This window comes from Lithobates pipiens, unplaced genomic scaffold (assembly GCF_037356315.1).
Source record: "Lithobates pipiens isolate NorthernLeopardFrog02 unplaced genomic scaffold, aLitPip1_a1.2 Scaffold_16, whole genome shotgun sequence".
Taxonomy (NCBI): Eukaryota; Metazoa; Chordata; class Amphibia; order Anura; family Ranidae; genus Lithobates; species Lithobates pipiens.
The window spans coordinates 444,193,621-444,265,709 of NW_027507748.1; the positions used below are offsets into that span (position 1 = coordinate 444,193,621).

Here is a 72,089-nt window from a genome sequence, read left to right on the forward strand (position 1 = left end):
AACCAGGTAGAAGGAAGCCTTTCCAAGTTTATCACATAAACTTGATCAAGCCCTGGAAAGACAGGGAATCCTTGGGGGCGACAAATACTGTTAATAATTTGTCACAACCAATCCCTCCAGTCAAGGTAGGTGATACTCTATCAGTGTCACAGAAACAGGAGGCTCAGGAATTTTTACAGAAAAACAAAAACAAGTTCTCTGACCTCCCAGGGCGTACACACCTCATCCATCATCACATTGAAACTGAGCCTAGAAGCAGAGTAAACCTTAAGCCCTATAGGATACCCGAGGCACGTAGGGAAGCCGTATCTGCCGAGGTAAAACGTATGCTTGCTCTGGGGGTAATTGAGGTGTCACAGAGTGAATGGTCCAGCCCAATTGTGCTAATCCCAAAGCCCAATGGAACTTGGAGGTTCTGTAACGATTTCAGAAAGTTGAATGAGATCTCCAAGTTCGATGCGTATCCTATGCCCAGGGTAGATGAGTTGATTGAGAAGTTGGGTAACGCCAGGTACATAACCACCCTCGATCTCACAAAGGGCTATTGGCAGATTCCACTTTCTGACGAGGCTAAAGAGAAAACTGCTTTCTCCACCCCTGATGGGCTATTCCAGTATGTAGTGATGCCGTTCGGGTTACATGGAGCGCCTGCAACTTTCCAGAGGTTGATGGACTTGATTCTGCGACCACATCGTGATTACTCAGCCGCCTACCTCGATGATGTGGTCATTTTTAGCCCTGATTGGGAAAGTCACCTCTGTAAGGTACAGGCCGTGTTGGATGCCATAAGTGATGCAGGGTTGACCATAAATGCCGAGAAGTGTGCTCTAGCCCTAGAAGAGGCCAAATATCTGGGCTACATTGTTGGAAGAGGATTGGTTAGGCCACAGCTAAATAAAATTGAGGCAATACAGAATTGGCCTAGACCCCTGACAAGGAAACAGGTTAGAGCTTTCCTGGGTATTACGGGTTATTACCGTAGATTTGTGCCGAACTTTGCCTCAGTTGCTGCTCCGCTAACTGACTTGACAAAGGGCGGAAAGACAGCAATGGTCACGTGGACCCCAGAGGCCGAGGAGGCTTTCCAAAGCCTTAAGTCTGCCTTGTGCCAACCACCTGTGTTAGTCACCCCCGATTTCAGGCGAGAATTTCTGGTCCAGACAGATGCCTCTAGCACAGGCTTAGGTGCAGTACTCTCACAAGTAGTGAATGGTGAGGAGCATCCGGTGACGTACTTGAGTAGAAAACTAACCCCGGCCGAGAAAAATTATGCCATTGTGGAGCGAGAATGTTTGGCAGTGAAGTGGGCCCTAGAATCTTTAAAGTATTACTTGCTAGGCAGGAAATTCAAGTTGGTGACAGACCATGCCCCCCTAACATGGATGAAGTTAAACAAGGAGAGAAATGCAAGAGTGACTAGATGGTTTCTCTCCCTACAAAACTTTAATTTCACTGTGGAACACAGGCCAGGGAAATTACAGGCAAATGCTGACGCATTGTCAAGGGTAAGTTGTCTGTGGGGACAAAAGGCTCAGCCCTCCGGTCTGAAAAAGAGGGGGGGGATATGTAGACATGTCACTGGAGAAGTGATCGAGGGGGTGTACATCTCACCTAGGTTGCTACACAGTGTGAGATGGTAAATCCAGGATGGATCAGTTTCTCAGCAGCGATATGCTGCTGAGTTGTTATTTAATTTTGCCGGGCCTGGGTTTATATGGAATGGCAGGTAGGTTTGGTAGAGGGACCTGTCATTCCACATCCCCCGATCCAGTTCTGGGTTTGGGATCAGGTGAGCTTGGATCCTAATTAGCCTGGGAAGCTAAAGGCTCTGTAGGGTCTGCAGGTGATTGCTTCTCAGCCAGGGAATGAACAATCTGTGTGTTGAAGGAAGCTGCAAGCACAGCCACTGCTGGAGCTAAAACTCACCCTGCGATATCCAGGCGAAAGACGCTGTGTTTGTAAGTGTCAGATAGGTGAGCAGAACCTGTTAGTAAGCGCCCAGCCGGGCTAGGACTTTTATTTTTGTTGTACTTAGAAAGCACGGTGTTGCTGTATATTTTGTTTGCTGGACTGTTTGTACCACGAATAAACGCCAAGATCTGCTTTATAAAATTCCAAGTCTGCTGTGAACTGTGTCCAAACACACCCTACCCCGGGAAGATCCCTTACACTGGTCATAAGTATACAGCAGCACTGCTATTATTTAAAAGGATTTTTATTTTATTTTTTGGGGATAAAAGTACAGGGAGATACAGAGAAAAAGAAACAAACCATGCAATCCCTCAGACACAGCTGGGGTTCATCATGGACAGTGAAAGGAAGAATCTACTCTTGCCATCATTTTACCACGATTTGCGTTTTTACATTTTTTATGTTTGGTTTTTTTTTTGGACAATTTGTTGTTGAGTAAATAAAAAAATGCAAATTGCGACAAAAAAGAAAAAAAGCATAGATGTGAAAGTGTCCCATAATAAACCATGTTAAATTAAGTGTAGTGCATTTCTGCAAAAAGCACCAAAAAACGCATAGGTGTGAACCGAGCCCGATTGTGTGAAGTGTACATGTTAAGCTGGTCATAGATGGGTAGAGTTTTAAACAAAAATTCTTAGGAAAAGTCTTTAGAGAATTTGTATGAAAATTCCCAGAATACTCCTTTGCCGTTTTTAAAGTTTTAGTTTTGCTTTTAACTTTTGATTTTGGAATGAATGAACTTTACTGAATGAAAACCAAATACACTGTTAGAAATTAATTAATTCAATAAAAAATTTCCAACCTGCTCCTTCGAATTTTCTTACCACTGCAGTTGAAAATGAATGTCGGTTTGTACCACTAATGATTGGAAAAACGAACAATCTCTCTTAGAACATTCTTTTCCCAAAAATTTTCTTTTGAAATTCTACCCATCTATGGCCAGTTTAGTCCGATTTCCTGAAAGAAGTATCTTGTATTTAGAAGGCAGATCTTTGCTCTTTGAAGGGCCACATGATCTTCTTATGCCGCGTATACGCGATCGGAATTCTTGTCGGTAAAAGCTATGATGTTTTTTCCGACGGAATTCCGCTCAAACTTGGCTTGCATACACACGGTCACACAAAAGTTTGCTGAACTTTTGACCGTCAAGAACGCGGTGACGTACGACACTACAACGAGCTGAGAAAATTAAGTTCAATGCTTCTGAGCAAGCGTTGAATTGTTTCCGAGCATGCGAAAGAATTTTGCGCGTCGGAATTGCTACAGGCGACCGGGATTTACAATCGCAACTTTTTCTGCCGGAAAAATTGAGAACCTGCTCTCAATCTTTTGCTGGTGGAAATTCGGCCAGCAAAATTCCGATGGATTGATCATACACACGGTCGCATTTTCCGACGAAAAGCTCTCATCGGTCTTTTGCTGGCCGAATTTCCGATCGTGTGTACGCGGCATTATACTTTCTTATATATGATGTTTTTAATTGCCAGTCACACATTTCACCCTGCTGCCAGACATCCATTAGACACACTTCTCAGCCAATGAGATTACTTTTTTTTGTTGTTTTTATTAGGGGCTTGGGCGTGGCTTAAATATGTTGAATATTGAGGTGGCTTACAGGAACATGGTTAAATTAGACTTAAAGAGTCTAAAGGGGTATTAAACCCACAAGCAAGCATTTATTATATTTCAGCTTACCAATTCTTAGATGTAATGGCTGTATGCGACAGGTCCGTCCCTGTACAGTGTGCAGAGACTGACCTGTCATCTTGCTGCTCAGCGGAGATCGCTCCGGCGATCCCCGCTGAGCAAGTGGATATCCACGGGGCGGATCAGCACTGATCCGCCCCATGTGAAAGGACCCTTACTTGGACCTTGAGCCTGTATCTACCCGACCTGATCCCTCCTGATCCTGGACCTGTCCCTCTTGTCGCCTGTTACCTAACGATCCCTGCTCTGCAGCCCATCCATCCATCCTTACCCATCTACTGATTCCCCGGTGTATGACCTCGGCCTGGCTTTTGTTTAGGACTCTGCTATCTCCCATTTATTGTTTGTGGTTGGTAGTGCACTGTTTGTTGTTACTTTCTTGTCACTTATAATAAACACTATTGTTTTCTCACCTACATGCGCTTTGGGTTTCCTCTGTGTAGTCCATACAGTCTGGTCTGCTAATTCCCTGATAATCATGTGCTTTCCAAGAAATGAAACAACTGAAAGCAGATAACAGTAACATGAGAAACAAAACTAGATTAGCAAAACTAGAGCTTGTATATTTGTGAAGTGGATGTTAGAGAGACACAAAATGGAAAAAAAAATTCTTAAAGAATGAAAGCGGTTACGCTAAATATCCCTTCAGTGGGAACCCCTCAAAATAAGCACAGCAGGTGTACAAACCTGGGAACGCAGTACAGGGATAGTGGGAACCCCCATAATGGGCACATCAAGTTACAGACCCAGGAACTTGGCACAGGGATGGTGGGAACCCCTCATAATGGGCACAGTAGGTGAACAGACCCGGAAACTCAGCACAGAAATGATGGGAACTCCTCATAATGGGCACATCAGCTCACAGACCTGAGAACTTGGTACAGGGATGGTCGGAACCCTCATAATGGGCACATTTGTTTTCTTTTTCTTTCTTTTTTAGGCTTTCTTCTTTTCACCTGGTGATCCAGCCAGTATGTTTTTTTGTTTTTCAAAAGAACAAGCTGTCCTGCAGATGTAGCAGTTAAATGGTTGAGACAAACCATTTACCACTGACAGGGGTGCTTCCAATGATCAGCTTTTATTTATTTATGCAAGACCTTTATCCTGAAAGAAAAATTCTGCTGCAACTTCTTATAAAGTGTTAGTGTATTTAAATCTGCTAGTCCATCTAACACTCCCCTCCCTCCAGATTAACAATGCTGCTGCTCAAAATGTGCCCCCCATTGCTCTTTCATCCAGAGTTGTGTCTCACTAATACAGGAGGTATTATACTGACCACATCACTAGATGAAAAAGCCTATAAAACAAAACAAAAAAAACAACTAATGCAGCCACCACATCTAATGATTACTAAGCTGCAATATAATACATTTTTGATTTTGGGTTTAATACGGCTTACCAGTGGAATATACTGTGCCAACCCCCCATCTCTCTGTCAGTTACCCTTCTCTCTCTCTTAGCCCCCTCTCAACCACCCTCTCTCCCCCAACAACCCTCTCTCAGCCTGCCCTCTCTGTCCACCACCCTCTCGCTCTCTCTCAGCCCCCCATCTCTCTGTCAGTCACCCTCGTCTCTCTCAGCCCTACTTCTCTGTGGTGTTTGTATGTGTGGGTGTATGGCGGGGGGGTGGCGCCACCTTCCTGAAATTAGTTTTTGCAGGTTGGGATGTCTGCTCTGGTCCTCCAAGAGCATGTAGACAAGTGGCGGCCATCTTGGCCTCACTTGTCTCCATACCCAACTAACGGCCCCATCAGATCGTTCTCAAGCTTAACTGATGGGTCAGGTAAGCATGAGAATGACTGAGAAGCGGCAGGATAGGGGATAACCTCTCCCACTGCTTCTAAAACTGATTCCGTGGCAAATCCGCCCACGGGACCACTTTTAATAAAAAGAGAATTCTCCATAGTAAAAGAAAAATACCAGGGCTTATGGTAGCTAGCTGCTGCCATAACACTGGCGTTTAACGTCAAATAATGACATATTTTTACTATGGGCCGGTCGTCAAGTGGTTAAATGGCTATAAGGCTGGATTCACACCTGTGCAGTTTTAGTGCTTTTTGCATTTTGCAGATTTGCACTACAGTCAATCCTTAATGTGTAAGAGCGCCGGACACAGTGCACTATGGAAGCGCCACGTCAATGCAAATCACAAGATTGCAGACGTGGCGCTTCATTTGCGGGCTTTTAGTATCTAGTACTATAGCTGGGCGGTTTGATTGACATCTGACTCAGATGTCACTTCCTGTTTTCGCTCACACCGCAGGAGAGGAGGACACAGTCAGCAAGGTAAGTGCTGCGGGGGGGAGTATCTGTAACACATTTTTTTTTTTATTATTATTATTATCATCAGCGCCTATGGAGTGACAGCAGCATTTTTAATCTCCAACTTTACCTCCCTAAAGCCTCATACACACGATAGGACTTTGTACAAACTTTCCCTTGGATTTTTGTACAAAGGGCGTCGGCCCTGAACTTGTATTGCATACACACGGCAGGACTTTTTCAGCCAACTTTCATCAAATCACGTGGTTTTTCTGCTCTTTACCGCCACTTTTGATCAACTTCTGTATTGTTGTCTGATCTTTTGCATTGGTTCTGAGCATGCCTGTTTGTACTTTGTACAAAAGTCCTATGGTTTTCTGTACACACGATCAGACTTTGCTCCATCGGACTTTTGTTGCCAGAAAGTTTGTCCGTTCGCACAGCCAACAAAAGTCAGATGAAAACAAAAAAAGTTTGTCCGATGGAGCGTACACACGGTCGGATGTTGCTCCAAAACAGGTAATTTGCATGTTTGTTGTCAAAAAGTCTGATTGTGTGTATGGGCCTTAAGACTCCGTGTAATCTACATGCTATGTACACCTTCCCTATCACACTGATCCCCCTCCCCCTTCACTATCTTCTGTTTGCATACATCTTCACTGCTCTGACTGACACCCTTTCCTTCCCAGTTTACTTTTTATCTCTTCCAAACTGTTGAGCAGCTCAGTACATTCTCTGCACTCATTTAAAGCGGGAGTCCGCCAGGAGTCCGCATTTTATTTTTTTTAAAAAGCCAGCAGCTACAAATACTGCAGCTGCTGACTTTTAAAATAGTGACACTTACCTGTCCAGCGCGCCCGCGATGTCGGCACCCGAAGCCGATCTCTCGATCGTCTCTCGGGTGCTGCCGTCGCCATCTTGGGTATGGGAATCAGGAAGTGGAGCCTTTCGGCTTCATTTCCCGGTTTCCTACTGCGCATGCGCGAGTCGCGCTGCGCAATAAGGATGGACCCGCTACCTCTGGGATCTGTGTGTTTCCCAGCAGGCAGCGGGGGACTTTCGGAAAGGGGCGTAATCTACGCCCCTTTCCGCAGAGAGCTATCCCGGAAGTGGGTGCAGATACCTGTACTTTACAGGTACCTGCATCCCCCCTCCCCCTGAAAGGTGCCAATTGTGGTGCCGGAGGGGGGGAGGATTCCAATGAGCGGAAGGTCCACTTTAGGGTGGACCTCCGCTTTAAGGTGGCCGTAGGAATGAAATTAAAAAGAAATCATTCTACACCTTAAATGATTGCAGAGAATTTACTGAGCTGCTCAACAGTTTGGAAGAGATAAAAAGTAAACTGGGAAGGAAAGGGTGTCAGTCAGAGCAGTGAAGATGTATGCAAACAGAAGATAGTGAAGGGGAAGGGGGATCATCAAGGGGGATCATCTGGGAAGTAAAAAAGTAATCTGGGAAGCAAAGGGTGTCAGTCAGTGATTGTATCCCTAAAGAGAATGCCCAGATGTTGTAAACTCAGTAAGGGGATGGTGGGAACCCCAGGTTACAGACTCAGGAACTCGGCACAGGGATGGTGGGAACCCCCATAACAGGCACATCAGGTTACAGACCCGGGAACTTGGCACAGGGATTATGGGAACCCCTCATAATAGGCACATCAGGTTACAGGCCTGGGAACTTGGCACAGGGATGGGGGGAACCCTCATAATGGGCACATCAGGTTACAGACCTGGGAACTTGGCACAGGGATGGTGGGAACCCTCATAATGGGCACATCAGGTTACAGAAACAAAGGGAAATAATAGATGTGGCGCTATACCTATATGTGGGGGTTACCAATAGGTTGGTATATAAAATATGTGAACAAAAGTGTGCTAAATGTGTTAGTCAATTTTCACATGTGTGAGAGTAATTCCTAACGTGCTGGTTAGTTTTGGGCAGAGATAATATATATTTACCAGCGTGCTGGTTCAAAAACCAAAATTATGAAAAACCAAAAAACAAAAATACAAAAAATATCCAAAAAATAATAAACACAAAATGCACAACAGTTGCAATAGATCACGGTATGGCAAATCCTGTGACTTTCTTATGCTATACTTATCTCTATAGCAATATGCAATGCTAAAGTGCAGGTGCGAATAAATTCATATGAAACAGAAAGTTGGGACTAGGTGTGGTACCTGGTAAAATGACCGTGAGAAAAATATAATAAAGTGCCAAAAAATAATAAAATATCACAGTGGTAGTATAAACTGGTATTAAGTCTGCTAGTGATGCTATATAAAAATTAATAAAATTAATATGAAACCTAAATACCATACACATAAAGCATAAATGTAATAAAATAATAAAATAATATAATGCAAAGGATTAGAAAAATAAAGATAGAAATATGCAAAAAACGTGCAAAAAATAGTGCAAAAGATGTGCAAAAAATGCAGGCAAATTGTAAACATTAGACGTGATGAAGCAAGTCTCTATTAGGTGGCGGAAAAATCCGCAGGTGCAAAAAGGAGGGGAGTGATGTTTTCCAATCGTGTTCTTCACATTCGGTGGCTTAAAAGGGTATTAAATTATTATGCTCTCACCGGAAGGAGGACCCCATCCGGGGTGGATCAACTTTCACAATATTAGCTATTGTGCGGCTCTCTGGCTTCCTTCAGCTGTAAAGGTTAGGGATCCCTCGTTCCTCCGTGAGTGCAATATGCCACGTTTATATAGAGTAGAGAAGAGGCACATCCATAGTGTGATACCGTTTTAAAAATTTGTTTATTGCAGCAAATAGGTAAAAAATACTCACAAACAAGTAGTTTAAAAGTGCGGTAGTGTGTACAGCTTTAAAATTCCCGCTCTGCAATCTCCGTCTGAGCTCGAGGTGTACGCTGCCTGGCCACGCCCTACGCGTTTCGTCACACGGACGTCAGATGACGGGCTCCAGATGACGTCCGTGTGACGAAACGCGTAGGGCGTGGCCAGGCAGCGTACACCTCGAGCTCAGACGGAGATTGCAGAGCGGGAATTTTAAAGCTGTACACACTACCGCACTTTTAAACTACTTGTTTGTGAGTATTTTTTACCTATTTGCTGCAATAAACAAATTTTTAAAACGGTATCACACTATGGATGTGCCTCTTCTCTACTCTATATAAACGTGGCATATTGCACTCACGGAGGAACGAGGGATCCCTAACCTTTACAGCTGAAGGAAGCCAGAGAGCCGCACAATAGCTAATATTGTGAAAGTTGATCCACCCCGGATGGGGTCCTCCTTCCGGTGAGAGCATAATAATTTAATACCCTTTTAAGCCACCGAATGTGAAGAACACGATTGGAAAACATCACTCCCCTCCTTTTTGCACCTGCGGATTTTTCCGCCACCTAATAGAGACTTGCTTCATCACGTCTAATGTTTACAATTTGCCTGCATTTTTTGCACATCTTTTGCACTATTTTTTGCACGTTTTTTGCATATTTCTATCTTTATTTTTCTAATCCTTTGCATTATATTATTTTATTATTTTATTACATTTATGCTTTATGTGTATGGTATTTAGGTTTCATATTAATTTTATTAATTTTTATATAGCATCACTAGCAGACTTAATACCAGTTTATACTACCACTGTGATATTTTATTATTTTTTGGCACTTTATTATATTTTTCTCACGGTCATTTTACCAGGTACCACACCTAGTCCCAACTTTCTGTTTCATATGAATTTATTCGCACCTGCACTTTAGCATTGCATATTGCTATAGAGATAAGTATAGCATAAGAAAGTCACAGGATTTGCCATACCGTGATCTATTGCAACTGTTGTGCATTTTGTGTTTATTATTTTTTGGATATTTTTTGTATTTTTGTTTTTTGGTTTTTCATAATTTTGGTTTTTGAACCAGCACGCTGGTAAATATATATTATCTCTGCCCAAAACTAACCAGCACGTTAGGAATTACTCTCACACATGTGAAAATTGACTAACACATTTAGCACACTTTTGTTCACATATTTTATATACCAACCTATTGGTAACCCCCACATATAGGTATAGCGCCACATCTATTATTTCCCTTTGTTTCTGCACCTTTCCACCCCCGGGTGGAAATCAATAGAGGCTGCTCTTACCTTTACACTTTTATTCACTCTTAAGATTCCATAGCGCAACCCACCCCCCATTTATTTACATCAGGTTACAGACCTGGGAACTTGGCACAGGGATGGTGGAAACCCTCATAATGGGCACATCAGGTTACAGACCTGGGAACTCAGCACAGAGATGGTGGGAACCCCTCATAATTGGCACGATGTTCAGACCCAGGAATTTGGCACAGGGATGGTGGATGAAGGGAATGTAGATTGTCTAGAGGTGTTTTTTAACCCCTTCATGTCTGTTAAAGTGTGATGTCCAATCACCCACACAAGCCTGGGAGATTAGCCCATTGAGACAATGACACAAAACAACAAAGTTTCTCAGAGCAAATCTAATCTTTATTATTTGGTGTGAATATTTAACCACCTCAATACAGTGCAGTTACACCCCCTTCCTGACCAGACCAATTTTCAGCTTTCAGCGCTCTCACAGTTTGAATGACAATTACTCAGTCATCCAACACTGTACCCATATGAAACTTGCGTCCTTTTTTCCACACAAATAGAGCTTTCTTTTAGTGGTATTTAATCGCTAGTGGGTTTTTTTATTTTTTGTGCTATAAATAAAATAAAACGTAAATTTTGTGAAAAAAATGCCTTTTTCTTTGTTTCTCTCATAAATTTTTGCTAATTGGTAATTTTTCTTCATAAATTTTGGCCAAAATTTATATTGCTACATATCTTTGGTAAAAATAACCCACATTAGTATATATTATTTGGTCTTTGTGAAAGTTATAGAGTCTACAAACTATGGTGCCAATCACTGAAAATTGATCACTTCTGATCAGGCCTTCAGTACATCAGGTGTACCTCATTTCTTGAGACACTAACAAGTCAGGAAAGTACAAATACCCCCCAAATGACCCCTTTTTACAAAGTAGACATTCCAAGGTATTAAGTAAGTAGCATGGTGAGTTTTTTTAAGTTGTCATTTTTTCCCACAATTCTTTGCAAAATGAAGATTTTTTTTATTATTTTTTTTTTTACTAAATTGTCATATTATGTTATTTCTCACACACAGCATATGCATACAACAAATTACACCCCAAAATACATTCTGCTACTCTTCCCGAGTACGGCGATACCACATGTGTGAGACTTTTACACAGCCTGGCTGTGTATTGATGTAGTACCTTCAGACGTTCTACAAGCAAAAATGACGCATCTCATTTCTCAACCACCTATTACATTTTTGAAGGCCCTGGAGTACCAGGACAATGGAATTTCCTATAAAATGACCCCATTTTGGAAAGCAAACACCCCAATGTATAATCTGTGAGGCATAATGAGTCTTTTGAATGGTTAATTTTTTTCCAGAAGTTTTTGGAATATGTGGAAAAATAAATAAAACGCATTTTTTTTTTACACAAAATTGTCAATTTATAAGATATTTCAAACACATAACATGTATATAGCAAAAATTACACCCCAAAATACATTCTGCTACTCCTCCCGAGTATGGCGATACCACATGTGTAGGACTTTTACACAGCCAGGCATTCTAGGAGCATAAATGACACATCTCATTTCATTCCTGGAAAGCAAACACCCCAACGTATATTCTATGAGACATGGGCTGCAAATAGGTACTCGGGTACTCTGATGGCCTGGTGACAGGTACTCAGGTACTCTGATGGCCTGGTGACAGGTACTCGGGTACTCTGATGGCCTGGTGACAGGTACTCTGATGGCTTGGTGACTGGTATTTGGGTACTCTGAAGGGCGGTGACAGGTACTCATATGGACTGTGACAGGTACTCGGGTACTAAGATGAACTGTGACAGGTACTCGGGTACTCAGATGAACTGTGACAGGTACTCGGGTACTCAGATGAACTGTGACAGGTACTCGGGTACTCAGATGAACTGTGACAGGTACTTGGGTACTCAGATGGACTGGGACAGGTACTCGGGTACTCAGATGGACTGGGACAGGTACTCGGGTACTCAGATGGACGGGTTCTCGGATGAACCGTAACAGGTACTCGGGTACTCAGATGAACTGGGACAGGTACTCGGGTACTCAGATGAACTGTGACAGGTACTCGGGTACTCAGATGAACTGTGACAGGTACTTGGGTACTCGGATGAACCGTGACAGGTACTCGGGTACTCGGATGAACCGTGACAGGTACTCGGGTACTCGGATGTGCCGGGACAGGTACTCGGGTACTCTGATGGACTGAGACAGGTACTCGGGTACTCTGATGGACTGAGACAGGTACTCGGGTACTCAGATGGACTGGGACAGGTACTCGGGTAATCAGATGGACTGGGACAGGTACTCGGGTACTCAGATGGACTGGGACAGGTACTCGGGTACTCAGATGGACTGGGACAGGTACTCGGGTACTCAGATGGAATGGGACAGGTACTTGGGTACTCAGATGGACTGGGACAGGTACTCGGGTACTCAGATGGACTGGGACAGGTACTCGGGTACTCAGATGAACTGTGACAGGTACTCGGGTACTCAGATGAACTGTGACAGGTACTCGGGTACTCGGATGAACTGTGACAGGTACTTGGGTACTCGGATGAACTGTGACAGGTACTCGGGTACTCGGATGAACCGTGACAGGTACTCGGGTACTCGGATGAACCGTGACAGGTACTCGGGTACTCGGATGTGCCGGGACAGGTACTCGGGTACTCTGATGGACTGAGACAGGTACTCGGGTACTCATATGGACTGGGACAGGTACTCGGGTACTCAGATGGACTGGGACAGGTACTCGGGTACTCAGATGGACTGGGACAGGTACTCGGGTACTCAGATGGACTGGGACAGGTACTCGGGTACTCAGATGGAATGGGACAGGTACTCGGGTACTCAGATGGACTAGGACAGGTACTCGGGTACTCAGATGAACCGTGACAGGTACTCGGGTACTGATGGGCTGGGACAGGTACTCGGGTACTCTGATGAACTGTGACAGGTACTCAGGTGGGCTGGGACAGGTACTCGGGTACTTAGATGAACTGTGACAGGTACCCGGGTACTGAGATGAACTGTGACAGGTACTCGGGTACTCTGATGGGCTGGGACAGGTACTCGGGTACTCTGATGGGCTGGGACAGGTACTCGGGTACTCTGATGGGCTGGGACAGGTACTCAGGTACTCTGATGGGCTGGGACAGGTACTCGGGTACTCTGATGGGCTGGGACAGGTACTGGGGTACTCTGATGGGCTGGGACAGGTACTGGGGTACTCTGATGGGCTGGGACAGGTACTGGGGTACTCAGATGAACTGTGACAGGTACTCAGGTACTCTGATGGGATGTGACAGGTACTCAAATACTCTGATGGACTGTGACAGGTACTCAAATACTCTGATGGACTGTGATTGACAGGTACTATGAGGGGTGGTGGCAGGTCCTCTTTATTGGGGGGGGGCAATCAGTATGATTGGTGTACACTGTAGGCAGTAACGAGATGTTACCGCAATCTCCTCCTCACACACGATCGGTGTGTGAGGAGGAGAACCCGGTAACATCTCGTTACCGCGGTTTGTTTACATTTTAGTGATCGGCTGTGAAAGGATCACAGCCGATCACGTGGGTAAACAGCTGGCCAATGGCTGTTTACCAGCGTCGGTGACGAGCAGTGTTCCCGTGGAACACGCCGCCGACGTGCACACGCAGCGAGCTCACAATCGCGCGCATGCGCCGTGCACAGTCAGGGTGTGACCATCTGTGATCGGCCGTGACTTCATCACGGCCGATCACGTGGTAAACAGCCATAACCAATGGCTGTTCACCCCCTTCGGTGGCGAGCAGTGTCTCCGTGACACGCCGCCACCGAAGAAACAGGGATAATCGCGCGCATTCCCTGTTTAAACAGGAGGCTGTCATATGACGGCCTCCCGCCACAATTTGACATTTGACAGCCGGCAGTCAGCATCTAGTTAAAGGGGGCTTTCAGAAAGTATCGCCCTTTGAACGTGTCATACAGATTATCCAATCAAGTACAGCCTACAATAAAAGTGAAACTTGTGATTCCTCAAAATCATGTGCTTTCCAAGAAACAAAACAACTGAAAGCAGATAACTGTAACATGAGAAACTAAACTAGATTAGCAAAACTAGAGCATGTATATTTGTGAAGTGAATGTTAGAGAGACACAAAATGGAATCCAAATTTCTTAAAGAATGAAAGCGGTTATGCTAAATATCCCTTCAGTGGGAACCCCTCAAAATGAGCACAGCAGGTGTACAAACCTGGGAACGCAGTACAGGGATAGTGGGAACCCCCATAATGGCCACATCAAGTTACAGACCCAGGAACTTGGCACAGGGATGGTGGGAACCCCTCATAATGGGCACAGTAGGTGTACAGACCCGGCAACTCAGCACAGAGATGATGGGAACTCTTCATAATGGGAACATCAGCTAGACATGTGCGATTCGTTTCGTACGAATCACAAATTCGTACGAAATTCCCAAAATTCGTACGTTCGGGAGGATCCGAAATACAAATTGCCGTGCGTCCGAATTCTGTACGGAATACGAACTTTTGTTTACGAATTCCGGATTTATTATGACTTGCAAAAGACTTCTATTGTAAGTGCCTGAAGACATCAGTGAAGGACTTTCCTCCTCTCTGGGCAGGCTGCCAAGAAAAGATCAAAGTGATGCAATGTTTCTTCTTCAATGGGCTGAACTCTGTGTGTAGAAGTTCTCAGTTTAACCATTTAAAGATTAAATCTTTTCTGACACTTGTTGCTTACAAGTAAAAATCCAGTATTTTCTGCTAGAAAATCACTCAGAAGCCCCAAAAATTATATATATTTTTTTAGCAGAGACCCTAGGGAATAAAATAGCGGTTGTTGCAATATTTTATATGACGCGGTATTTGCGCAGAGGTCTTTCAAACGCAAGTTAGCCCTTTTTTTAGGTCGACCTCTAGAGAGCACTGACATTAGCAGCGTGCAATACAGCAATGACACCTGCACCGTGATAGAGTGATCTGACACCAGCACCATGATAGAGAGCACTGACATCAGCAGCGTGACATAAAGCACTGACACCAGCACCGTTATATACAGCACTGACACCTGCACCGTAAGCAGCCCCAGGAGGAAGTCAGCATAGCACAGGGATGGTGGGAGCCCCTCATAATAAGCAGCCCCAGGAAGAAGTCAGCACATCACAGGGATGGTGAACTTTACAAACCTACAGGTCATATTTGCAGCCACAAAATAATTACTAGCTGTGCACACATAGTCCCACCACATGGCCAATGACATAACACATGTATGAGGTGAATCTGGGATCGACAACTACAAGCATTCTTTTTTTATATGTGAAATTCTGAAAATTCAGGACTCTTGAGACAATGGAGGCGAGGGAAGGTGAGGGTAGGCAAAGAAGAGGGTGCAGGAGATGGGCACCAGCACCGTGATATAGAGCACTGACACCTGCACCGTGATAGAGTGATCTGACACCAGCACCGTGATAGAGAGTAACTGACATCAGCAGCGTGACATAAAGCACTGACACCAGCACCTTGATATACAGCACTGACACCTGCACCGTAAGCAGCCCCAGGAGGAAGTCAGCATAGCACAGGGATAGTGGGAGCCCCTCATAATGAGCATAGCACAGGGATGGTGGGAGCCCCTCATAATATGCACAGCATTACCTACCAGCGTTGGAGGAGGAAACTTGACCGCCTTGTTTCGAAAGGAGGAGATTCTGGGGCGATCTCTGAGGTGAAGCTCCTCCTTAGGAGACATGAATATAACCGACACACCTCTTTGGTTCAGGAGAGGGATTACGGGAAATACCATTCGCCTGACCCTTACCAGAACTGTAAACAGAGCGTAGCAGTTAAGATGGTCAATGGCCTGAAGGACAGTACGGGCTCTCTGACGAAGTCTAGGTCAGGGATCCTGAAGGTTGTCAGGTCATACTATGCCGATCTCCTGGAAGGAACCTTGATCGGACAAGGATGTTGGGTTTTTTGGACTCTACACCAGGACTGGAAAGTAATGTTCCTTTGATGGGTTTGACAGATGAAATCACTGAAGATGAGGTAGTCCACGCTATTGATAAAGTGGCCTTAAAGAAAACGCCAGGGCCAGATGGGTTGACAGCTGAATTTTATAAATGTTTTAGGACGATCCTGGCTCCCTACCTTGCAGAGGTTTTTAATGGCTTTTTAATGGCTGTTTGTATGAGGGTTCTCTCCCTCCCTCCATGAGGCAATCTGCAGTGATCCTTCTGTCAAAGGGTAAAGATCCTTCGATGATTGAGAATTGGCGCCCCATTAGCCTTCTTAATGTCAATAGGAAGATACTGGCAAAGATTTTTTTCTGGCGATTATCGCCAGTGGCAGGCAGTTTATCAGGCAGTTATCCCACCACCAGCACTGTTTGGTCCAAGGTAGAAGCACTTTATCAGCAGTGTTAGCTGTCCGGGAGGCCTTGGAGCGTTGTAGGGCTGCTGGTTGGGGTACATTTTTGCTGACATTGGATCAGGCTAAGGTCTTTGATAGGGTTAATCATGAGTACTTATGGCTCCTTCTTGGCAGATATGGCCTGGAGGGGGGTTTCATTGATTGGCTCAAGATTTTGTACAAAGGGGCTGAAAGCTTTCCTCTGGTTAATGGTTGGGTCGGGCATCCCTTTTTGGTCGGCTCGGGTGTGCATCAGGGGTGCCCATTGAGTCCTCTGTTATACGTGTTTGCAATTGACCCCTTCATTAGAAGGCTGGAGAATGGATCATTATGTGGGGTACCTATGGGCATCACTGGTGAGCCTCCTTTGAAGGTTGTGGCCTATGCTGATGACGTTTCTGTTTATGTCTCTGGGACTGGGGAGGCGCAGGAGGTGGTCTCAGTGATAAGGCAGTATACAGAGGCATCAGGTTCAAAGGCCAACCAGGACAAATGTGAAGCTTTCTGGATGGGCGTGGAAGGTGAGAGCTTTGTTCTCCCAGATGACTTCCCGGAGCCCCAGCAAAAAATTAGAGTTCTAGGCATTGAATTTGGCCAAGGTGACTATGGTCATGCAAATTGGGTTAACAGGCTGGAGAATGCCGATGCCAAGGTGGCAAGCTGGAAAGGTTGGCATCTTTCCTTGAGGGAAAAGGTTGATCTGATCAAGACTTACCTGATTCCGATTTTCCTATATGTCAATTTTGTTTGCGTTTTGCCAGCTTCTCTCTATACCAGGGTCTATACTTGTTTCTTCCAGCTGTTATGGGGGAACAGAATAAACCTTGTCAAAAGGAATGTGACTTACCTTTCTAGGCGGGAGGGTGGTCTAGGGATGATCAACCCTGTAGTCTTTTTCTCTCTGATATTTGTGAAGTACAATCTTGGTAACATGTTGGCAGAGAGACCGCCTGGTGGGTTGGTATTTTCCAGTCCTGGTTTAGGCCCTTTCTGCAAGACTGGGAAAATGGTGGGCCAGTGAAAAGCCTGAGGGTCAAGCATGATAAGCTCCCATCTTATGTTGCCCCGTGTTTGAAAATACTTTGGCAGTGGCAAGTAAGAGCAGGAGAATTCAGATCTCTTCCAAGGAAACTTCTTGAGAAGCGGATCATGAGCTCTGCTTTTTGCGAGCCACTGGCCTTGAGGGATTGCCCAAACCTGGTTTTGGGGGTGGGTTTGCGGTTGATTAATTTGGAGAGAATCCCAATGAAGTTTAGGGATCAGGCTTGGCTTGCCTTTCATGGAAAACTATATGTGAAGGGCAACTTGAAGTTTCTTTCCACGAGTGATCAGGGCTGCCCGAGAGTGGAGTGTGGAGGAGTGGTGGAGTCCATGGATCACTTTCTACTTCAGTGCCCTTTTAATATAGAGGTGTACAAGAGGGTGGGGAGGGCTCTGAGTATACCCTTTCTACCCCATATGAGTTATGCAGAGTGGGTGTATGGGGCTTTCCAGACTCTTCGGGATTATGATTTGGAAACACTTTTTTTAGTTAGTTTAGTAGTCCGTTATTTCACGTGCAGTGCACGGTGTCAGGTATCCTTATGGGGTAAAATCCTCCCTGTGGAAGTGGTGATGCAGAACATTCTGGGTGAGGTTGAGAAGATTCGGGGTCTTGAGAAAGACAGGTGGCAGCAGGAGGCCTGGAAAAAAGTGTGGAGGAATATCAGGACTCTGTAGCTGCTGCCTGTTGATCTCAGGGTGTGGGGCTTTCTTTGTATTCTTCTTTCACTCCCCTAGATTTTCAGATCCAATATAATTTTGATGAAAGGCTACATGCATGGTGACGGTGATGTTCCTTAGTCTGGCTCTCCCGTAGGGATTATGTTGTGCGCAATTTAGTTTGCACCGTTTATTTTGTTCTTGTTCTTTCTGGTTTGTATAATTATATTCAATTATTTTGTAAATATATTTTATTATTTTATTTATTATGGTTTTATTGTATAGAAGTTGTTGTTTGTAAGATTTTCAATAAACAAAATTAACCCCTCATAATGGGCACAGTAGGTGTACAGACCTGGTAACTCAGCACAGGGATGGTGGTAACCACTCATAATGGGCACAACAGGTGTGCAGACCCAGGAACTCAGCACAGGGATGGTGGGAACCCCTCATAAAGGGCACAGTGAGGCTGTGAGCCTAAAACTTACTTCAAGTTTAGTTCTACAATCTGCACAGCAAGACAACTGTGTGATATAATAACTGGTGATTCTAAACAGATATTTTACACCTTGGAATGCTTGTTGCATTGTTTTTGTTTCTTCTAGGTATTTTAAGAATACAAACATGAATTTCATAGTTGGTAAGGTTGACTAAGGACACTAGTACATTCAGTCCAACCTGTGTAATTGGTGTATGTGTGTTACATAGTTACATAGTAGGTGAGGTTGAAAAAAAACACAAGTTCATCAAGTCCAACCTATGTGTGTGATGTTAGTATTACATTGTATATCCCTGCATGTTGTGGTTGTTCGGGTGCTTATCCAATAGTTTCTTTTAAACTATCGATGCCCCCCGCTGAGACCACCGCCTGTGGAAGGGAATTCTACATCCTTGCCACTCTTACGGTAAAGAACTCTAAGTATTTTACGGTGAATACCCATGTGATCCGATTTCAATGTGGACAAAAAAGGGTCCTGCACAAGTTTGGCCACATACGATGCAAATTCAGCCATACTGTTTGTATGGCTGAATTTGCATCACACAGACATCGCATGTGATCTATGCGGTGTGAATCACATGCAATGTCTGGAATCGCACTAGTGTGAACTGGCCCTGAGGCTGCATCACAAAGTACACACATCTACTTAAGCCCCATACACACTATCAGTTTTTCTGCTGATTTTTTTTTTTCATTCAGATTTACCAAAACCATATAATATGAGGTCAAACCTTAGGAGTTTCAATTTGAGCTTTGAAATAGGACGTTTCCTCTAAACAAAAATGCATGTGAAGCACTGACACCTTCCTGCACGTGGAATACTGGAATTTTTTCTTTTTCCAGGAAACAATCTGCAGCTTGTTATTTTCACTTTCACTACCAGTGGGCAGGGCACGCCGTCTCTATAAATAAGAAAGATGTGTGCCAATCCCTTTGTATTACAGAAAGGGAGGCTGTGCAAGTTATCTAGAAGAGGTAAGTGCATGAGATAAATGGACACAAATGTTGGTCTGTATGTATTCTAGATTTTACAGATATGTTATGATCACAGTTATTCTGTCAGTTGCAGAGTAATTCTTGGGGAAAATAATGAAAAAACAAAAATTGAGCTTTTCAGTAGTAAATATATGCTAACATTTCTCAGTATTATATAAAAAGATTGGAAACTACCGTAAATGGTTTACATAACTGGTGATAAGTATACAGCAGCACTGCTATTATTTAAAAGGATTTTTATTTTATTTTTTTTGGATAAAAGTACAGGGAGATACAGAGAAAAAGAAACAAACCGTGCAATCCCTCAGACACAGCTGGGGTTCATCATGGACAGTGAAAGGAAGAATCTACTCTTGCCATCATTTTACCACGATTGGCGTTTTTACATTTTTTTTATGCTTTTTTTTTTTTTGGACAATTTGTTGTTGAGTAGATTAAAAAATGTAAATTGCGACAAAAAAAAAAAGCATAGATGTGAACGTGTCCCATAGGAAACCATGTTGAATTAAATGTAGTGCATTTCTGCAAAAAGCACCAAAAAACACATAGGTGTGAACCGAGCCCGATTGTGTGAAGTATACGTGTTAAGCTGGTCATAGATGGGTAGAGTTTCAAACAAAAATTCTTAGGAAAAGTCTTTAGAGAATTTGTATGAAAATTCCCAGAACTCCTTTGCCGTTTTAAAGTTTTTTAGTTTGCTTTTAACTTTTGATTTTGGAATGAATGAACTTTACCGAAAGAAAACCAAATACACTGTTAGAAATTAACTAATTCAATAAAAAATTTCCAACCTGCTCCTTCGAATTTTCTTACCACTGTGGTTGAAAACGAATGCCGGTTTGTACCACTAATGATTGGAAAAACGAACAATCTCTCTTAGAACATTCTTTTCCCAAGAATTTTCTTTTGAAATTCTACCCATCTATGGCCAGCTTTAGTCTGATTTCCTGAAAGAAGTATCTTGTATTTAGAAGGCAGATCTTTACTCTTTAAAGGGCCACATGATCTTCTTATGCCGCGTACACACGATCGGAATTCTTGTCGGAAAAAGCTATGATGGTTTTTCCGATGGAATTCCGCTCAAACTTGGCTTGCATACAAACGGTCGCAAACGTTCGCTGTACTTTCGACTGTCAAGAACGCGGTGACATACAACACTACGGCGAGCCGAGAAAATGAAGTTCAATGCTTCGAGCATGCTTCAAATTGTTTCCGAGCATGCGTAGGAATTTTGCGCGTCGGAATTGCTACAGACGATTGGGATATCAAATCGAAAAGTTTTTTGTCAGAAAACTTTTCGAACCTGCTCTCAATCTTTTGCTGGTGGAAATTCGGCCAGCAAAATTCCGATGGATGGATCATACACACGGTCACATTTTCCAACGAAAAGCTCTCATCGGTCTTTTGCTGGCCGAATTTCCGATCGCGTGTACGTGGCATTATACTTTCTTATATATGATGTTTTTAATTGCCAATCACTATGAATATTGCTCACTGAGCTTTGCTACTCTCCGACATGCAGCATTTTCTAGTACAAAACCCCTTTCAGCTTAGGGCTATGCAGGCATAGAAATCTTTTTGTTACCTGGAGAAAAAAAAAACAATTGAATCTTCTGGGGGGGTTTTCGTGATTTCAAAGCCGCAGATCAGTATGATTTGGATCTCTGATTTTCATTATGGCTTATGTCGTAATGAAGTCCTAATGAAATTGCAAATAAGTAGTGCAGAAACCTTTTTTCAAAGTCGCAATGATTTGAATGTTTCCATTGCTGGCAATGGGGTGCGGCACGTCATGCAATTTTGAACTGTCAAATCGCACTGGTGTGAACGAGGGCAAAATTCAAACTCCTTTGTTAAAACTAAAAAAAAAACAGGACACTCGTGTCTTTGTCAACTTTCTCGCGGGATCCTGGCAAAGCCAAAGATCCCAAATGTAGCCCTGCCCCCGTGGGGTTGCTACGTGTTACAGCATTCACACATTTCACCCTGCTGCCAGACATCCATTAGACACACTTCTCAGCCAATGAACAGTCTCTTGCTTGTTTTTGTTAGGGGATTGGGCGTGGCTTAAATACGTTGAATATTGAGGTGGGTTAAAGGAACATGGTTAAATAGAGTATAAAGCGGTATTAAACCCGCAAGCAATTATTATATTTCAGCTTACCAATTCTTAGATGCAATGGCTGCATTTGTTTTCTTTTTCTTTCTTTTTTAGGCTTTCTTCTTTTCACCTGGTGAACCAGCCAGTATGTTTTTTTGTTTTTCAAAAGAACAAGCTGTCCTGCAGATGTAGCAGTTAAATTGTTGAGACAAACCATTTACCACTGACAGGGGTGCTTACAATGATCAGCTTTTATTTATGCAAGACCTTTATTCTGAAAGAAAAATTCTGCTGCAACTTCTTATCAAGTGTTAGTGTATTTAAATCTGCTAGTCCATCTAACACTCCCCTCCCTCCAGATTGACAATGCTGCTGTTCAAAATGTGCCCCCCATTTCTCTTTCATCAAGAGTTGTGTCTCGCTAATACAGGAGGTATTATACTGACCACATCACCAGGTGAAAAAGCCTTAAAAAAAAAACAAAAAAACGAATGCAGCCACCACATCTAATGATTACTAAGCTGCAATATAATACATTTTTGATTTTGGGTTTAATACAGCTTACCAGTGGAATATACTGTGCCAACCCCCCATCTCTCTGTCAGTCCCCCTCCTTTCTCTCTTAGCCCCCTCTCAACCACCCTCTCTCCCCCAACTGCCCTATCTCAGTCTGCCCTCTCTGTCCACCACCCTCTCTCTCATTCCCTCTCTCTCTCAGCCCCACTTCTCTCTCTCAACCACCCTCTTCTCAGCCTGTCCTCTGTCCACCACCCTCTCTCTGAGCCTCTTTCTCGCTCTCTCTTTCAGCCCCCCATCTGTTTTAAGCAGAAACACTGCACATACTGACTCCTACCACCATGAACACTTCAAATCAATGAAGTGGTCATGGTGGTTAGTGTTCCTATAATATCTTTCAGAAGAAGTAAACCTCTGTAAACTTATTCCATTTCATTTGATCATCCTTTAGTTGTGTTAAATTGGTGTTGGTGTGTGTGTGTCGCCACCTCCCTGAAATTCATTTTTGCAGGTTGGGATGTCTGCAAGTCAGTGTGAATGCAGCCTGAAGGCTTTATAAATAGAGCGTGATGGCACCTGCACACGCCAACCTCTGATGAAGCCCCATCTTGTAGGCTTGTATACTAGAACTTATGCCTGGTTGCTGTATGATCCTGTCACAAATCTCTATGCCACTCATTTTATGTGAGTACAATATTGCTGTACAGTTTAATACAGCATTATACAGAGAGCACTAGGCGTGATTATTTTTGTCTCTAATAGGAAGAAGAGTACATTATTGACCTAAAGAGGGAAACATCCTGCTGCTGTGATAGGCACTGGTGTCACTGGGGGGGAGGGGGGCATGGCCCCCCATTAAACTGTGCCCCCCAACTAAAAAAATGGACACTGGGAATGTAGGGAACATGTATGGACTGAGCCGCTGCGTTTCTGGCTCCAGCTCCGCCTCCACCTCCTGAGTCTACTCCTGGCCACTGGTTGCTATAACCGCCTCGTGTCTAGCAACCAGTGACGTCAGAGCCGGTGTTCTCCAGAGAAGTTTCCCCCCATTGGATAGTGTCCGCCCCATACTGCGCAGGCGCAGCGCTTGCACAGAACAGAGAACAAGGAGATGCCGAAAGTTCTTTGTAGATGAACGGCGCCTGTGCACTTAATAGTACCTTCTGCCCTGAGTCCAGGTTCAAGACCCACCATGTAAGTGGACATGCGGTAGATGATGTTAAACAGCACTTAGTAAGAGGGCCGCTTGCCACACTTCGGGCACGGCCTCACTTTGCTCTGCAAGTTTTTATTATAACTCTATGTCCACTTGGGTGGTGGGGCTTGAACCCGGACTGGCGCCGTTCATCTTCGGAGACTTTCGGCATCTCCTTGTCCTCCGTACTGCACACTATCCAATGGGGGACAGTATTCGACAAGACAGCGGCAGAAGGGGGAGAAGGAGCGAATCGGCTGTGTATCGTTCAGTGCGAGAGAGGAAGGAGGGGAGAGAGAGACCTCAATGATGACTCTCGGGCTCTGAGCTGTTGAAAGAGACGCTCAGAGTCATGCTGAAAGGCAGACTGCATTCAGCACTGACAGGAGGCACTAATGGGGTCTGCTGCTACCAGTGACACTCTCGCCCCTCAGCCTGCCCCTGTGTGTCCAGAGATGGCAAACAGAATCCCAGGGGCAGGGCTAGAGGATCTCATTCATGTGCCCCTTGCAGTATAAGGAGGGAGGGATCCTGGAAGCACCTGCTCAGTTTTATCCAATCATGCTGTGCTTCTTCTACTACAACCCCTCCCACTTTCCCTGCCGCCTTGTTTTAATTTCAGGCAGCTCCAGCAGAAGAAGAAGCCAGACCCCTCAGCTTTATAACTCCCACATGAGTCACTTTTTATGTATACTTTAACCACTTCAGCCCCGGACCATTTTACTGGTCAAAGACCAGACCACTTTTTGCGATTCGGCACTGCGTCGCTTTAACTGACAATTGTGCAGTCATGCGACGTGGTTCCCAAACAAAATTGGCGTCCTTTTTTTCCCACAAATAGAACTTTCTTTTGATGGTATTTGATCACCTCTCCGGTTTTTATTTTTTGCGCTATAAACAAAAATAGAGCATTGTGCATTATTTTTTACTTTTTGTTATAATAAATATCCCCCAAAAATATATAAAAAAAACATTTTTTTCCCCTCAGTTTAGGCCGATACGTATTCTTCTACATATTTTTGGTAAAAAAATTGCAATAAGCGATTATTGGTTTGCGCAAAAGTTATAGCGTTTACAAAATAGGGGATAGTTTTATGGCATTTTTATTTATTTAATTTTTTTTTAGCTAGTAATGGCGATCAGCGATTTTTATTGTGACTGCGACATCATGGCGGACACGTCAGCCATTTTTTACACATTTTTGGGACCATTGTCATTTCTACAGCAATCACTGCTATATAAATGCAGTGATTCCTGTGTAAATTACACTGGCAGTGAAGGGGTTAACCAGTGGGTGGCAGTGTAGGGATTAAGTGTTCCTAGGGGTGTGTTACTAACTGTGGGGGGCTGGGCTTTCATTTAGTGAACACTGATCTCTGCTCCAATCACATGGAGCAGAGATCAGCATCACTAGTTGCTAGGCAGAACAGGGAAATGCATTTACAACGGCATTTCTCCGTTCAGCCACCCCGAGAGACGATCACGGGACCCGAACGGACTCACGTGGGTCCTGACCTGCACGCGAGCAAGGGGAAAACATGCTCTTATAAGTTATGTATGTTGTAATTACCAGGCTGTTAGATGTTCAGCATCAGAAGACAGAACACATACACCTCATACATTGATTTATATCAGCAAAAATCATGTTTATTATAGAGACTTCTGTGATAGGGAGAAAAGAATTCATGAAATCTGTGTGTTCTGTCCATTTCCTGTCTCTGCCAGCTCCATCTTTAACCCTTTTGACTCCCACACACTAGTTTTTCCCTCTGAAGAGCAATCAACATTTAGATTGCTCTTTAGGAAACATTAGGCAGATGGTGAGAAGGGGTTGTATCACCTCCTTCCCACCTACTTTATCTCCTTGAACCCCACATTAGTACACCACAACTGTGCACTGCAGAGCAGCCCTATTCACTTGAATGGGTTGGTAGCGCCTGCCAAAGCCAAAGGTTCTTACCATGACATAAAACGTCAAGACTACAGCATGTGTACACCTCCAGCTACTGCCTATGCAGCTAAAAGGGTAGCAGTTGGTGGTAAAAACGTGGCTCAATTTAAGTATTTTACAGCCCCCTAACCACTAGTGTGAATGAGTCCAAAAATTGCTGGTGTGGTGTCACAATCAATCTCAATATAATTAAACATTCCCTCTCCCTCCTTATGTTATCATAAAGGTTTTTTTTTTTACTAATCTGATATATATGCCACCAATGTAAGGGCATGTTTACATTTGCAATAAGGGGGCAAAAAAGTAGGAATTTGAGCCATGGTTTTATTGTCCCCTGAACCACTGGTCATGATCCCTGCAGAGCCTGAACCAGCTCTGTGACATCAGCTGACAGCGGGTTTTTGCGGAGGGGCAGAGCTAAAACAGTGATATACAGAGTGGTGTGCACTTTGTGAATTGTCTGTGGTGTAAGCTTATTACTGGTTGGAAGCCTCTGTGGAGGCTCTCAACATTTAGAGTTAGGACTACAGAAAATGGGGTGCCTTGATGGGGCTCTGTAGCTTATGCATGCATTTGCACATGTATGCTGACGAAACCCCTGTTTTTTAGCACACACTGTTGGACAGAATAATTGAATTGGTTAGCAGGCTGGTCAGTAAGTTGTCTGTGGGCTGGTGGTAAGTCAAGCTTGTTTTTTTCCTCTGTATATTCTTGGGTTTGTTTGTGATCTGGAAATGTCTTTGGTTTTTATTTGCATGTGTTGCCCTTCCATGTGCTCCTTGCTGCAAAGGGCAGTTATAGGTGAGGGCAGCGGCCATTTGTTTGTACTGAAATTTGAAAGTACAATACTTGAACTTTCAAATCTTTTTTTAATTTATTTTATTCTTGAAATATATAGGTATGGGCATAGAATTGCGTCATAGTTGGCCCCTCTACTTTTGTCACTGTCCCCCCATGTGCCCCCCCCCCTAAATATGAAAGCTGGAGACACCACTGGTTATAGGGAACCCCTGGACCAACAGTAAGGTGTTATACATCTGGCATGCTTAAGGCCTCTTATAACAAAGGTCTTTGGAGGGGGAGCGCATTTGTTTGTCTGTGTAGAGACATGTGGTGCATATAACAGAAGGAATGTCGTTGGGTGTCCCAGGCACTTTTATGTGTTTTGGTGTAAGACCCTGTGACGTTTCACTTTTGCTAGACCTACAGGTGATACTCGAAAATTTAGAATATCATGCAAAAGTTCATTTATTTCACTAATGAAACTTAAAAAGTGAAACTAATATATGAGAGAGACTCATTACATGCACAGCAAGAAAGTTCAAGCTGTGTTTTGTCATAATTGTGATGATTATGGCTTACAGCTCATGCAAACCCCAAATCCACAATCTCAGAATATTTTAATATTGTGAAAAGGTGCAATATTCTAGGCTCAAAGTGTCCCTCTCTAATCAGCTAATTAAGCCATAACACCTGCAAAGGGTTCCTGAGCCTTTAAATGGTCTCAAAGTTGTGCAGAAAACCCTTCATTGACACCCTCCATAAGGAGGGAAAGCCTCAAAAGGTAATTGCAAAAGAAATGGGATGTTCCCAAAGTGCTGTATCAAAGCACATTAATAGAAAGTTATGTGGAAGAAAAAGGTGCACAAGTAGCAGGGATGACCGCAGCCTGGAGAAGATTGTCAGAAAAAGGCCATTTAAAAGTGTTGGGGACTTTTTCACAAGGAGTGGACTGAGACTGGAGTCAGTGCATCAAGAGCCACCACACACAGATGGATCCTGGACATGGGCTTCAAATGCCGTATTCCTCTTGTCAAGCCACTTCTGAAGAACAATGTCAGAAGCGTCTTACCTGGGCTAAAGAAAAACAGACCTGGTCTGTTGCTCAGTGGTCCAAAGTCCTCTTTTCTGATGAGAGCAAATTTTGCATCTCATTTGGAAACCATGGGCCCAGAGTATGGAGGAAGACTGGAGAGGCACACACTGCAAGATGCTTGAAGTCCAGTGTGAAGTTTCCACAGTCTGTGTTGATTTGGGGAGCCATGTCATCTGCTGGTGTTGGCCCACTGGGCTTCATTTAAGTCCAAGGTCAACGCAGCCGTCTACCAGGAGATTTTGGAGCACTTCATGCTTCCTTCCATATATGAGTTCTATGGGGATGTTGACTTAATTTTCCAGCAGGACTTGGCACCTACCCACACTGCCAAAAGCACCAAGAAGAAGAAGAAGAACGGAAGGCGGCGACGGCGACAGAAGACCGGGCCACCGCCTGTAAAAGAGCTATAAGAAGGCGCGGTGGCCCGGCAGAAGAACCGAAGAGGGGGACAAGACCCCCGAAGTCGGGAGAAGAGGCCGGCGGCGGGGAGGAAGAAAGCCGGACTCCTCCGCTAGCAAAAGAGCTACAAGAAGATAGCGGAGGAGTCCGGCGAGAAGACCCCCGAAGACGGAAGACCCCCGGAGCTGTGCAATAAAATATTTTATCTCGTGTGTTGTGTTCTTTTTTGGGTACTTTTATTTTACAGGTGAATGGGTAGGGGTACATTGTACCCCATACTCATTCACATAGGGTGGGGGGCCGGTATCCGATAAGCCCCCCGCCCGCAGACCCCGACAACCAACGGCCAGGGTTGTCGGGAAGAGGCCCTTGTCCTCATCAACATGGGGACAAGGTGCTTTGGGTGGGGGGGCCGCGCAGCACCCCCCCATGTTGAGGGCCTGGTACGGCTCAGGAGGGGGGGCGCGCTCGCTCGCCCCCCTTTCCTGGCCGGCCGGGTAGTGTGCTTGGACAAGGGTCTGTTGTGGACTTGGGGGGAACCCCCACGCCGATTTTTATCGGCGTTGAGGTTCCCCTTTAAGTTCATACCAGGCGGCGGAGCCCGCGACGTCTCCTTCGTGGGCCCCGCCTACCTGGAGACGCGCTCGAAATGAGCAGACTTTTCTCCGGGCGGGAACAGTTTGCTCATTTAGAAAGTACAGCGGACTGGCCCACACACGGGCGGACTGTCCGCTGAAACAAAGTTTCAGTGAACAGTTTTACGGAAATTCCGTAAGACTTTGTTCGTCAGACAGTCCGCTGAAACTGTCCGCTGAAGCCCACACACGAGCGGACTGTCTGCTGAAACACTGTTCAGCGGACAAAGTTGGGCGAACAGTCCGCCCGTGTGTACGCGGCCTTATACTTTTCAGAGTTCCAATATTCTATGTACAACCCTTGTTTTATTGATTGCATGTAATATTCTAATTTTGTGAGATTGTGGATTTGGGGTTTCCATGAGCCGTAAGCCATAATCATCACAATTATAACAAATCACAGCTTGAACTATCTTGCTTTGCATGTAATGAGTCTATCTCATATATTAGTTTCACCTTTTAAGTTTCATTAGTGAAATAAAATATCATGGAAAAGTTAATTTAATATTTCGAGTATCACCTGTATAATTCACTGTTCATGGGCTTATTGTGGCACACTTTAGCTGTTGCATGATTAATGCTTTGGGTAGTCTAATACTGGCCATACACTAACCGAAAAATTGTTCGAAAATCTGTCATTTGGACCATTCGTTTGTTTTTCGTCCAGTTAATGGGCACAAATATAAAAATCGGTTTCAACTTTTTAGAGCTGAAAAATCAAAGTAACAGGTTGGAAAATTCTGCCGAATGAATGATTAATGTGTTTCTCGCCCAAACTGTTTTCATTAGGCATATGTGACAAAACAATAAAAAAACTGATTCATTTATGTCCATTGAATGATGTATCACTCTCATGACCAAATGTGCATTATTCGAAAATGAGTTTTAACGATTTCTCCCCTATAGTGTATGGCCAGCATTACTTATAGCGCTACCATGAATAATTGTTTATAATTATACTTTAAAACGGATCAAGTGCTGCTTGCTTCAAGATTTTCAAAAAATATGTGCTGTGAAATATGGCAAAAAAAAAAAAAGAAAATATTTTAATATGAGTAGATTAAATAACATATTAATCAGCAGTGGTGAGCATACGGTTATTTTTTTTAAAAAAAAGTGTGTAAGTATTTTATTAGATTACATTCTCTGTATAATTACAATTTTATAAATTTTATAAAATGACAAAACTACAATTGTTGCCAACTGATTTTAATGATAACATTATGTTTTCTGTTACTAGGAAAATTTGAAAAGCCATCATGTGTGAGTATTCAATCGTCACTATCAAAATGTTATCTTTGGAGACTATAGAAAGCTGATGTTATACCAAAGCAGGGATGCCAAACTGGCAATGGACAACACACAGAAATAAGAACATCCTTTCCTAAAACTAGTTAGGCTGTCAGAATTTGATATCCCTAACAAGATGATCATTCTAATTATTTTGTGGCTATTTTAAATACCTAAAGGCTTGTAGTTTGGTTTGATCAGAAAATCCATTAACATCCGGTTAAATAGGTAGTTGAATGGTGTGAGTGTCCCAACTAGACATTTGTGGATGTGCTTCAATTGTATGACAATTTGTAATGGACAACTGTAGAAAGTCCATTTTATAATAACAGATTTATTCAATAGGTAGGAGTAAAAATCAGTGAGGTGACAGGTGCAGTAATCCATAGCAATCAATCAGTTCAGGCCTCATTCACATATGGCTTAGTGGGAACGTCGGTTCCTGCTAGCGATTTGAAAAGCGAGATTCACTTGTGTTTCTGCATGTTCTGCTCATTCACTTGACTGGGTTGCCCTTGCACATTTGTCATGCCAAAGAAGCACAGGGACCACATTTTTGGATTTGGGATGAATGGCACCCAAAACGTTTGTTGTCCATTTTTCTGCGATTTGGAATCACAGGGAGAATTGTATCTGTTCTGCTCACAACTCCTTATAGCCCAAGTGTGACTGATGTGTTAAGGATAGTTTCACTGTTGCAGCCAAATTCCAGCAAGGAAATTTTGCATAGTTCTTTTTTGTCTTTAGAGGGGCAGGGAAGCTGTGTTTGCCATGCCATGTCTGTACTGTGCAGGTAGATATCATTTAATCAATTGTACTAGATTTGAACACTGACTGTTTTAGCAAAAAGTGTAAAGCCCCGTACACGGACAGAATGTCGGGAGATATTTGCAGGTACAAAAAATACCAGCCAACATTCTTCTAGTGTTTATGTCTGTCTGGCAGAAGCTGGCCATTTGGATGGGGAGTTATCACGGATCTCCCTGTGTGGCTTTCAATAAACCAGCTGACAGCTGCTTCTACTTCCCTCCCCCCCCCCCCCCCCCCCCCTGTGGCTTTCAGCTGCTTTACTGAAATCCACACAGGGAGATCTGTGATTGTAACTCCCCCCACCGCCGCACCAATCGTCCCTGACTGTCCCCTGTATCCTCCTCCGGTACCATTCTGTGTCCTCCCTGTGCTGCTCCGACTCCCTGTCCCAGATCTTTCAGGATGGAGAGCAGAGGAATGAGCCGGTAAATATGTCATTTACTGGCTCCTTTCTTTTCTGAATGGACAGAGTCACTGACTCTGTCAATTCATAACTGAGCATCGTAAACTGTGCTTACAATGCTTCCGTTTATGAATGGAGAGCGGTCTCCTGTCCATTCATCTTCAGCGCAGCTGAGGCTGCAGTGAAAGGGACTGGGGAATCTGTGTCCTCAGTCCCTGTCTCAAAAGGCGGGAGATGTCAGGGGTCTGTTTATATGCAGTAAATATGTGGCGCTATCTAGCCCTAGAAATCCTATTAATGAACACTAACTCCACAAATAAAATATTCAATGTGAACCTCAAAAAATAAACTTCATATAAATTTCAAGTGCATGCAGGTGTTATAAATTAATTTCAATGATAGCAATATTAACAATAACCTAACTTCTAGTGCATATTTCTTTTACAGGTGCATAAATCCTTTAAAGTGCAAAACAATGTAAAAATTGCAAAAAATACAAACAAACAATGCAAATACTCCCAAAAGTGCAGAAAATGCAAAAAGTGCAATAATTTATAAAAAAAAAAAAAAAATACAATATAATAATAAATTGTCCAGGTTTAAAGAAGAGTAATCTCTACATAATCAAATAATCATTGCAATAGTTCATAAGTGAAATAAAGTGCAACAACCAAGTGCAAGTGCAGCAAACGATCGGTGTGTGCAGACCAACAGGCAATGTCTGATCTGTCCAATCTGTGGTGCGCCACCTGTTTCCCCCAGCCTCTCACCTCTAGTAATGCCCCCCCCCCCCCAGGCCTAATAGAGCTTATGGTCAGCAACTGGTCCCCTCACACGATCAGTCTTAAAGGAGTTAACAAGTTTAGCAGGGTCCAGTCCAGCCCTCCGATCTCTGGACTCAACGTTAATATCCCAAAGAAATGGTGCAATAAGGAAGGGATGGGGGCTCCAATTTATAGTAATTCAAAATTAGATTTATTCCAACACATACATAGACCTACATTTAAGAATGGTAAATAGCGAATCCAAAAGAAATACTTCCGGCCTCGGCCACGACTGGAAGAGATAATGACACCTGGCTCCTCCCAGATGCGTTGCGTCACTGCTCATGTGACTTTATCAAAGGGTCAAGGAGTCAGGTGTCAGCAAGCTTATATAGTCTCTACCGCTGTCATGGTGACTGCGGTGAATTAACATTGTATGCGTCAATTAATACTACTAATCATCCAGTCATAATATAAAATAGTACTAAGAATATTGTAAGAGGTATTAAAATTCTAAAAACGATCTGTCCTTATTCAAAATCAATTCATAACTATACATACAATACATATTAAGCATTTTAGATGCCATCTGGTGGTCAGAAAAAAAATATTAGACATCTTAAACGCTTTGTTGACATCTATTGGAAGCATGTGATCTAGCACTTCTTAGACCAAAAAATCTTCAATTTAAGGGTTATAACCAGCAAAAAACCTTCAAGTCTCACTATTGCCATCTAGTGGAAGTTCTCCAAATGACCTCTCTAGACAGATAAAATGCTATTTTACTAAGGTCAAACAGGAAAAAATTACATAAACCTGAAGGACTAAGATAACCTAAAATGAAAATCCAAAAATTATATATATATATATATATATATATATATATATATATATACACACACACACACACACACGAGAGAACCAGACTCATAATGCCATATAGTGGTAAATAAAAATACACCATCTATAAAGGACAATGAGTAATAACTATAAAAAGAAGACCTAAAACTACTATTAAACCCCATAAATATAATTAAAATTATTTAATAATTAGAGATAAAGCAGTTAAGATCAAATTTGACGTTATGTCCCAGAGGTGTTAAAGTGCATAATTCATGTATCCATTTATATCCATGTATTTATTATCACCCCTCCAGTGGGGCTTATACTTTTCTATTCCGCACACCTGCAGTGATGAAGGGTCTCTTTTTTGATATTTTGCATAGTGTCTTGACAGACTATGCTTTTCAAACCCTTTTTTTAATGTTCTGAACATGCTCCCTCAGCCTCTTCCATAGTTCTCTCTTAGTTCTGCCTATATACCGGATGTGGGATGGACACTCCAAAAGATACACGACTCCTTCACTATGACATGTTATAAAGTCTTTTATTGTATAGTTCTTTAAAGTCACAGTTGACATGAAAATGGATTTCTTTTTCATACTTTCCTTTGTGTGTCGACACGTATAGCAATTTTTGCAGGGGTAAAAGCCTTTCTCCTCAAAAAAGGAGAAGGCTTTCTTAGCCAGGGGGTCTAAAACATTTTTATCCAAACAATCTGAGGGTTGGGGCCCTCCTATTAGGTGAATTTCGATCTTTCTGGAAGGATAGTACCTAAATGTCGATCTTTTCTGATAATATCCTAATATTTTTTTTAAAATTCTCTCAATTTGTATATACCGGATGTTGTAATCCATGACAATAGGTATTTTCTCTTGATTGTCTATTTTTTTGATGGTTTCTTGAATACATTTTCCTTTATTTGTGCCACGTCTAATTTTTTTCTTCAATGGATACAGCCTGATATCCTTTTTGTACAAACCTCGCTCCAATCATTTCTGCTTGTTCTAAATAAGTCTGTTTAGTGGAGCGGTTCCTTTTCAGTCTGATCAGTTGCCCTTTTGGTATATTTTCTAGCCATGTGTTATGATGGCAGCCATTGAGGGGCAAATAACTATTCCTGTCTACTGTTTGAAATAGGTTTGTGCAGACAAATTGTTTCCTTCTTTTTCAATTACTAGGTCCAGGAAATTAATTTTATCTTCACTTATCTCCCAAGTGAGTTTGATGTTTTTATCATTGGTATTCAAATTAAAACCAAAATCAATTAAACTCTCTCTGTACTTTTGAATAATGTAAGTTGATGTGGTATATTGTCATACAAGGACTCTTCTTCCCATTCTGCCATGTACACGTTAGCAATGCTGGGAGCTTATTTAGCACCCTTTGCAATCCTGCATATTTGCTTGAAATAGATATTATTAAATCAGAAATAATTAGAATCTAGACTGCATCTCAAACAGTCCAGCAAAAACCTCCTCTGTATGCATTTTAAATCACTCAAATTTCTAAGGGCCCATTTAGTCGCTTAAATTGCCTCTTCATGGTTTATAATTGTATATAGGGATGCAACATCTGCAGTGGCCAAATATACCGGTCCATCCAGTAAGGAAATATTTAATAATTGAATGAGATGTTTCGTATCTCTCAGATATGACCTTGTTTTCTTCACTACTGGTTGTAGGAACTAATCGATATATTCCCCCATCCTGGCACCCACTGAGTTGATCCCATTAACTATGGGCCTACCCGGGGGTTTATCCTTGTTCTTGTGGATCTTAGGTACTGTGTAAATGACTGGTATTCTACATACATTGGGCTGTAGATATTTTGTTTCTTTTTTATTTAATATGCCCTTTTCTGACCCCTTCTGGATTACCCTAGCCAGTTCTTTCTTGTATCTCATAGTCGAGTTACTTGGAAGTTTCTGATATGTTGTGTCATCATTCAATTGTCGATTCAATTCATCATTATAGTCAACTTTTGATTGTATGACTATGGCCCCTCCTTTATCCGCTTGTCTTATGACAATATCCTTCCTGGATTCCAATTTTCTTATACCACTTTTTATATCACTTGGATCAAAAGCCTTTTTTATTTTCAAATCTTTTAGATCCTTTAAAACCTTCCTTTTGAATACCTCAATGTGTCCATCATTCCAAGCAGGTGGATTGAAGAGCGATTTGTTTTGTAAATTGCTAAATAGGATACCATTGGTTTCGGGTATATTCTTTCCTCTACCTCTTCCAGGATCACTAAGCATATACTTTTTTATGTTAAGGCTTCTCACAAATGTATTAATATCCGCGTAAGGATTACATTTATTGAGATTCTTTTTTGGAGCAAATTTTAACCCCTTATCTAGTACTTTAATTGCCTTCTGCGTTAATACTACCCCACTGATATTGATGATTCCATCTCCTACTATTCTCTTTTCCTTTTGTTTTTGACCCCTGTTTGGCATCCTCTTCTCGTTTTTCATTTCTTCCACTTCTTTTCTCTACCGATTTTCTTGGAGTTTTCCTCAGGCGATCTTCCCTGTCTTGATCCCTCTGAGGTTCCTGCTTCCTGTACTCACCTTTTTTGGTTCTCCTGTTTAGATAATAGTTATTATGGGGAGATCTACCTCTTCTATCATCTCTACCTGGTCTCTCTTCTCTTCTTATTCTATCAGGATTATCAGTAATTTCTCTCACCATTATCCTCATAGTTCCTCCAAGGGGGTGTGGGGGATTTTCTGATGGTAGGGTCTTCCTTTGTAGTTATATGTCCATTGTTATTCCAGAATGCCTTTTTCTAGTTATTCCCATTCCACCTTTTGTTTCTGATTAGGAGTATAGTACTGTTTTAGACCCCTGACATCTCACCAAAGCCCCCCAACAGGGTTGATAAAAAAAAAAAAAAAAAAAAAATATTTAAAACGAAAATTGTAAAACACAAAAAATTTTTTTAAAAAACACACTGACACCATCCACCCCCCAAAAAAGAAAACATTGTAAAATTATATAAAAAATTTTTTTTAAAGATAAAATTGTAAAAAAAATAAACAACTGACAGTCTACGCCTCATCAGTGCTGCATATTACTGCCACTGTCGTATGACATAAAAAAAAAAAAAGTATCGGTAATTGGTATCGGCGAGTATTTGGGGGAAAAAAAGTATCAGTACTTGTACTGGGTCTTGAAAAAGTGGCATCTGTGCACCACTAGTTAGTACAGCGTGTCCCGACCGGAGCTGCCCCATTTATTCTCTTCATGCAAAAAAAAAAAGAAAAAAACAGTACTTGGCTTCACTACTGTATGTTTTTGAAAACTGGACTCCTAATGCAGAGACAGACCGTGCTGAGCTAGTTGATATATATATATATATATATATATATATTTATTAAGTATGCTGTATGAATAGTAACACATAACATAGTGGGGTTTTCACAAATGTAACTGCAAAAATGGAAATACACAGGGCTCGTTTACATCGGATGCAGTCAAGTGCATTTTTAAACACAGCATAAATGCAGTACAAGCACAGATGCAAGAAAAATTTATTCGAACAAGTCTAGTTTACACCACTGTAGCACTTTCATGTGTGTGTAAAAAAAAAAAAAAAGTACAGTATGCTGCATTTTTTTTACGCTGCAGAACGCACTAAAAATGCATGCAAACACACAACAAATGCGTATGCAAATGTGTGAATGCAACTTGACTAAGAAAATACATTTAAATGAAAACACAGAAGACACATTGCAAATATATTTAAATGCACAAAAAATGAGCATGCAGAAATGCACAGTGATTGCAGAGACTGTGAATGAACCCCAAAGCAGTTGAAACAATGAAAATGAGATTGTTTGCTTGCTTTAGGTTACTACTCTTTACCTTATTAAATTGGTACTATTTTTTTTTACCTTAACGCATTCCCTACATGATGGTAAAAAATGTTCCACTAACGCTTTGCTACCACCCTACCCCCCCCCCCCCCCCCCAAACACTTACATCTCACAGGAGACACAGGCAGCAGGGGGAGCCATTGGCGCCTACTGCTGTCAGTCAAATCCTGTGAAGAGGGAGCTGGGGGTACGGATGAGCTGCACTGTGTGTCTATGGACACACACACAGCTCGGCTCAGGAGTGTGCCTGCCCGGGTGCCCCCTCAGCGCACGACTTGCTGAGGGGGCACCCACAGAAAGCAGGAGCAGTCAGCATCTGCATTTTCGGGGACCGAAAAAGAGGCAGTATAACATGTTTTCTATTTTATAAAAAAAATATATTACTTTAATCCCTTTTCACCAATCAACCCCCAGCACAATGTCGCATACCAGGGATACATTTATAAATGCCCCCTCATTAAAGCCACTTTGTGAAGCACTCAATTCCCTCACTGGGTTGTGTCACTGACAACTCGTGCCACCACTGATGATTGGGAACCAATCAAAGTGGCTCCTAAACATGTGATTACTCTCAGCTATGACAGTGATCACATACAGGATGGAGCCCTCAGCTTGCAGATGAATACTGCCACTCTCAGGCCACAGTGTGATATGTCTAGGGGGGAGGGGGAGAGGCATTTGTCTACCTGAAAAAGCTTTCTGAATTTGCACACTTATCTGCCTGGATAAAAATATATTTTTTTAACTGTAACATGTCTTTCACAGCCCAATATGGTAATCTCAATCATATTCCTACTACTGGTGCCTCACTTGAAACCGGCCGTCAAGATGGGAACAATATTTCAGGTGAGTCCCACCACTTTCTGTATTTTAATGCGTATGGTTAAATTGAACTCCTGCACTGTATTTTCTGTGTACATGTACATACTTGCACAGAACTAAATGTGTATCCAAAACATTTTGGCCCCTTTCACACGGATATATATAGAGATATCTATCTAGAGAGAGAGATATAAATAATATCTATATATGTAATCTCTCACACTCTGCATCCAGTGTAGCCTGTATCTACAGGACAGCTGTAGTACAGTTGCTACTACTTCTCTGGTGGTGTACACAGTACACAATACAGTGTAGTGTGGTGACAAAACATACATCATGTCTGAAAGGCCACCAAGGAGAGGCAGACGCTCACAGGCTGCTAAAAGAGGGCAAGCAGGCTCTGTGTCTACAGTCAACAGTGCTGGCCGTGGACATGGTGCATCCGTTGCAGGTGGCCGTGGGGCATGCTTGTACATGCAGAAGAGTTGGTAGAGTGGATAACAAAGCCGCCCACATCCTCCTCATCCTCTATCATCCAGGCTCAGAGTAGTTTTCTTTCCAATGCAGCTGCCAAAGCAGCCTATTCTACCGGCTCCTTGTCCACAGTCACTCCTTCCGTAGTTCCACCATCATGCACGAAGTCCCCCGAACTATTCAACCAGTGTCGGGTACATGCTGATGGAGGATGCGCAGCGATTTGAAGGCTCTGTAATTGGTTCTCAGGTTGAGGAAGGGAGTAACGTGAGCCTAGATAGAGGGGGTTTCCAAGAAGGACAAGAAACTGGCAGTCATGTTCCCCCAGATGCAGCATACTGCCAAGTTTGCTCCAGTGACGAGGAAGGAATGGATGATGAGGTCACTGACTCTACTTGTGTGCCTGAGAGGAGGCACAACTCCAACAAGGCAGGATGGGAGTAGCTTAAGGGCAGCCACCCTACTGCATCACACCACAGAGCTCCGCAGGTGCAGGGCATTGCTGACTCCCCTCTGATTTTAAAAAGTTCCTTGGTGTGGGCCTTTTTTTTGACACGTGCAGCAGATCACACCATTGCCGTTTGCAATCTATGTCTGAAGCGGATCAAGCCGCTTGGGCACCCCATGCTTGACCAGATATACAACGACTTTCCATGCAGTCTGTTGGCAACAACACTTGAAAGACCCACATCAAAGAAAAAGGCGGACTTCTCCTTGCGCCTCATCTGGGATCTCCAACCCCACTATACGTCCGGTCCTCTCAAAAACCTGCACTGAGAGTAATGAAGGTATAGCACTAGGTGTCCCAAGTACTTGCAGCCAATCTGCTATCAGTACACCACCATCTGATTTTAGCAGGCAAATTTCCCTACCCCAGTTGCTAAACCGTAAAAAGAAATTCAGTGCCAGCCTCCACATGCTCAGCGTCTGAAAGCTAGCTTGGCCAAATTGCTAGCACTGCAACTGCGGCCCTTTCAGCAGACTTTACCCCCTTTTGTGAATTTGTGGAATGTGCTGTACCTCAATGGAAGGTTCCAAAACGCCATTTATTTTCACGGAAGGCCATTCCGGCTCTCTACCGGCATGTGGAAGGCAATGTTTTGGCCTCATTGGACAGGGCAGTCAGCAGTAAGGTGCATATTACTGCTGACTTATGGTCTAGCGGGTATAGGCAGGGATGTTACCTTTGCTTCACAGTGCACTGGGCAACTCTGCTGGCAGCTGGGAAGGATGCAGGACAGGATTCAGTATTGTTGGAGCTTGTTCGGCCACCACGCCTCCAAAATGCTAGTGGTGATTCTGCCACAGATCTCTCCTTCACCCCCTCCTCCTCTTCTTCCTCTGTGATCTCTTCTGCAGATTTGTCCACTGAACGAGCGGTGCTCCGTAAGCGTTCAAGGGGCTACACAAGCACTCGAGCAAAAAGATGCCATGCGGTGCTTGAGTAGTTCTGCTTAGGGGACAGGAGCCACACTGGGGCAGAGATTCTGTCAGCTCTGCAGGGGCAGGCTCAGAGGTGGTTGATGCCACGCCAGCTTCAGCTAGGAATGGTTGTATGCGACAATGGCCCCAACCTTCTCTTGGCCCTCTGACAGGGACACTTGACCCATGTTCCATGTTTGGCACACGTCCTGAATTTGGCGGTTCTTGAGCAGGTCCCCAGGCTTACAGGATCTCCTGAAGCAGGTCAGGAAAGCCTGTGGTCATTTCCATGGGTCATACAATGCCAGTGCTCAGTTGGCTGACATTCAAGGGGAATGCAACCTGCCCACCAACCACTTAATTTGTGAAATGCTCACCAGGTGGAACTCAACGTTGGCAATGCTGCAGTGGCTGCACATGCAGCAGAGGGCCATCAATGAGTACCTGTGTGAATATGGCACCAGGATAGGGTCAGGGGATCTTGGCTTCTTTTTGCCACGCAAGTGGTTACTGATCAAGGATGCATTGGTGTCCTGTCACCATTTGAGGAGGCCACGGGGATGGTGAGCAGCAACAATGCATGCATTAGTGATACTGTCCCTCTTGTCTTCCTGTTGGAGCACACGATTCATGGAATAATGGACATGGCACTTGAGGCAAAACAGCGGGAGGAAGATGAGCACTTCCTTACCTCTCAAGGCCCCCTTTATCCAGATAGTATTCCTGCAGGCCTGCCAAACACACAGGAAGAAGAAGAGGAGGAGGATTGTGTCAGCATGGACGTGGAAGATAACACTCAGCAGCAGTCTTTAAGGGATGGTTTTCAGTCCCCAGAAATCCAAGGAGTTGTACATGGCTGGGAGTAGGTTGTTACGGATAATGTGATCCTAAAGCCCCGTACACACTATCAGATTGTCTGCTGAGTTTTTCCTTCAGATTTATCAAAACCATGTAATATGAGGTCAAACCTTAGGAGTTTCAATGTGTATGCAATCGGGCAGGCCTTTCTACTACATGGTTTTGGTAAATCTGAAGGAAAAACTCAGCAGACAATCTGATAGTGTGTATGGGGCTTTAGTGACCCAGAGAACTCAGAATCGAATGCCTCTGCAAAGCCTGCAAAAGGACTCTAGGATTCATGGTATTAAGGAGAGGGATCATTACTGGCTGGCAACCCTTCTTGATCAATGTTGCAAGGGTAAGGTTGCAGAACTCATCCTGCCTTCGCAGAGGGAGGAGAGGCTGAAACCTCTTCAGGAGGCCTAGACAAAAGGCTTGTGCAATGCATTTTCAGACCCTGGGAGATTTCAATTTCCTGGTGGCCGGCTGACCGATGCCTTTTCAGTCCTCAGCGTCAAGGTCTGATCGGTTACCATCGTCGGCATTACATGGTGCAGGAATATCTAGGGGCAAGAGCAGACTTGGAGACCTTTCCAACAGAGCATCCACTGGGTTACTGGGTCTGAGGATGGACCACTGGCCAGAACTTGCTCAATATGCAATTGAGCTACTGGCCTGTCCTGCATCCAGTGTTCTTTCTGAACGCACATTCAGTGCTGCTGGAGGGTTTGTAATAGATCATAGAGTGTGCCAGTCCACAGACTCTGTTGATGGACTCACATTCATAAAAATGAATAACTTTTGGATCCGCAGCAGCTATCAAGCACCTGATGCTGATGTAACTGATTGAGCAGGAATAGGGTAGTCACTTAGCATAGGGGATCCCACAGTCATAGAAAAATCAATCTTAAATGATGATAGTTTCCAACAATATGTTTGGTTTAGGGCACCACCACCACTATCTAAGGCCCAATTTTTTTTATCTAATATTTCACAGCAGGGCCCATTCCTGCGCCCAACAAGAGTAACTATGAGGGCTTGCAGTGTTCTGGTACCACCAACACCTAAGGCACAATTTTCTGCAGAGTATATAAGGCAGGCCATATACTATATATACTTCTTTTCAGAGTATATAGTGCCTGGGGGCCCCCTACACCATTTTATTTTTTACATTTGGGTGCGGGTTCCCCTTAATATCCATAACAGACCCAAAGGTCCTGGTAATGGGCTGGGGTGGGGGACCCATGCTGTTTTTCTCAATGATTTTCATCTATATTGCCGGGATCCGACGATACATTACAGCCGCAAGCAGTTTTGAATGACTTTTTTTCCTTTAGAAATTTAATTTTGCTGTGGTATTGTTCTAAACATGGGAAAACTGTGCCACTTTACATGCATACTATAGACACCCCCCAGGCACGATATTTAAAGGAATATTTCATTTTTATTTCACTTTAAGCATTATTAAAATCACTGCTCCCAAAAAAGTCAGTTTTTAAAACTTTTTTTTGCATTGATACATGTCCCCTGGGGCAGGACCCGGGTCCCCAAACATTCTTTATGGCAATAACTTGCATATAAGCCTTTAAAATTAGCACTTTTGTTTTTTTCACGTTCATGTCCCATAGACTTTAATGGACAAACTTTTTGCGTGTTCGCATGTTCTGGTGCTGACCGAACCGGGGGGTGTTCGGCTCATCCCCAAGTGCCAGCTATGATGGCAGAAGGAGCAATGAAGAAGTGATGACAAGGTTAACCACTTCCCACCCGGCCAATGCACATATACGGCCGGGTGGGAGCCATCTACTTCTGATAGGACGTTCAGGAACATCCTTCAGAAGGAGCGGGATCGCACGCGCATGCCCGCGCAGCGGCGCGATCCCAATGTGCTCGTGTCACCCGGACACAGCGCATCTCAGATCGGCAGGAGGGCTTTGTGATCGGCCCTCCTGATCACATGACGGCTGTGTCCAATCACGGCCATCATGTGATGTAAACAAACAGCCGGTTGCTAGGCAATCGGCTCCTCCTCTCCTCACACAGAAGTCATCGCTGAGGAGAGGAGAGCAGATCGCTGCAGCCGGCTGATGATCAGTGAGTATGAGCTGTTTTTACAGCTTTTTACTCACTGATCATCAGTCTAGTGTAAACACACAACACACCCCACACATGTCCCCAAAACACACATGTCCCCAAAACATACATGTCCCCAAATAATAAAAACACATGTCCCTAATAATAAAAACATGTCCCCCACATATGTCCCACTAAAATCACATGTACCGAAACCTGGCTTCACGAATCCGACACTGCGTCTTCTGCGGCCCTATCCCATGGTGGTCTTCTTTGGACACACTCCCCCAGATCCAATGGACGTAAGGGAGGAGGTGTCGGAATCCTTCTAGCCCCACATAGCACCTTTCAGGTAATTCAGCCACCTCCCTCTCTGTCACTCTCCTCTTTTGAAGCACACTGCATTCGTCTCTTCACTCCAATTTCTCTAATGCCGCGTACACACGAGCGGACTTTGAGGGATTAAGTCCGACAGACTTCCGAAGGAGTTCTGCCGGAGTTCCGACAGAGTTCTGGCGGACTTTTTGACTGAGCGGACTTGGCCACACACAATCACACCACACTCCGACGGATTCGAACGTGATGACGTACGACTGGACTCGAATAAGGAAGTTCATAGCCAGTAGCCAATAGCTGCCCTAGCGTCGGTTTTAGTCTGTCGGAATAGAATACACACGAGCGAATTTCTCGGTAGGAACTGGGTCCGGCGGAGTTCCGTCGGAAAAATTTGAAGCATGTTCCATTTTCTAAAGTCTGTCAGACTTTTGCGAATCAAAAGTCCGTTGCAGCCCACACATGATCGAATAGTCTGACGGAATCATTCCGTCGGACTTTGGATGTTGAAAAGTCCGCTCGTGTGTACAGGGCTTAAGAATAGCCGTGATCTACAGGCCCCCTGGACCAGTATCAACATTTCTCAATGACTTCTCTGCCTGGCTACCCTACTTTCTTTCTTCTGAAATCCCCACAATCATTCTCGGGGACTTCAACATCCCTATTAATACTAACATTTCTGCTCCTTCCAAACTTCTCAGCCTAACCTCCTCCTTTGACCTGAAACAGTGGATATACGCTCCTACTCACTCCGAAGGCAATATTCTTGACCTCGTTTTCTCTCACCTTTGCACTCCATGCAACCTCTCTAACCATCCACTCCCTCTCTCTGATCACCACCTTATTAGTTTCACTCTGTCCCTCCTTCACCTCCTCTCCCTCCAACCGCATTAAAGTTACCCGCAGAAACCTACGTCATCTCAACCCTTCTCTTCTCTACTCTGCTATTGACAACCTCTACGACAAAATCTCACCCCTATCCTGCACCAACCTAGCCACTTCTGTCTACAACACTTCACTTCTAGCCTCCCTAGACTCACTGGCCCCCCTCACTACACACAGAATCAAGCCCCGACCCCTTCAACCATGGCAAACAGATGTCACTAGAAGTCTGAAAAAACAGTCGTGCTCATGAGCGCCTGTGGCGCAAGACCAAGTCTCAGAGAGATTTCAACCAATATAAATCTGCCCTCCAAAAATACAATTCTAGCCTCCTCTCTGCCAAGCAGAACTATTTTATCACTCTCATCAGCAACCTATCATCCCGTCCCCGTCAACTCTTCTCTACTTTCAACTCTCTACTTCGTCCTCTACCGCCACCACCCGCCAACTCACTCACTGCCCAGGAGATTGCTAATCACTTCAAACAGAAGATTGATATGATTTGCGCAGAGATCTCTACTGTTCTGATACCCTCCACGCTTTACACATCATGCCCACAGGCACAATCATTACTTCCCTCTTTCAACCCCACCACTATAGACGAAGTTGCTAAACTACTTGGTAATGTCCACCTTGCCACCTGCCCTCTGGATCCTGTTCCCTCGCAAATGCTGCGTTCACCCTCTGGCTCTATGCTACACTCTGTAACTCACATCTTCAATCTCTCCCTCTCTTCTGGCATCTTCCCCAACTCTCTAAAACATGCACTTGTCAAACCCATACTTAAAAAACCCTCACTGGACCCATCCAATCCTAACAACCTACACCCCATCTCCTTGCTCCCCTTTTTATCCAAACTACTTGAACGGCTGGTCTACAACCGACTGAGTGTCCACCTCGCTGATAATAGCCTTCTTGATCCCCTTCAGTCTGGATTTCGTCCTCAACACTCCACAGAAACTGCTCTCCTAAAACTAACAAATGATGTACTAACGGCCAAAACCAATCGACATTATTCTGTACTCCTCCTCCTGGACCTTTCTGCTGCCTTTGATACGGTTGACCACCCCCTCCTTCTCAAAAAACTCCACACCTTTGGTCTCCGTGACCTTACTCTACGATGGTTCTCTTCCTACTTATCCAACTGCACCTTTAGCGTTTCTTACAACTCTACATCCTCCTCTCCTCTTCCTTTCTCTGTTGGGGTCCCCCAAGGTTCTGTTCTTGGACCACTCCTATTTTCAATCTATACCTCCTCCCTGGGTCAACTGATAGCCTCCCACGGCTTCCAATACCACCTCTATGCTGACGACACCCAAATCTATTTCTCTACTCCTCAGCTCACTCCCTCTGTCTCCTCACGTATCACTAATTTACTATCAGATATATCAGTCTGGATGTCACATCACTTCCTCAAAATCAATCTATCCAAAACCGAACTTATAATTTTTCCTCCCCCATATGCCCCTTCCCCTGATCTCACTGTCAAAATTGATGGCACAACCATAAGCCCATCCCCTCACGCCAAGGTTCTAGGTATAGTCCTGGACTCTGAACTCTCCTTCAAGCAACACATCCAATCACTGTCCAAATCCTGCCGCCTCAACCTCCGCAACATCTCCAAAATACGCCCCTTTTTAACCAATGAGACAACAAAGCTCTTAATTCACTCGCTGGTCATCTCCCGCCTCGACTACTGCAACTCCCTTCTCATTGGCTTACCTCTACATAGTCTATCACCTCTTCAATCCATCATGAATGCCGCTGCCAGACTCATCCACCTTACCAATCACTCTGTGTCTGCTACTCCTCTCTGTCAATCCCTCCACTGGCTTCCGATAAGCCAAAGAATTTAATTCAAAATACTAACAACTACATACAAAGCCATCCACAACTCTGCCCCCAGCTACATCACTAGCTTAGTTTCTAAATACCAACCTACTCGTTCTCTTCATTCCTCTCAAGACCTCCTGCTCTCTAGCTCCCTCATCACCTCCTCCCATACTCGCCTCCAGGACTTTTCCAAAGCCTCTCTAATCCTATGGAATGCCCTACCCCAATCTGTCCGCCTGTCTCCTACTTTATTAGCTTTTAGACGATCCCTGAAAACAGTTCTCTTCAGAGAAGCCTACTCCGGAGTCGTGAATAAATAACACCAAAATAAAGCTCTATTTGTGCGAACAAAATGATAAAAATTTCATTTGGGTACAGTGTAGCATGACCGCGCAATTGTCACTGAAAGTGCGAGAGCGATGAAAGTTGAAAATTGGGCTGGGAAGGAAGGGGGCGAAAGTGCCCTGAATTGTAGTGGTTAAAATAGGGCACCCTTTTTCAACTGGGGTGCCTTCAGGTTTCTTCAGGGGGTCCTGGGCAAAATGTCTAAAAATTGTCCCAAAAAGCCAGATGGATGAAGCCTACCTTTTAGTTACACAAAGCCACAGGCTTTTACTGTGCACAATTACGACCTTCTAGCCGTCAATGTCCTAACAACCAATACTCCTCTGTGTCAGCACTGGGGTCACATTAGCTGAGTGATGGAGAAAAATTGAGGGAGAAAAGAAACACTAGAATACTAGTCAGTACCAGTGTTCAAAAAAAGTGTATTGGATTTGGAAGAATAAATCACCTGGGTGTCCTACGTGTGTGGATGTTAAAGCGGGGTTCCACCCTAAAGTGGAACTTCCGCTGATCGGAACCCTCCCCCCCTCCGGTGTCACAATTGGCACCTTTCAGGGGGAGGGGAGTGGAGATACCAGTCAAAGACAGGTATTTACACCCACTTCCGGGTATAGACTCCCGTGGGAGTCTGTGCCTCTTCCTGTCCTGCCGCGCTGTCTGCTGGGACACACACGGGTCCCAGAGACAGCGCGGACAATTCCTATTGCGCTGCGCGACTCGCGCATGCGCAGTAGGGAACCGGGAAGTGAAGCCGATTCGCTTCACTTCCCGATTCCCTCACCTAGAATGGTGGCGACAGCAGCCGAGAGCAGAGAGATCGATCGGCCTCGGCATCGCTGGACCCCGGGACAGGTGAGTGTCCATTTATTAAAAGTCAGCAGCTGTAGTATTTATAGCTGCTGGCTTTTAATATTTTTTTCCCCAGTACAGTCCCGCTTTTATGTATTATGTAAAATAAGACTGTCCATAATTTTAGAGTGCGTCTTGAGATTTTCCATGATTTTAAAGTGTGCCTTGACTAAAAAAAGTTTGAGAAACACTGGTAGAGGACCTGAGGGAAGCAAGGTGAGAGTGAGTTAATTTTCTAAAGGAATAAAGCATGTTCCCCATTGACAATTTGATTCCCACCTAGCTTAGTGCTGGTGTTAGTCATCTGATTTTTCAGCTAGCTTGTCGCTATGCAGATTCCAATCATCAAATCCTGTTCAAAGCAAAAATAATTTTTATTTTCCTTGCATAGGACTGGGTATTTGCAAAGTGAGTTTTGCCTTAGCTTCACACCATTCAGCTAATTTGTAAACACACTCTATAGTAAATCAAGTTGAGTGTAACAAAGGACTTTTTATTTACTGCAGTGATGGATAAATATATAGTCATGTCTGGTGTATGGGAAAACAAAAATCAGCTAACTAGAACATTAGACTCTAATTTTAATGACCATCAGCAGCAACTTAATGGTCTAAGTCTCAGTCATAGCAAAACCACTATATTTAAAGCCCATACCATCTGAAATGCAGAAGCAGAAATGTTTTTACTCCTTTAATGAAAATGATGGATTTTAACTAGTTCACCAAGTTCAAAGAGTCAACAGGTCAAAACAAGCTTATGGCTGAAGTAGCATCTGTAGGCTTGTTTTTATTTTTGGGCCCCTGGCTTTAATATAAGTGTGATCTGGGTGGCTGTGGAGCCATTGGTGGCCTGTAATGCAGGGTGCAGGGGCGCTGGACCATGTGTCCGGCCCCCTAATCTACATGTGGGGCACCAGACGCATGGATTCCAATGGCGTTTCTTTTTTTTAGAAGCATGTGATTAGAGAATGAGGCTCTCAAAAAAAGGGTGGGTCCGGGGGCGCAAAATATTCGCTATTTCGTCTACCCAATTCTCCTCCTGACCAATCAGGAAGTAGCTCCTGAGATCGTGCATAAAAAAATTGCATCTATTGTATTCTACAGGGCCCGGATTGAGAAAATATAGATTTTTTTTACAGTAAAAAATTTAGACGTGTGCAAAAGATGACAAAAGTGCTTTGGGGGGGTGGGTACATGTGGAGTGACATGCACTGGCACAGAGAAACACCAGATGAGGTGTTTTGTGCACCGTAGCATTACTCTATCCGAAATATTTTCCTTTGTATGACCACATTCACAGTAAGACCAATAAAAGTTATGGGATTATGTATTAGAGAAACGTTATACCTTTCATATCTTTGTTACTGTAATAGTTATAGAGACTTAAACAGGCACATATTACAATGGTCCCCAAACCAGGAAATGACCTTATGCCGCTGGATAACATGTGGCCCATTTCAATCCTTAACCACTTGCTTACTGGGCACTTAAACCCCCCTCAGTCCCAGACCAATTTTCAGCTTTCAGCGCTGATGCACTTTGAATGACAATTGCGCGGGCATACAACACTGTACCCAAATGAAATTTTTATCATTTTTTTCCCACAAATAGAGCTTTCTTTTGGTGGTATTTAGTTACAGCTCGGAGTTTTATTTTTTGCTAAACAAACAAAAAAAGATGCAAAAAAAAAAAAAAAAATCATGTTTTAATAGTTTGTTATAAAATTTTGCAAACGGGTCATTTTTCTCCTTCATTGAAGTGCGCTGATAAGGCGGCACTGATAGGCTGCATTGGTGGGCACTGATGGGCTGCATTGGTGGGCACTGATAGGCTGCATTGATGGGCACTGATAGGCTGCACTGGTGGGCACTGATAGGCATAGTTAAGGCGGCACTAATAGGCACAGATAAGGCGGCACCGATGGGCACAGATAAGGCGGCACTGATGGGCAAAGATGGGCACAGATAAGATGGCACGGATGGGTGGCACGGATAAGTGGCACGGATGGGTGGCACGGATGGGCACTGATAGGTACCACAGATAGATGGGACTGATGGGCACTGATAGGTGGCACTGATAGGTGGCTCTGATAGGTGGCACTGCTGGGCACTGATGGGCGGCACTGCTGGGCGGCACTGCTGGGCACTGATGGGCGGCACTGGGGTGCAGCACCTTTGAGGCAGATTGGGTGGCACTGTGGGTGGCACTGTGGGGTGGCACTGTGGGTGGCACTGTGGGGTGGCACTGTGGGTGGCACTGTGGGTGGCACTGTGGGCACTATGGGCACAGACGGGGGGCACTTACTTTTACTTTTAGTTATACTTCAGGATGGCACTGCGGGAGGCAGGTGGGCACTGGCAGGTGGCATGTGGTGCCTTGCATTGCTGGCCGTGATCGGGACTGATGTCCCGATCACGGCCGCCGGTGATCGGCTTTTTTTTTTTCTCCTCGCGCTATCAGCGCGAGGAGGAATAATAGCCGATTACCGGCTCCGTTCTATCACATGATCAGCTGTCATTGGCTGACAGCTGATCACGTGATAAGGGGTCGGGATCGATGATCAGGAGTCTCATAGACTCGCCGATCACAGAGCGCGCCGCGCGCGCCCCTCAGGGGGCGCGCAGGCCGCTCGTAACCGGGACGACGTCAATAGACGTCGTCCCGGAAATCTAGGTCCGCGCTAATGCCGTCATTCGGCAATAGCGCGGTACCCAAGTGGTTAATATCGATGATCACTTGTCTCGCATGGATGATCTCTGGGGCGATTCCCCAAATCAGTGTGGCTTCATCCCTCAGTCAGCTGAAGAATAACACTAGGAGACTCAAATATTATCATACCATGCTAATACCACAAACGTTGGCCTTTTGTTGAGCTTTGATATAGACAAGGCCTTTCTTGACTTCTTTAACCCTTTTTTGCCTCTGATGTATGGCATACATTGGCATTAGCAGGGCTTTAACTCATGCTACAGCAACCAGGAATGTGTGTAAATCTGACAGGCCTGATTCCTTCCACGTACCCCTGTGCATTTGTCAACCCTGCGCATGTTCCCGCCATTTATACCAGTCTCCATGGCGCTCGCAACTGCGGAGCCATGATTGACATGGCAGGTGCTACCAGGTAGAGGGAAGAGACCAGCGAACCTCTGTTCACTGATCTCCTCTACCTAGTAAGAACTCATAAGCAACGTGTATTACATCACTTCTGGGTTCGCTTGTCACTTTCCCCCAGCTGCCACAGCCAGAGAAGAAGTTAATGGACCACGGATTGCGCTCCATTAACTTTAATGTGGGCAGGTGAGACATCAGGGGTTAAAAGACCCCTGATGTCTCATTAGAGAGAACCTGTCACAACCATTCTGAATCAAATAGCGGACCCCCCCACACACAAAAGTGTTGAGCCTCACCCCCATCTACATGCACATTTGAATATAAACACGTGTGTTGGGGCACCTACCCTTACCCCACTGTGCAGTCACCTATGGTTGGAGGAGTCCATAGGGGCCTAGAGCGGAACTGTCAGCCCGCGCTGACACCTTACATTGGTGGTCAGTGTAAATCCCTCCTTATATTGGAGGTTGCTGTGAATGCTTTTAATACATTTGTGGTCAGTGTAAACCCCTATTACATTAGTGGCCAGTGTTGAAACGCCACTTTATATTGGTAGTCGGTAAAAAAAAAAAAAATCAATCAGCATTGCCATTGATCACACCCGCCCCCCCCCAGCACTGCCACTGATCCCAGGAGTCCTAGGATCCCTTGGAGTTTTCTGTTTATTAATGGGTCCCCTCACCTCCCCAGTCCATGGTGTGCAGGCAGTGAGGAGGTGATGTGCTGTAACCTCTAGCAACCAATCAGTGAGCATTATTGATGTACCGTAACCTCCAGCAACAATCAGAAATCATGTGCTGTAACCTCTAGCAACCAATGAACCGTAATGCATACTGTAACCTCTAGCAACCAGTCGGTGAGTGGTAATGATACACTGTAACCTCTGGCAACGAATTGCAATCGCTATCTGATCTGATTCAGTATTATATAATATGTGTATATGTAGTGCTGGCTCCTGAAGAGCATGCGATATATGTTTTTGCAATTTAATGTTACCCTTAAACTGCCGTTTGGTTTGGATTTAATTGTTCTAAATTTTTTACCTCTGCATCAGTCTGATTGGACTGCAGGGTGTTCTGCCTGGCCATAGTGGGCACTGTCACTTTTGACAGGTATTGAAACAGTCTAGTTGGGTGCATTAAGGTTACTCTCTCTTGGAACCAGCCCAGTGGGAGTGTCACTCTTGCTGTGCCTTCTGGGAAAGGGTACTTAAGGTGCGGATGTCACGTGTTTTGGGATATCCGGTCCAGAAGTATGTTCTGACTGCATGATCCTGGTCCTCCTGACCAGCCCACAGGACTTCCATGGCCTGGGGTGTGGATCCACCCGACTTTACGTCTCGGGACTGGCTAGCCCGAGGCGAGGAAACTGAAGGAAGGATTCGGAGGTGGTCCAGTGCTGCCTCGGTTAGTGGAGAGGCCCAGCAACTGTGAAGTTATCCAGGGGAGGACTCTTCGGGAGAAGACCACGCAAGGGTTGGCTTCTCAACAAGAGCCTGGACAAGTTGAAGGACCCAAGTGAATCCAACCTTGTGCGGTATCGCCGAACTGGCTGCAAGATACTAGTACCACAACAGTGTCCTACAAGCTTTCAAATTTCCCTCACGTGTTCTATAGCAAAGTCTGTGGCAGAGACTTGTTCCTGACTCAAGCACCCTTTTGGCTGCTAGGCCTGGTAAGACAAGGACTATCCAGTTAGGGTGAGGATCCAGCTGTGACTATGGCTATTGGCTATTCTATTGGATTTATTGAAAGTGAGAGACTTTTTCATACTGAATTTGACATTAAGAGTACCTGGACTTTTCACCTAAATCCGCTGATCCTATGCTGCGAGACTGTGTTGTTAACTACCTTTCACAAATAAAAATCCCTTTAGGTGGATAAGTGGATCTGCCATCAGGCTCTGCAGTTCTTGCGCCATCTACCTCGGGAAACCCCTAGACGCATACGAGGTGAAGAAGGTAACAGTAAGCCCAATAAATGTTGCTCCTTTGGGGGTCAGTGCTATATATATATATATATACACACACACACACACACACACACACACATACATATACAGTGGGGCAAAAAATCATTTAGTCAGCCAATTGTGCAAGTTCTCCCACTTAAAAAGATGAGAGAGGCCTGTAATTGTCATCATAGGTATACCTCAACTATGAGAGACAAAATGTGTAAAGAAATTCAGACAATCATATTGTCTGATTTTTGAAATAATTTATTTGCAAATTATGGTGGAAAATAAGTATTTGGTCAATATCAAAAGTTCATCTCAATACTTTGTTATATATCCTTTGTTGGGAATGACAGAGGTCAAACGTTTTCTGTAAGTCACACACTGTTGCTGGTATGTTGGCCCATTCCTCCATGCAGATGTCCTCTAGAGCAGTGATGTTTTGGGGCTGTTACTATATATTTTATATATACACTGTATATAAATCCATCCCTTTTTTTTTTGCGTTTTAGTCAAATTTGTAACTTTTCTTGCTATATAAAAACATTTCGCTAATATCTTCCATAACCAAATTCTTTTTACTTTCTTAAAGGAGTAATAGCATCTGAAAAACTGGCAGAAACAGATCTCCAAAGGGTAAACTCTTATAAGGCGAAGATCATGTCTGTGTCCAGGAAAACTGGTGTGGACCCAGCTATAATTGCAGCAATCATGTCTCGTGAATCACGTGCTGGCAATGCTTTGGACCACAATCATAGGGGTGATTATGGCAATGCTTTTGGCCTGATGCAGGTAATCAAAGGTTTCCATTACTAGTCAAATGAATAAGCAGCACACTGGAAATGCTGATGAAATATAATTTATGGTAATAAAAATACAGACAAGTATGCACAATATATAAACTGTACCAAATTTTTACAAAATCACACTTGCTTATAACAGTAATACACACACCAGTTAAAGCTGCAGGAACTGAATGTAGAAAAGTGAAGACATTAACCACTTCAGCCCCGGACGATTTTACCCCCTTTCTGACCAGAGCACTTTTTACAATTTGGCACTGCGTCGCTTTAACTGACAATTGCGCGGTCTTCAATGCTGTTCCCAAACAAAATTGACATTCTTTTTTCCCCCCAAAATAGAGCTTTCTTTTGGTGGTATTTGATAATCTCTGTGGTTTTTATTTTTTGTGTTACAAACAAAAAATATGACAATTTCGAGGGGGGGGGGAATATTTTGTACATGTTGCTATAATATCCCCAATTTTTTTTTTTTTAAAGCGTATTTTTTCCTCAGTTTAGGCCGATGTGTATTCTTCTGCATATTTTTGGTAATCAAATAATTGCAATAAGCCTATATTCATTGGTTTGTGCAAAAGTTATAGCATCTACAGAATAGGGGAGATTTATGGTAATTTTTTAAAATTTTTTACTAGTAATGGCTTTTTATCAGGACTTAGGGTTAGGGTTAGCCAACCCCCCGTGCCTGAAACAGTACTATTAGGCGGCGGTGCTAGTGACGGTGAGGTGGTGGTTTGCACAATATCGGTCCAATCCGTCGGTTAATTTGGAGGCAGCAATTTTGGGTTCCTATGCTGCACTCAGTAATTTGGTCTTTAGAGGGCCTAAGGCACACCCAGATATTACCTCCCCTATGAGAACTACGGTTCGTGTGTGGCTGCAGGTGTCGGCGAAACTCAATGACCCTTCTGATATCTCACCACATACTCCTTTATGGGGCAACCCTCAGCTGTGACCTTCAGTCACTGGCTTTAACAGAATAGCTAATGAAGCCCAGGTTTTGAAAGACAGGAGCATCTCTGAATTTGTAATTCAGGCTTAAGGCTATTGAAAAAAAAGAAGAAAAAAAAGAGACTCGTGTGACTAGGTGTGCGATTGCCATCTTCCCTCTATGTATATGTAATGTAAACCTGATAATTGGGATTTCTTTATCATACATCATGGAACACAGAGTTCGGCTAATATTCATTATCTATCTACTGGGTTTTACGCCAATCGGTCGTAAGGAGGGTTAGGAAGCCTGTGAGAGCAGAGTAAGAGTATTTCTGCCTGTTCCCTGCCTCATAGTCAAGACTAGCATTTAACTCTCGCATTCCCGGGGATGCAGTGTATATAGAAAATATCTTTCATTTATAAAAAAGAAATTCAAAAATACAGGCACTATGTGCATAACAGATTACAATCTTAGCACATTAAGAGCCTGTTAGGTAGTGTTGGCAATGGATAAAATGAAAAAAAAAATCCTCTTTAAAAAGGTGCCTCAGCAGAGGCCATTAGTATAGACCAGGGATATGCAATGAGCGGACCTCCAGATTTTCCAGAACTACAAGTCCCATGAGGCATAGCAAGACTGACAACCACAAGCATGACACCCAGAGGCATGATAGGACTTGTAGTTTTGCAACAGCTGGTGGTCTGCTAATTGCATTTCCCTGGTATAGACAATAAAACGCATATGGTAACAACTTATAATGCACAGCATGCAAATACAGTGCCTTGCAAAAGTATTCACCCCCCAACCCCCCCCCCCCGGCTTTTTACCCATTTTGTTACATTACAGCCTTTAGTTTAATGTTTTTTTAATCTGAATTATATGTGATGGATCAGAACACAATAGTCTAAGTTGGTGAAGTAAAATTAGAAAAACATATACATAAACCATTTTTCAAAAATAAAAAACTGGCATGTGCGTATGTATTCGCCCCCTTTGTTATGAAGCCCATAAAAAGCACTGATGCAACCAATTACCTTCAGAAGTCACATAATTAGTGAAATGATGTCTCCCTGTGTGCAGTATAAGTGTCACATGATCTGTCATTACATATACACACCTTTTTGAAAGGCCCCAGTGGCTGCAACACCTAAGCAAGAGGCACCACTAACCAAACACTGCCATGAAGACCAAGGAACTCTCCAAACAAGTAAGGGACAATGTTGTTGAAGTACAAGTCAGGGTTAGGTTATTAAAAAAATTTTTAAATCTTTTATCCCTAGGAGCACCATCAAATCTATCATAACCAAATGGAAAGAACATGGCACAACAGCAAACCTGCCAAGAGACGGCCGCACACCAAAACTCACAGACCGTTTTCCTGCATCGCATGCCTCCCGCCGGCAGTTCACACTGCCCTATGCTGGGAGTGTCAGTGAAATGTTAATGACACCCCCAGATCAGTTCGCATATCGCAGTGCGATCTGCAAACTCTGACAGGAATCGGATCGCATGGTGTGAACACCCATGCGATCCGATTCTGCTGCGCACCAAAAAAAGGGTCCCGTGTGAGTTTGCGGTGGGTGCGATGCGAATTCAGCCATCCTATCTGTATGGCTGAACTTGCATCGCACAGAGATCATGATGTGATTTGCACTGCAGTGCGGTGCGAATCACATCCGGTTCTCGCTGCCGCAGCGGTGTGAACCCAGCCTGAAGAGGAAGTAAACCCTGATGGGTTTTGCTTTCTCTTTTGCTCGCTGCTGCAGCCTGCAAATGAAAAGCATAATGGGCTGGAATGCGTTGCATACTAGCCCATTATTTGCCACTTACCTGCAAAAGAATCCAGTGATGTCCCCTGTGTGGGCAGCATCCATCTTCTGGCCCTCTTCGGGGCCACGGACTCCGGCTCTGATTTGCTGAAGCCGCATGACATCACATGACTAATGGCACAGGCGAGGGAAGAAACAACGCTTAGTTTATTTTCTACCCCGCGCATGCATCATAGGAATTTTCGGCAGACTAAGTAAAATATCTCCTAAACGGCGCATGTTTTTTTATACATAAAAAACACACTTACAATAACGAAGCTTCATACGATCTTTAAAATGATCAATGACCGCGGGTGACGTCACGTGATCTCCGTCCGTACGTTACATCCCTACATGACAGTAGTACAACTTTCATCCTACTTTTCTCTGCGACATCAGTCCTACATTGGTCCTACATCCATCTGACTTTCATGAACATGATACTACTTTGAGCCGACTTTTCAGATAGTACGACTTGTCCTTTGACCAATCAAAACGAACACACACTGGGAGGGGCTACAGCAGGGGGCAGGAAATAATACAATGTCGGATGCCAAAGTCGGATAGTTAGGACAAGGATCTGACTTTGATCCTAGGTCAATGATAGTCAATGGGCTGAAGTAGGATCAAAGTCAGACCAAATTAGTACAGGGAGCATCTTCAAAATCAGACCAGTTAAGACGGCTCCCATAGGGAAACATTGATTTTTTTCACACGTCATGCAACATGAGCTCCCAATGTCGGAGCGTTTGTCGTACCAGTGTGAACCCGGCCATATTGCAGCTTACCAATTCTTAGATGTGATGGCTGCATTTGTTTTTTGTATGTTTTTTTTTTTTGTTTTTTTTGTTTTTTTTAGGCTTTTTCTTCGATTTTCACCTGCTGATCTGGCTGGTAAGTTTGTTTTCCAAAAAAACAAGCTCTCACAGAAGTATCAGTTACAGGAATGAGACAAACAATTCAATGCTGGCAGGAGTGCTTACAATTACAAATTTTATCCCAAAGGGAAAAAAAAAAAAAAAACAGGTTTGCTGTAACCGCCTAAAGCAGTGTTCCACTCAAAAGTGAAACCTCCACTTATCTACTCTCCCCTTCCCTCTGGTTCCATATATGGCACCTTTCCGGAAAGGGGGGGGGGGGTGTTCGTGGAACAGGTACCTGTTTTTGACATGTGCTCTTCCCCACTTCTAGGAGACAGCGCCGCCCCTCAAAAGTTAAGACCCCTCCTCATTCCTCTGGCACCAGGCCAGTTAGAAAGCACAGCACATGCGCAGTAGAGATCCAGCTGTGAAGTCTAAAGGCTTCACTGCTGGCTTCCCTTATGATGAATGGTGGCAGCAGCACCCGACAGCCAATCTGAAAATTGGCGGGGGTGCAGACATCGTGGGCTCCTTGGGCAGGTAAATGTCCATATATTTAAAGGCAGCAGCTACAGTATTTTGTAGCTGCTGCCTTTCAATCCTGTGCCTGTCGTTCATCCAGTGGGAGCACTGTGTTTTCACCTGATGATCTGGCCAGTAACGTACCACCTGAATTAAAGAGGAAAAACCCTAAAAGAAGAAAACTACCACATCTAATGATTTTTGGGTTTAATACCACTTTATGTAGACTTTAATGGAACAATACAGAATAGAGTATTTCTTCCCCAATCTGCTGCAACTAAATGTGGTAATATTAATTATATGTAGTTTTTAAAGCTCAACTAACAAATCATATGATTTTCTTAAAACCAGATCGACAAAAGATGGCATACTCCGCGTGGAGCATGGGACAGTGAAGAGCATATTTTACAGGCCATAGAAATACTGATTTCCATGTTTGAAGCAATCCAGCAAAAATTTCCAAGCTGGTCAAGAAGCCAGGTTATGAAAGGTAATCATCCACATGAACAAATGTAATCCGTGAAGATTCAAATGTTAACATAGCGTATATATAAAGTGACTGGATATCTTAAAAAGAAAATGTCATGTTAAATATGGGAACGGTCAGTGCTTTATGAAAGCACATTCCCTCCTTCATCTTTCCTAATTGTCAAGTCACTAATCTCTAGCAGAGGAATATTTTGATGTATTGTAAACTGGTAAAAGTATGCTTTAAAGTGAACTTGTCAGCAACAGGTTAATTGTATGCCCCCCTCCTTTGCCTCACTATTAAGCCATCAAAATTTTAAAAACAAAAGACCCCTTCCAGCACTAAGTCCTCTGAGAGCTCAAAGCAACTCAGGGCTTATACAGTGGTTCCTTTCTATCCGCAGAAGAAAAGAAGATGATAGGGTTGAATTACTGAAGGCAAATAGGCTTCAGCTTGTAAAGGAATGGTATGCAAGCAAAAAAAGTGTTTTTTTTTTTATTTTCCTTGTGCACGATTGGGTATTATATACAAAGTGAATTTTTACCACATTCACTAAGGTCTACATATATAATCTTTTTGTCACAGGTGCTTTAGCAGCATACAACATGGGTCCAAGCAACGTCAAGAGTTTTGAGGCAGTTGACAGTAATACAACTGGGAAGGACTACTCGAATGATTGTGTTGCGCGGGCAAAGTTTTACGATAGAAATGGATTCTAAAGACCATGCTGTTGGCGTCTAACATTAATACTCCACAATACATAAACAAATGAGCAAAAATACATTTGTGTGTTTTGTGTACTTTTCTTTGTTAAAAATGTGAGTGACATAGTTGTAGGATGTGGTATTCTGTGTTACAAAGTTACAAAATACAATACAAATGCTAATCATACACAGGCCAGTTTTCAAATATAACTAGCTGTCAATCACAGAAATAAGTGAACAGGTCAAGGCACTACACTACCAACAGTTTCTTTCAAAGTCCTAAAACAATTAAAGCTATGGATGGCAGGTTACCTTGACCTATGCCTTCAACTGCTGGTGGCTACATATGGCTGTGTGCCAGGGCAGCATAATATTGGATACTCAATGACTCTTTGTTCCACCACACATTTCACAGAATGCCTACAGTGTATTCTTGTCGCTTTTTGGGCAGCACGCTTGCGAAATGTTAAGAAAAAAAGTCCTGTAAGCAGCATCTTTGGGGTGCTTAAAGAGCGGTGTATACACCGCTCCTAAAGCGCCCCTGCCTATTGAAATCAATGGGCAGTGCCGCCGAAGTGCCTGCAAAGCGATTTGCCAGTGGTGCTACACGGGTGCTATTAACCCCTTTATCAGCCGCTAGCGGGGATTAAAAACTCCCCGCTAGTAGCTGAAAAGCGACGCTAAAATGACGGTTTACCGCCGACGCTCCCACTGCCTCAGTGTGAAAGTAGCCTTAGGCAGCTAGTAAGCATTTAAGTAGTCCGAAAGCATCTCAAATGAGTAATACATAATGAGAAAATAGTACACACTCAACAAGCAATAGAATGATAATTCTAAATGTTTGAAAACTGCTTAACCACTCACACTGTGATAAACGGGATCTGATGGCAATGGCAGGCTGTGAGACCGATACCGGGATCATCATCATTCAAACCTGTGCAGTGAGCAGATGGCAAGTTTGCCAGCTCCATGCTGAACACTTATGAACACTATCTACTAGCAGCAGTCTTCAGGCTAATCTCCACACACAATTTCTAATCATGAAACTGCAAGGTTAAAAAATAGGAACAGTCACTGACAAATCCAAACTCCAATAAAAAAACAAAAAACAAAAAAAAAAACAAAAAAAAAAAAACATGACTTCAGGATTTGATTATGCTTCTCCTTCTTTCAATCAAAAGGTTAATGCTATCCTTTCCTTCATAATCATCATGTTAATGGTATCCAACATTTAAAGTGTATGCTACCCCAACATTTCACATTCCTCATATGTGAGTCTGTGTTATTGTGTACTTGTATGAAAAAGTATTCTGTTCCCTTTCCTGGTGATTCTGCCAGTACTCTGCTTTCCTATTTCAAAGTGCCCATGCCACGCATGGAATTACAGCTATCTCAGAATGGTCAGTTTTCTTCTTTGCATTCTACCTGCGCACAGCCTGCCTGTACTCCAATGGTCAGACTTCGGCCCCCTTTCACACTGGGTTGTTTTTCAGGCGCTATTGCGCTAAAAATAGCGCCTGCAAACCAACCTGAAATAGCCGCTGCTGTCTCTCCAATGTGAAAGCCCTCAGGGCTAATAGCGTCTGTGTATACATACGACCAATCATTTCTAGTAGTCATACAATATAGTTTAAGATAATACCAATCATCATTTTTTTATAATGTACTCTGTTGCACACACTTCTAATTGCACCTATAAACATTTCTACAAAATCCTGCATTCAAAGTTTCTATTAGCTTAACCCATAGAAAGGATATGATTACAGTAAGCAGTTTTATACGGTTTGGAGATATAACACTGTCAGGGTATTTATACTGAAATATGGAAATAAGCAAAAATCTATGATTTAGGAGATTTGCCCGTATTTCCACAAATCACTCAAATTTGTTTATCTGCGGTAAGATGAAGACAAAAGGAATACGATATTGTGCAAAAATATATATATATATATTTTTTTTTTTACTCAAATCAGTGCAAAATAATATCAAAATATAACTGGTAATAAACAAAGAATATAATTTCAAATATTAACAATATGGGCAATATATATGCTGAGGCACAACCACAAGCTCTAGTTTTAAAATGTCAACATCTTAAAACTTAGTAACTGCTTCATGATTGGTTAACTTTTTTTCCTCAATGACGCCACAAAAGTGTTGAAATCGACACGTGATTTCTCTCAAACAAACAGATCTTGCAAGCTCTAACTTTAAAAACACACATACAGAATGTTATGCCATATATCAACTTGGTAATTTAACAAAGACTATATTTAAGGTAAAAAAATACATTTAGAATGAATTTATGTTTAAACACATATAACAAAACCATTGTACAGACTTTTAGAATTTTTTTTTTTTTTAGAGAGATACAAAGATGTGTATTTCTCCTATAATTGTAATATAATTATGTCATGCTGCAGGTAGAAATAAAACAATTCTAATGCTATGGCACAAAGATTAAATAGTTCCTGCTATGTAGATGTTAAAATGATTCAGTTACCAAAAAGCATAAAAAAATTGTACTTTATCAGCAATATAAGACTATTTTGTTTGAGAGATCTCAGCTGTGTATATCCAAGACACCTGTATCCTTCATAGAACTTTCCGTCCTCCTTCTTTCCCCCTCCTGTTATGTGTATATCCCATTTTCTGGCCCACCTCATGTCAGCACATAACGGGTTAACACCTCATTTGGAGCCCCACATGACAACATGTGTCAAGCTGAATAAAAGACAGCCTCTCCCCCAACTAAGATGTTCTTTTTTTGGTCAGCTCCAGGCCACATGCTGATTGCCGTTGGTAAGTAATTTGTAAGGATGTGCTCAGGCGTGTTCACAAACAGCACATGCAGAGTCCACCAGGAAGCCAGCACTGCACAGTGCCAATCACAAGCAGTGAGACATTGGCCCGATATGCAGCTGCAGAGATCCAGAAATGTCTCACTGCCTTTGATTAGCGATGTGCAGTGCCGACTTCCTGGCGGGCTCTGCATGTGCTGTTAGTGAACACGGCTAAGCTCATCCTTAGTAATTTGTTTGCTGGATCCTCTCCCTGCCAAACCTACCCCTCCCTGTTTAGCCTCTCATGAAGTTGGAAGACCCTAATTGCTGGAGGTAAATCCTAAGAACTGGGTGCCTTTTTGCGCCAAGGTCATTGGCAAAATGATGCTTAAACAGCATTGACATTGTACAGGTGTTGTATTATAAGAGCTCTGCAATCTCATCATTGCCTCTCACTAGAGTTTATTTTTTTTCAGGCAGACTATCATCCCTGCGTATAGTCTCAAGGATCAGGTTCCACCCTTACTTGTTGAGGGGCACGCTAATATATCTGTGAGAACACATTATTTTTAGTTGATTGGCTAAAAGGTAGATCCACTATACAATCCCTCCCACTCAAACTAGCCTCAGTTTGCTTTTTTTGTTGCTAGTTTGCCACTGAGCTGCCTGAGGGGAATATACCCAGTCTCTCTTTGGCCATATAGGCATACTTACCTTCCCCCAGTAAAAGGTGGTTGATGTTTCTGGAGGTAGACTTTCTACTCTTCTTTTTGTCCCTCTTAAGCTCCATACACACGATCAGAAGTTCTGCCAGCAAAAGTTGGATGTGAGCTTTTGGTCAGAAATTCCGACTGTGTGTATGCTCCATAAGACTTTTGCTGGCAGAATTCCAGCCAGCAAAAGATTGAGAGCATGTTCTCTTTTTTTCGGTCGGAAAAATTTCTGATTGGAAATTACGATCGCCTGTATAAATTCCGATGCACAAAATTTTTACGCATGCTTGGAAGTAGGGATGAGCCGAACACCACCCAGTTCGATTCGCACCAGAACTTTCGAACGGACCGAAAATTCCTGCAAACTTTAGTACCCCATTGAAGTCTATGGGACTCGAACGTTTGAAATAAAAAGTGCTAATTTTAATGGCTAATATGCCAGATATTGTCCTAAAAAGGGGTTGGGGACCCGGCCCCCACTGGCATGGTGAAAAAAAAAAAAAAAACTCCCCTGACCCTGTCCTGGTGCCGTAATCACACAGGTACTTATTGATGGGCCTCTGCTGCGTGTGCAGCCGCTGCAGCATGGCCAACGTTGAGTTCCACCTGGTGGGCATGTCACATATAAGGCGGTTCTTTGGCAGGTTCAACTCCTTTTGGAGCTCAGCCAGTCGAGCACTGGCATTAAATGATCGGTGGAAATGCACACAGACTTTCCTGGCCTGCCTCAGGACATCCTGTAAGCCTGGGTACCTGCCCAAGAACTGCTGCAACACCAGGTTAAGGACGTGAGCCACACAGGGCAAATGGGTCAGTTGTCCCTGTCGGAGGGCGGAGAGGAGATTGGTGCCATTGTCACAAACCACCATTCCTGGCTTAAGCTTGCGTGGTGTCAACCACCTCTTTGCCTGCCCCTGCAGAGCTGACAAAATATCTGCCCCCAGTGTGGGTCCTGTCCCCCAAACAAACTAGTGCAAGCACGGCATGGCATCTTTTTGCCTGCTTATTTGCGTAGCCCCTTGAAAGCCTACGGAGCACCGCTGGTTCCGAGGACAGAGCACTGGAAGAGGCCATGGAGGAAGAAGAAGAGGAGGGAGTAGAAGAGAGGTGTGTCACAACCAGTAGTAGCATTTTGGAGGCGTGGTGGCGGAACAACCTCCAGCACTACTGCACCTTGTCCTGCATCTTTCCCAACTATCCCTGTCCATACCTGCTGGGGACCCGCCACTGAGGAACTGCACGTTGCACAAACTCACAGAAGGGGGCCGAGTCTACCAACTGAAAAGGCAGCAGTTGAAGTGCTAGAAATTTAGCCAAGCTAGCATTCAACCGCTGGGCATGTGGATGGCTGGGAGTGAACTTCTTTTGATGGTCCAGCAGCTGGGGCAGGGAAATTTGCCTGCTACAATCGGACGTGGGTGTACTGCTAGCAGAGTGCCCGCAAGTACTTGGCTGTGACACATCTAATTCTACACCTTCATTCCATTCCAGTGCAGGTTTCAGAGACAAGAGTGGGGTTGGAGATCCCAGCTGATGAGCAAGAAGAGGTCCGCTTGGTTCTTTGGTGTGGGTCTTTAAGGTACGCTTGCCAACGAGCTGCATGGCAGGTCAACATATGTCTGGTCAAGCATGTGGTGCCCAAGCGGCTGATGTTTTGGTCACGGGAGATATGCTTGAGACATATGTTGCAAATAGCAGCAGTGCGATCTGATGCACTCATCTCAAAAAAGCCCACACCAAAGAAGTTTTAGAATAATGCGCAGAGGAAGCACCCTGCACAGGCGAAGCTCTGCGGTGTGATTCAGTCGGTGTGCTGCCCCTAAGCTGGCCCCCGGAGGGCATCCTGCCTTGTTTGAGATGTGCCTCCACCTCCTCCCTCCTATCAGGCACCCATGTGGTGTTAGTGACCTCATCATCTCCTCCCTCTTCATCACTGGAGCAAACCTGGCAGTATGCTGCAGCTGGTGGAACATGACTGCCAGATTGCTGTCCTTCTTGAGCATCCCCTCTCTGCGCTCACGCTACTGCCTTCCTCTAGCTGGGTATCATCATCAGAGCCTTCAAACGCTGGGCATCCTCCTGGAGCATGTACCCAACACTGTGCTCAAACAGTTCGGGGGACTCCTCAGGAGGACATAGTGGGTCTAGGGAAGGAGTGACTGATGACATTGAGACGAGGGAAGAGGACGCGTTGGCAGCTGCTTTGCTAGTACTGTGAGCCTGGATGAGAGAGGATGAGGAGGGCTTGGTCATCCACTCTATCAAGTCCTCAACACGTCCAGCTGCCAAAAATAAGGACAAGTGTGTCCCATGGCCACGTGCTGATGACAATGCACCGCGTCCACGACCAGCACTGTTGTCTCTAGACACAGATCCTGCTTGCCCTCTTTTATTGGCTCGTGACTGTCTGCCTCTCCTTGTTGGCCTTCCAGGCATAGTAATTGCCTGCAGGGAGATGAGAAAACCAGAAATTGGGTAGTTTATATTGTGCTGGAGGCACACAACACCCACTGTAAATGCTGCAGATGCCTGTATTAGAGAACACCAGTAATAAAGGGTAGATACAGGTGTATAATGTGCTGGAGGTACATAACACCCACTAACTCCTACAGATGCCTGTATTAGAGTACACCTGCAAAAAAAGGGTAGCTACAGATGTATACTGTGCTGGAGGCACACAACACCCATTTTAACTCATGCAGATGCCTGAGAAAAGAACACACTGTCCCTGCCTATCTTGCTCTTTCCCTGCACGCTAGAAAACGCTACACAAGGCCATCACGCTGGCGACCTTATATAGTGTGGGGCATGTACTAAACCGCTTGAGCTATAATTATAATATTATATATTATAATTATGGCTCTCCTCGCTGCCGGCGCTGTGATTGGCCAAGCATGTGGGGTCACAGTGCATGCTTGGCCAATCATGAGCCAGCAATGCACTGCGATGGTGCAGTGCGTTGTGAGCCGCAAGCGCCACACAAATTTGGCGCGAACGGCCCATAAAGTTCGGTATTCGCCGAACATACAAACAGCCAGTGTTCGTGTCAAACATGCATTCGACTCGAACACCAAGCTCATCCCTACTTGGAAGCATTGGACTAATTTTCTTGGCTCGTCGTAGTGTTGTAGGTCACCGCATTCTTGACGGTCAAAAGTTCAGGGAACTTTTGTGTGACCGCGTGTATGCAAGCCAAGCTTGAGCGGAATTCCATCAGAAATACCATCCAAGTTTTTTCCAACGAAAATCCGCTTGTGTGTACAGGGCATTAGGCTTTAAGTTTGATGTCAAAGTCTGAAACACACTTTCACTGGAAGACGTGGACCTCCAAGCCAGCTACATCTGGCTCTAAGTCCTCTCCCCAGGGACGGGACCCTTTCTGGTTTTTCTCAGATGTTTGGGTCCAGAGTGTGATTTACAGGGGCTAGAAACTGGCATTTTGCCAAATTTATCTGACTGGTCTTACATTTGCCATCTTGGAGGCATTTGGCCCGTTTTGGATCTGAAGAGACTCAACCTGTTCCTGAGCGGTCAAAAGCTCCACATGGAATCAGCCATTCTTTCCCACCTTTGGAGAAGGGGTTATTTTCAGGGCTCAATGGATATCAGGGATGTACACTTGGACATTCCCATTTTTCCTACTCACCAATGCCATCTGGATTTGGCGGTGGTACATTATCAGTTTGTTGCCCTTCCCATGGCCTGCCCAAGGCCCCCCAGGTTTTATCAAGGTGCTTTCTCTGTTGAGTGCTCAGGGGATACACATTTCGGGTTAATTGGATGATTTCCTGCTAAAGGATCATTTCTCCCTATCCTTGTCAGCCAATATCCAGTGGACAATGCAGACCCTGCAATCCCCAGAAGTCGTCGCTAGAATTAACACACCCATTAGGAGTATTTTATTTATTACAGGTATTTACTAGATATAGCACCTACAATTGACAATACATCTATATTGTATATTCACTTCCACCCCTGCCCTTAAGGAGCTTACAATCTAAAGGTGCCTAACTAACATTCACACATACACATCCTAGGGAAAATGTAGGCAGGAGCCAATTAACCTATTAGCATGCCTTTAGAGTATGGAAGGAAACCAAAGTGTATGGTGGAAAGTCATAAGGAGCATTCAAACTCCAGGCAGGTAGTACCATGGTTGGTATTCAAAATTAGGACCCTACTGATGCCAGGAAGAAGTTCTAACCACTGCTGACTACCTGGACCTGACATTAAAAACTTTATTCAGTGCGCTTTTGTGCCCAGGCCCTTTTGGCTCAGTGTCCTGGACCCGATATTAGCCTAATTTGAGGCAGCACCATATGCCCAGTCTCATGCCAGATGATTGCATCTCACCATTCTGACAGCATGGGGCAAATGGACTGTCTATGGACCACCTTATGCGCCGAACCTGCAAGGCCAGACTCTCTGTGGAGTGGTGGTTTTCCAACCTGAAGCTGGATTCAGAGATGCTCATTGTCCCAAAAACATGGAAAATTCTCACAAAGACAGATGCCAGCTTATCAGACTGGGTAGGAGTCCTGGATGCCCTCACAGCGAGGGGGGTCGGTCATGAAGTAAGCTATCTTCCCATCAACAGCCTGAAACTCTGTGTGATTCTGGTGTTTCTTGAACATTATACACCTCAGTTGTGAGGTAAGTTGATGAGAATTCAGTGGGACAATGCTATGGCCATAACTTACATCAGCCATCAAGAAGGCTCCAGAACTCAGACCTCTGAAAAGAAAGCATACTTGATGATCTTTTGGGAAGAACATTCTGGCCCCGTCCACATCCAGGTGTGGAAAATAGGCAGGTGGACATTCTTGGCAGTCAGTGGCTGAATACATAGGAATGGGCTTTCCATCCAGAGGAGCCAAAGGAATTCCAAGCCCTATGCTGCAGGTGGAGGACACCAGATGTGGATCGTCTGCTGAAAGCCAGGGACTGATTGGATTTAAGCATCCCTTCTCTTAAAGGCTAGGCAATCAAGTTCTTGCAAAGTCAATCATTGTGGCTGGAGATCATATTTTGCATAGGGCGAGACCAGGAAATTTTAGTGGGACAGATCATGTCCCAACTCCAACCTGGTCTAGATCAGCATTTGGCTCGAAGGGCAATCAAGGGGAAAATCTGTCCTGGCTGTTCTATTTCAGAGACCATTGGCCTCTCATTCATTGAGGCCTTTGTGCAGAGTGTTGAACACATTTCTCCCACTGTATGTTGCACTGGTACTTCATGACCTGGCTATTTCTGCCCTTAGAACATACAAGGCATATTCACTTACCTGACCTCCCTCACCAGATAGTCTGCTTAGCTACACTGACCTCACACATAGAGACTCTGTTACCCACCTAATCCTGTAAAATGTCTTTTCAAGTATTACACAAGGTTAAAGCAGAGCTCCACCTGAAAGGGCAAGATCTGCTTTAAGTACAACCCCCCCGCCCCCCATCATGTCATTTTTTTGGGGGGGTTCCCAATTTTGACAGGTACCTATTCCCACGTCCACTCAGATTGCCTAGGTGATCCAAGTGGAAGTTCTCCTCTCACCCTCCCTGCAGTCTTCTGGGTCCCGGGAGACTGCCGGACCATTCAGTAGGCGCAGTGGGCACCTGGCTTTGAAGCTGTCACAGCCTGGTGCCCACAGTTGAGATGCTGGCACATCACTGGATCGTGTGTGTGTTTATTAACACAAAAACTAGTTCAACTTTAAGGTTGTTCTAGAACTACAAGCCTTTTTTCTCCATATGGTGGTTTCCTCCTTCCATTTCAACCAGGGCACCGTCCTTCCCTTCTTGTCCTATTCTGTAACATCCTAAGGAAATTTTGTTCTACTAGCTGGATGTTGCATGCACTGTGAGAGTCTACCTCTGAGCTACAGCCTCTTTTAGGCAATCAAATTCCATCTTTGTACTTCCCGATGGTACCTGCAGGTGCCTCCCTACTTCTCGCTCCACCATTGCCAAGTGGATAAACAAATCATCATTGGAGCCTATGGCCTAAACCAGGGGCCTCCAAACTATGGCCCTCCAGTTCAGGAACTACAGTTCCCATCATGTCTTTGAATGTCAGATTTTTACAATGCCGGGACGTGTAGTTCTGCAACAGATTGAGGGCCATAGGTTGGAGATCCCTGGTCTAAACAATAGGGTTCTTTCCTTCGCTATTAAGGTACACTTTAACAGATTCATTAGTACTTTGTGGACTTTTCAGCATCAGGCATCGGTTTCTTCAATTTTCAAGCTTGCCACCAAGAATTTGGTTCACACGTTTGTCATGTTTTACATGTTTGATGTTTAGGCCTTCTCTCATGACAGTTTTGGGCATAAGGTGCTACCAGTTGCTATTTGAGTCTGTCAAGCCCTTCTTGATCCATCTTGCTAAGTGGGCCTGTTGGTGTTTGTTTGCTGTGTTTCCCATCCTTCAATTAGACTGCTTCTGGAAATAGGTTGTAGGGAGGGTTAGAAAGTCTGTGAGAGCAGAGTAAGGTATTTCTGCTTGTTCCCTTCCTCATATTCAAGACTATCATTTAACTCTCACATTCCTGGAGATGCAATAGGGAATAGGGACAGGGACAACTGACCCATGTGCCCTGTGTGGCTCACATCCTTAACCTGGTGGTGCAGCGGTTCTTGGGCAGGAACCTGGGCTTACAGGATGTCCTGAGGCAGGCCAGGAAAGTCTGTGTGCATTTCCGTTGATCATTTAATGCCAGTGCTCGGCTGGCTGAGCTCCAAAATGAGTTGAACCTGCCCAAGAACCGCCTTATATGTGACATGCCCACCAGGTGGAACTCAATGTTGGCCATGCTGCAGCGGCTGCACACGCAGCAGAGGGCCATCAATGAGTACCTGTGCGACTATGGCACCAGGACAGGGTCAGGGGAGCTCGGTTTCTTTTCACCACGCTAGTGGGGCATGATCAGGGATGCATGCACTGTCCTTTCACCATTTGAGGAGGCCACAAGGATGGTGAGCAGTGACAGTGCATGCATCAGTGACACTGTACCTCTTGCCCACCTGTTGGAGTATACACTGCATGGAATAATGGACAGGGCACTTGAGGCAGAACAGAAGCAGGAAGGGTAGGACTTCCTTGCCTCTCAAGGCTCCCTTTATCCAGTGTTACTGCTGTCCCACCCATCACACAGGAAGAGGACGAGGAGGAGGAGGAAGCTTGTGTCAGCATGGAGGTGGAGCCTGGCACTCAGCATCATCAGCAGCAGTCTTTTAGGGATGATTTACAGTCCCAAGAAACACGTGGACTTGTACGTGGCTGGGAGGAGGTGGCTGCGGATCATGTTGTCCTTAGTGACCCAGAGGACTCTGGACCGAATGCTTCAGCTAACCTACGCTGCATGGCCTCCCTGATCCTGCAAAGCCTGTGGAAGGATCCTCGTATTCAAATATATTAATAGTAAAAAGGTTAAGTCTGAGCATGTAGGCCCTTTGCAAAATAATCTGGAGTGGGTGACTGGGGACAAAGAAAAGGCTAACTTATTAAATACTTTCTTCAGCTCTGTGTATACAAAGGAGAATGGGGGAGCTCATGTCCATTATGGGGGTGGTACTGACGCAGCCCCAAATCCACAATGGCTCATAAGTGATATGGTCCAGAAATATTTGGACAGAATAAAGGTGGATAAAGCACCTGGACCTGATGGCATCCACCCACGGATCCTAAAAGAATTGAGCTCTGTAATTTCAAGCCATTGTATCTAATTTTGTAGGGACTCATTGATGACAGGAATAGTACCACTGGATTGGCGCAGGGCCAATGTGGTGCCTATATTTAAAAAGGGAACAACGTCTTTACCAAGTAATTATAGACCCGTTAGTTTAACTTCTATAGTTGGGAAGATACTGGAGGGATTAATAAAAGACCACATAGACGAGTTCTTGCAGGAAAAAAATATTTTGAGCAACAGACAGCATGGATTCATGAAAGACAGAAGTTGTCAGACAAACCTGATTTCTTTTTATGAGGTGGTAAGTAAAACCTTGGACAGAGGGGTGGCGTTGGACGTGATATATTTGGATTTTGCAAAAGCGTTCGATACAGTTCCGCACACACGGCTCATGTGTAAGGTTAGTGTACAGGTTTGGAAACATCAGTTTGTAGATGGATAGAAAACTGGCTTAATGACAGAATTCAGAGAGTAGTGGTTAATGATTCTTACTCTGAATGGTCTAAGGTTATGAGTGGTGTACCCCAAGGTTCAGTGCTGGGACCCTTGCTTTTTAATATCTTTATAAATGAGATCGGGTCTGGGATCAAGAGTAACATTTCCATCTTTGCAGATGACACCAAGCTATGCAGTGCAATAACGTCCTTACAGGATGTCACCAATTTACAAGCCGACCTCAATGCTCTGTCTAATTGGGCGACTATGTGGCAGATGAGGTTTAATGTTGAGAAATGTAAGGTTATGCACTTGGGGGCTAAGAATATGCATGCATCATACACGCTAGGGGGAGTACAACTGGGGGAATCCTGGAGAAGGATCTGGGGGTTTTGGTAGATCATAAGCTCAATAATAGCATGCAATGCCAAGCTGCGGTTTCCAAAGCGAGCAAAGTCCTTTCCTGTATTAAGAGAGGTATGTACTCCAGAGAGAGAGACATAATTTTGCCCCTGTTCAAATCACTAGTTAGACCTCATCTGGAATATGCCGTTCAGTTTTGGGCACCAGTTCTCAAAAAGGATATCGGGGAACTGGAGAAAGTGCAGAGAAGGGCAACCAAACTGATAAGAGGCATGTAGGAGCTCAGCTATGAGGAAAGATTAGAGGAACTGAATTTATTCTCTCTTGATAAGAGGAGATTAAGGGGGGATTTGATAAACATGTACAAATATATAAGGGGTCCATATAGGGAACTTGGTGTCGAGTTATTCACTTTACAGTCAACAATGAGGACAAGGGGGCACTCTTTACGTCTAGAGGAGAAGAGATTTCATCTCCAAATACGGAAAGGTTTCTTCACAGTAAGAGCTGTGAAAATGTGGAATAGACTCCCTGCAGAGGTGGTTATGGCCAGCTCAGTAGATTTCTTTAAGAAAGGCCTGGATTATTTCCTAAGTGTACGTAATATAACTGGGTACTAAAATTTATAGGTAAAGTTGATCCGGGGAAAATCCGATTGCCTCTCGGGGGATCAGGAAGGAATTTTTTCCCCTGCTTTAGCAAATTGGATCATGCTCTGCTGGGGTTTTTTGCCTTCCTCTGGATCAACTGTGGGTATAGAATTGGGTATATGGGCTGGTATATTTATTGTATGTGTGTATGTGTTTATATATATATATATATTTTTTTTTTTTTTTTTGGTTGAACTGGATGGACTTGTGTCTTTTTTCAACCTGACTAACTATGTAATTATGTATTCTTCGGATCAAGGAGAGGGACCATTACTGGCTGGCCACTCTCCTTGATCCATGGTACAAGGGGAAGGTTGCGGACCTTATCTTGCCATCGCAGAGGGAGCAGAGGATGAGACATCTCCGGAAGGCCTTGCAGAAAGGTCTGTGCAACGCGTTCCCAGAGACTGGGAGGTTACAAGCTCCTGGTCCTGGACAACGTGTTGCTGAGGCTTCGGTCAGTCACAGAAGGAGTGATGGAGAAGGCAGTCATCTGACCGATGCGTTCAGATAATTTTTTAGTCCGCAGCCCTAAGGTATGATCGGTTCCAGCAACCATCGCCAGCGTCTGATTTACATGGTGCAGGAATACCTAGTGGCAAGGTCAGACTTGGACACCTTTCCCACCGAAAATCCTCTGGCTTACTGGGTCTTGAGGATGGATCACTGGCCAGAGCTTGCACAGTATGCGATTGAGCTACTGGCCTGTCCTGCATCCAGTGTTCTTTCTGAATGCACCTTCAGTGCTGCTGGAGGCTTTGTAACCAATCACAGGGTGCGCCTGTCCACCAACTCTGTTGATCGACTGACCTTCAATCAGTCTTGGATCACCACCAGCTACCAAGCACCTGAAGCTGATGTAACCGAATAATTTTTTAAGACTGCCTATGCTGATGCTGAGTGACTGTCCTGTTTTGTTGACTGACTATCCTCTTCCTCCTCAATGATCCTGCTGATAGCTTGGAATAACATTTTTGGTTCTGGGTGACGCCACCAGCCCAATTTTTCAGCCCCTGTTTAACAGGGACATGTAATTACAATTTTGGATGCAATGCTCATTCCTGCACTCCAACTAGAGTATATGGGAGAGGTTGCAGTGTCGTGGCACCAGCACCAGTGCCTAAGGCCCAATTTTTCAGCCCCTGTTTAACATGTAATACAATTTTTGATGCAATGCTTTGCAACAGGGCTCATTTCTGCACTCCAACTAGAGTATCTGGGAGAGGTTGCTGTGTCGTGGCACCAGCAAGCAGTGCCTAAGGCCCAATTTTTCAGCCCCTGTTTAACAGGGGCATGTAATTACAATTCTTGATATAATATTTCACAGCTGGGCCCGTTCCTGCGCCCACCCAGAGTAACTGTGAGGACTTATAGTGTTGTGGCACCAGCATCACCACCACAACCACCAAAGGCCCATTTTTTCTACCACTGTTCAACAATGGCATGTAATTACTATTCTTGATATAATCATTCACAGCAGGGTGCTATAGTGCCCACCAAGAGTCACTTTGAGGGCTTACAGTGTTGTGGCAACACCAACACCTTAGGCCCCCATTTCTGCAAAGCATATAGGGCAGCCTCTACTTTCAAAAATGCAACTTAAAAACGTCTCCTACTTGCAAACGGAAGGAGACAACAGGAAGTAAGATGAAAAAAGACGGATGGCAAAAAAAATTATACAGGGGTGATAACCCTTCCCTATGTTTTCCAAAAAGCTTAAAAATAGATTTTTAGGCTGGAGCTACACTTTAAAAATGTACCAGTTCAAAATTACAAACATATTCTACTCAACACAACAAACCTACAGTGGTGTGAAAAAGTGTTTGCCCCCTTCCTCATTTCCTGTTCCTTTGCATGTTTGTCACACTTAAGTGTTTCGGAACATCAAACCAATTTAAACAATAGTCAAGGACAACACAAGTAAACACAAAATGCAATTTGTAAATGAAGGTTTTGTAAATGAAGGTGTTTATTATTAAAGGTGAAAAAAAATCCAAACCATCATGGCCCTGTGTGAAAAAGTGATTGCCCCCCTTGTTAAAACATACTGTAACTGTGGTTGTCCACACCT

The 72,089-nt window shown here is 44.0% G+C and overlaps 1 protein-coding gene across 2 annotated transcripts; it reads left to right on the plus strand.

Moving 5' to 3' along the window:
- Positions 1-19,553: 19,553 nt before the first annotated feature.
- LOC143983256 (lysozyme g-like) lies at positions 19,554-57,464 on the plus strand. 2 transcript variants are annotated; one of them, XM_077482729.1, is made up of 7 exons: positions 19,641-19,667; positions 26,061-26,128; positions 29,602-29,624; positions 37,120-37,200; positions 51,883-52,082; positions 56,566-56,704; positions 57,269-57,464. In XM_077482729.1, the coding sequence occupies exons 3-7, from the start codon at positions 29,621-29,623 to the stop codon at positions 57,400-57,402; spliced, it is 558 nt and encodes a 185-aa protein (XP_077338855.1). In that variant the 5' UTR covers positions 19,641-19,667; positions 26,061-26,128; positions 29,602-29,620; the 3' UTR covers positions 57,403-57,464. The 2 variants fall into 2 exon arrangements, with proteins under 2 accessions (XP_077338854.1, XP_077338855.1); XM_077482728.1 differs by lacking the exon at positions 26,061-26,128 and having other exon boundaries at positions 19,554-19,667.
- The last annotated feature ends 14,625 nt before the right edge of the window (positions 57,465-72,089 follow it).

Excerpts from the sequence above, each read along its gene's own strand:
- LOC143983256 (XM_077482728.1), top strand. Across the intron at positions 37,201-51,882 it reads AGATGGGAACAATATTTCAG|GAGTAATAGCATCTGAAAAA; the intron begins GTGAGTCCCACC and ends ACTTTCTTAAAG. Across the intron at positions 56,705-57,268 it reads AAGAAGCCAGGTTATGAAAG|GTGCTTTAGCAGCATACAAC; the intron begins GTAATCATCCAC and ends TTTTTGTCACAG.